We start from the raw sequence: 72,089 nt of genomic DNA, 5'->3' as shown, positions 1-72,089 counted from the left end.
AGAGATTACTAAACCGATGGTCTTATGGTCCCATAAACTGTTTTTAAATTTTATCCTGATCCGATTTCTGGTTCCGCAATTACAGGGTGATATGCACAAAAAAAGGAAAAAAATAATCACAAACGTTTCTCAGAAATGGCTGAACCGATTTTCACGAACTTACATTCAAATGAAAGGTCTTATGGCCTCATACAATTTTCTTGAACTATATTTGGATCCGACTTCCGGTTCCGGAATTACGAGGAAATATGTGCAAATTTATGAAAAAATGCGCACTCGATTTTCTCAGAAATTTATTAACCGATTTTAACATACTAAAAAGTAAATAAAAGGTTTTGAAATTGTTTAGAAAGTCCCAAAAAAGTTGATTCAGATCCGAATCCCGGTTCCGGTATTACAGTGCGATTAGAGACAATTTTCAATTTCATGAGTATTTTTTCACAAACGATGGCGAAACGAGGTGCACATTTTTATAAAATTTATCGCTAAATTCATCCAGTTAGCAGGTCTTGTTAGTTAGTAAATATATAAAACTACTTTGGGACTACTAGTCCCCGGTTTCCGCTTCCGAAAGCACCGATAATAATGAAGAAAATCCCTAATTGTCTTTAAATACAATTTGGAATTTCACCCAGATCCGACTTCCGGTTCCGAAATTATAAGGCGATGAGTGTTAAAACATTCAAATCGTCATTCAAAATGACGATGTAAAACTGGTACGCGTCGGTACGCGCGGCTTTGTTTCATTCACAACGGCCTTTCCTCAATTTCGTATAGCGTGCAGGGTTGCCACAGTTAAATTTATATTATTTAGGCGGAGAAAATGTAAATTTCTAAATCTTTTATTTAATTTGTAGCTATTTGTTAGTGTTATTACAAAATCATGATAACGATGCTTGTCTATAAAAGTACACTTATTGCCTTTCTCATATAGAAAGTTTATGCAATCACTTGAAAAATTGACTAGTGAAAATTGGTCCAGAGAGCTAAATGTTCTGTATCATTCGACACAGTTAATTGAGCTGAAGAATGTCTGTGTACCTGTAAGTATGTGTCAAATAATGTCACTCATAAAATAAAAAATCTCGTAGTCCCATAGGTTACTATTGAATTTCACACTGTCATTTAGAGCGACAATACTAAAAGGGTAAAATTCTTCTAGATTTGTCTTAAAACTGATTCAATTTGTAGGCTATATTAGTTACTTACTAAATGAACCGATTTCGGCTATACTATACCTATAGTTCGCGATTCCAGAAGTACCAGAAATAGTGGTCAAAAACTCTAAAACAGGTAACAAACGTACGCCATTTAGAATACCGGGGAAAAAATTCTTCCACTTTTCTTTTTCGATAGAGAGAATCTCTCCGTATTGGGACATAGTTTTGCGAATATAAGAATCGGTGACGCTTGTGGGAAGATCATGCACACGCACTTATATAGCACTATCTTCCATATATACTGGAATGTTGTACTTAATGTTCTCGTGCTCCACATAGTGCACATTATTTTTGTCTTTTGCGAATTGAATTGCATCCAGCTTTTTATAAAACTGGATGTAAACAACATTATTCGTCTTATTGCGTTGAAGTAAATGCACACGTTTAATGTCAAGATGCATTTGCTCCTTAAGCAAACCTTCAAGTTCTCGTATCGAAGGTCGAATTTTGCACTGCCTAAAGTCAACAACAATTGTATTCTTCCGTGTCGGCGGTAGCTTTTGTTCGTTTGGTTCACTCATTTCGAGGTCGTTCTATTGTTCACTGCACAATACTGTACTTGGTTTCTTCTGTCCCGAACGTTTTGTTTTATCGACTGACTTGGATGAGATATGAAACCGAACTGAATGTGAAAGAATTGAAATTTATTTGAAACAATATGCAATTTTCATAGCTGGTGCAGCAATACCGTACTGGTGTAGTAGTGATGTCAATAATAGTAATAATAATAATAATAATAATAATAATAATAATAATAATAATAATCATAATAATGATAATAATAATAATATTAATAATAATAATAATAATAATTATATTTATAATAATTATAATAATAATTATAATAATTATAATAATAATAATAATAATAATAATAATAATAATAAAAATAATAATAATAATAATTCTACTACATGTTTTATACTGGTGATTCATGCTGTTTAGCTTGACTTACATATGCAGAAGTAATAGAAACGCAGGTTCGTTTCGTTTGTTAGATTTCGTTTAATTGGTTTAATCGAAATAGAGCATGAGATAGTAAGTCTTGGTGTTAACTAGGTTACAAATTGTTCCAATTTGGAGGTCATATTTGTTGGTCATTTTGTCCCGGGTTGGCGGTTCAATGCATAGGACGCTGGTCTTACATGCCAGTTGTCGTATGTTCGAGCCCCGACCTGGAAGGATTCTTAGTGGCAGTAGGATCCAAAGTATTAGCCATGCAATGATTCTGTACACTAAAAATCGGCTGCGAAGTCTGTTGAAACAGAAAGGCCAAATTTCATAAAAGGATTGTAATGCCAAGTCTTTGCTTTTATTTGTTGCTGGTAAACGAACCAACGTCGGCTATTCCGGTCATCTGAATCCGGTTTCGGAAGAATTGCAAATGGTGATTAAAAACTGCAGATAGAATCTCACTTACTTTTCTTCAAGATGGCAAAACCGATTTTCATAAATTTATAGGTACAAAAGAAAAGGAACATTCATACGGAACTCTTCAATTTGTTGTGGATACTACTTCCGGTTCCGTAACTTCTGGGTAAACAGGATTTGTAGAGTTTGTTAGATTGAGTCCGACCGAACTTTCCTATTTCTATTCAATGAACAGTTGTTTTTGCGAATTGCATAGTAATATTTTTAATGTTATGAGTAATATGAGAAAGGCATCATTACACCATTAGGTGGATTAAAACAGGTTTTTTATTTGTAGTAACTAAACGTTTTTAATCAGAGTTCAAATTAGTTCGTTTTTGGGGTCAAAAATGCATATGATCTAAGGTCTTTTGATGTGATCCAAGTTTGAAGCTAATTTTCGATTTCTGCAAAAGAAGTAAACTGCTGACCTACCAGATCGTGCTGCATCCGTCGGAATATCCAGTAATCACACAGAAAGACATAAAGACATGTAAATCAATAGTAACATGAAATAGACATGTGTTGAATCGAAAGTTTGATTGAAAACCATCACTGATGCAAAGTAAATTGAATTTTCCATAAACAAAAGTGTATCTTTCAATTAACGCTTAGTTTTGCGATTAAATTAAATAGAAACGTACAACATTTATGTTAAACTGCCTGCTTCAAACATGTGCATGAAAATAGATGTAAACTCACAAAATATTTTTTTCTGTGCAGAAGAAGTAATGTGCGGATGCGGCAAATTGTCTCGCTCGAGTATTTTCAAATATTTTTTCACGACTTTTGCGACATGAGACCGAGCGTTGTGGTACAGGAAAATAACTTTATCATGTTTGTATTCCGACTGTTTTTCTCGTAATGCACGGCTCAAACGCATCAATTTCAGCCTATACCGATCGCCTGTTATAGTATCACCTGGTTTTAGTAGCTCGTAGTACAAAACACCCTTCTGGTCCCATCAGATGCATAGTATAACCTTCGAACCATGAATATTCGGCTTTGGTGTTGATGTTGAGATCGATGCCCACAATTGACCGGGCATAGATTAGTATTTTTTTCATACTTTATTCATTTATCATCCCCAATAACAATGCGATGTAAAAAAAACTCTTTTTTGTTGCCTTTGAATCAGCTGATTTCAAGTGAAAAATCGCTGTTCAATATCTCTCGGTTTTGGTTAAAAAAGAAACCCAACTTCCAATGATTCTGAAAGCTCCTCTTGCGTTCGACTCGGATTTTCATCGAGTAAAGCCAACTTCAACTGCATGTCTTCGAATTTCTTGTTTGTCAAGAGCGAGGCCTGTCTTCAACGCTGAAATCTCCATTCTTGAAACGTCGGAACGATTCCCAAATTGTTTTATCAGTTGGAGCATTATCACCAAAAACATCCACAAGCTTTTGATGCGCTTCAGCTGCATTTTCTTCCAATTGAAACCGAAAACTAAAACTTCCCGCAAATACTACTTAGTTAACACAAAATTTCTCATAATTACAGTCTTTTAAATAAGAGCGTGGTCACTATTACTCACGATCGGTAAAGTGGAATGGTGTGATTTTTTTTTAACACAGCGCACAGTGATGGCAAGGTGGCAGAAATTCAAAAAATAAATTTATTTTTTTCCTGCACTATAATAATTTTTTTTAATTCTCAGATAAGCGAAGGTATACAGTTTAAAGTATAAAAGTTTTTGAATAAGATAATCCTCTCAAAGATAGGGTATTACAAACTTTCTTTTCGTCCTTCCATACAAAATATATGGTGCAATGATGATGTTTTGCGATTAGAGTTCTACATAGGTAGGAAAGGGCTGCCACTGTTCAATAGTATTTGATTTTATAGCATTTTTTCTCTACTTTTCAAAAACCACTATGCGATCCTGCACATCTCTGCACTCTAAAGGTTATTTTCGATTGTTGGCGGGGTCGACAATAAAAATCACAAAGACAAGGACTTTACTTTTGTAAATAAAGTCGGTGCGAGTAAAATTAAAAAAAAAACGGATATATGATAAATAAAATCAGGACATTTATAACATACATAACATAAAACACCTATAGAAATGTCGTTATATAAATCTATTTATAATATCAGGCGTTGGAATAAATTAGCAGTGTTTTTTCTGCTAAGTTTCATGATTTTTAGTTAGAGTCAGGCCCGTATCCAGGATTTCGTTTCGGGAGGGGCCCAAGGTAAAAAAATAATGTTACTGAAGACTGCTTATGTACCTAATTCTCGGTGTGCCTCTTATGGGTGTTTTTAACATACACTTTAAACTTTTCCACTGGATCTGTTATTTCTTTACGTTTACTGTCTTGTTATTTCTGCAACACATGCCTTAGGCCTTCTAAATAATTATATATCTGTTTTTGATTTCGGGAGGGGCCCGGGCCCCTCGGGCCCCCCCTCTGGGTACGTGACTGGTTAGAGTATCATTGCAGTACCGTTTTTCAAAGTATAGTCCATCGTTATGTACTACTTTCTGTCTTCTTTCTGGTAAGACTCGGATACCACGTTTGAAAAATTCCTTATCCTCAGATTCGACAAATGAATCAATCCAAATTTTGGTGGTGTCGTAGTTTTTGAAACTGACATGACAAGTTATGCGCCATGGATTGGAGCAAATGGCAACCACGTGGAACAATGTCTGATAAAAAATTACGGCTGGGGCAGAACTTTTCATTGCAGCGATTACAAAAAAAAACTTTTAAAACTTTTGAAACATGGAGTCTTGCATTGTCATGAAGTAAAAATACTATGCCATGAACATCTTCATATTGAGTCCGTTTTTCATGCAATGCTCTATCCAGCCGCAGCAAGTGTAATATGTATATGCAACCAGTGATGGTGTCACCAAATTTGAGTAGCTCATACGCCCAGTTGATCCCACCACATGCACTTTTTCTTTTTTGTAGTCCATATAACAAATTCCCAAATTTGAACCACGAAATCCACTTTATGCATGTTTGCTCAGCGTCATTTTTCATCTTACATAGTTTAATAAGATACTATTATTAGTAAAGCGGTAATATTCAACCAAATTATATTTTGTACTTGTGTTTGTGTTCTTTCATAAAGTCGAAAAACTTAAAAAATGCAAAATGCAGAGCATTTTCCAAACTTAATATTTTTCTTAAAAACAGAAATAACACTTTTTTGATAGTTACTCTCCCATCTTTAATCATAGTGCAATAAACTACATCAGTTGTATGTTACAACATATCAGAAAATAAAAATATTAAGACAAGCCCTTCTGGAGAAAATTGATGTTTTCAATATATAAGGAAAAAGTTTTTTTTTTTCTCAGTGTATTCATTTTCCACACATATTTAATCATTATTTGAAACAGTAATCCTCCTAATCAATCACGAAATAAATAAAAATACACAAGTTAATTTATTTGAAAAAGTCATTTTCCGGTCCATAGCGAACGGAGCACCATGTCACTTTTAGGTGGATCGAATATTTTTTCATACATAGTCAAGGTGGAAATATATTTAGAGACCTCAAAGTATTTTAAAAAAATCATCCAGCTGACGTTTATCGACGTATTTATGGTTTTTGCCAACTTTTGTATGGAGTGGCATAACTGTGCAGCGGGCAGTAGTGTCCTCCATGCAATGCGAGAATAAATTGGCTGACTAATGTTACAGGTCAACTGGTCACAAATCACTTTTTCGTCTTTTTCCGACAATACACCGACAGAACCGCGATTTGGAAAGTTGTCGACATTCTTCACCTCTTTAAAAAGATTCACCCACTTACTGACAAACTGTTTCGACTTTTGCATGTATTTTGCCGCGGCATTTGGGACCTTTCGGGTGCGAGCACAAAAAAAAACTGCTTCGAGGTGCGAAGCGTACGCGGTACTCATTTAGCACCGTCAGCATGTCGATACAAATTCATATGACTTTTGCTGCCATTTTCAAGTGAAGCTCCCAGAATTCATCGTCAGTTGAATAATCGCTCCTAGTCATTTGAAGTTTGGCTTGCTCAGTTTCAAGTGACAAGTAGTCTAGCTGCTTCATTGTCTTCGCTCTTGGTAGTGAGCAAATTCGAATGAATAGAATTATAAATGGAGTAAAGTATTATAAATGAAAACTGAAGGAGGAAACTATTAATTTATGTGCATTCTGTAATTGATATTTCAGCTACCTGGTTTGTCTTTCATCTATTATCTTGAACCAATTCAAATGTGGACTGTGTTCATATCAATATATCTCAAATGGATTATCAGACAAAAAAGTTTTGGATCTACTGATTCAGATAATCTGTTTACTATCGAATGACAGCAGTTCACACCTATAAATTCTAAAATTAAACCCCATCTATCCAAAATTTTCAATAGGTCAAACTGGTTGCCGGACCATCACCCGATGAAAATGGTTCAATGAGTCTAATTTCCATGAAAAATGCATATCCATAAGTACGAAGACCAGCCCTCCTTCTCGAAGCGTTCCCACGCTTCGCTAACGGGAGAATCGCAAAACACCGAAATAATGATTCGCCTTCGAAAGCTGGTGTGTATGTAAGTGGGGCCTCTATTCGCAGCACACAGCCCGGAGTTCCGCACGTACGATTTCCAACCGGGGTCTGTTGGCTGCAGACTAAACCATTTTATTTGGTAATTTTTCGTTTCCTCCAGGAACGAATTGCCAACACGTGTCTCACCTGGTTCAGGTTCAGCTTAGCCGGCTGTCGAGGAAACGGCGAACACACTGAAATCTCGAAACCGCCGAAGCCGGGCGGTCGTCTACTGGCGCCACAAAAAATACTTATTTTTGAAAATGTCTACGTTTAGTATGCTAAGCCAACCAATTATACAAGCGGCGATCAAAATTGTTAAAAATGTTTTCAAGCAGTCAGTCTAGCAACAACGAAACATCATCTCGTGGAAAGTGAAAACGGAACTCAGTTATTATCACTACACGCTGGAGCTACATGAAACCCGTCGGGGAAAACTAACCTAATAAAGGTTGAATAATTCGTACAACGACGAGACTAAATTGATGAACGACAATTTGGGCCAAGGTTATCTCCACCAAAATCATGTCAAACACTGCTTTAATTAGATATCGATTCCAATGAAATTCAAAGAACTCATCCCGCATAAAATTGAGCAAATTTCCGTTCTGCACCAAAAAACTTGTCTCAAAAACTAATTTTTCGAATGCATCCATTATAATGATGTCCAGCCAGAGTGCACCGCTGAAGCTGACCGCAGAATCCAGCAAACCTTTCTTCGAAACTTAATTTGATAAACATTGGAAGTTTTCACTATCTCTATCATCCTAAACAAAATTGTGGAATAATGACTGAAATCAAAACATATGCTTACGTATAATTATGCTCATTATATGCTAATTCAAACTGTTTTTGTTTCTCGCTTCCAAACGGATCACGGATCACCTAGGCCTCATGGTGCCGGGCTCATTCACAAACCAGAAATGGGCTGGTGAAGTGCAAAAAAAAAAAATAAAATTATCAGGTGATTGGACGGGAGATCCGTGCTATCAATCAGTGTGTAATCGATTTGGAATTTTTAATCACATACGGTTATGGTTGGGACTCCGACGAGATTAGCCGGCCACGCTCAGATTATGAAAGATGATGGGGTGAAAATAGTACAGCATTGCATCTTGTGAAAAAAGAGCATGTTGTGTGACAAGGAAAAATTTTGCAAACTTTGTTGAAACACATCTCTTTTCGATAGTGATTGGGCGAGTGAATTCAACGGTTCAGATTAAAATATGGGTCGAGATTTACTATGCGATATTTACAACATACTGGCACATAATCTGCATTATCCCGCCTCATAATCGCAATGGTTATCATGGCGTTAGGGGCCGGAATGCATCGGTGCAGCCACGGTACAATCGTCCCGATTCGATGCACGATGCACACACACACTCTGCGAGTGAGAATGAATTTATGAATATGTAAATTTTATGACACGAATGAAAAATAACTCTTTTCGTCGTAGGCATAATCGTACACGTTTGATCCCACCTTCACGGGATGTTCTTTGCGGTGCAGTTTGTCTGATAAGTACATAAATCAATAAGATATTCCCCTCCATATGCACCATATCATCATTTTTTTTAGGTTTCTTCGTATAGAGCGTAAATGTTTAAGAAAGAAAAAAAAAAACAAAACTGAGGAATGCGCGTTCTTTGCATACTCACATATCATGTCCGAGTTGTGCATTTTCGAACATTTCAATAAATCACATCGCGGAAAAATTACACACCGGAAACTACGAGTTTCTGATAGATTTATGTCTAAACGTGCATCAAACGGACACTTTTCGCAAACTGGAAGAAACCCGCGCAGAAGGTTTTGCATTTTTCATGGTTTTCGTAAGGCTGTAATTACACAACAATGTGTATGCTTTTCGAATCAATACGTTTTCAATTGAAACTGGAAGAAACTGTATCTTTTTAATGAAGCAATTAGAATGCATTTATGTTTGAACTTGTGGCTCCCATTAATGCAAATTCTATGTAATTTGAAAATGTATCCTTAGTACGAGCTACTTTAAAATTTAATTTCAAATTATGCAGGCTTCAATTGAAACGATTTGATTGTCATATACAACCCACTCTAATTGTTTTGTAGGTCGATAGTAATATGTTATGACAGTAATTATAGTCTTGTGTGGTAGCTAATTGGTATTTTCATAGAATTATACATGTTTATGTTATGGGAAGCTCTATAGCATACAATCTATATCTAATTAGAAATATCCTTTGATCATCCAACGTTCTTGTCCGTTTACTGTAAGTACTACGCTAATTTGAATTTACTGAGCCGTCATTTCGATTTTATTTCGTTCTAACGTGACACTTCTAGAATTTGTCAAATGAAAGTTTAACACTATTTCCAGTAGATATCAGAACAGATCTATCAAATTTAAAAAAATATTTTTCACTAAAGACTGCTCGAAAAATAGGCAATAGAAAAAATGATCACCAAGAGGGGACGGGTATAGCGTGATGGGTTAGTCGATGCCTTTCTCGCAGCCCACCTGAGTTCGATTCCCAACCCCGCACATAGGCGAAGAGGCGAATGACCTTAAGGTTAAAACCTCTATGATTGAAACAAAGTTTTTGCAAAGTTGGTTTATTCAATCTCCTCTACCAGGTTAGAAGCCCGCGCCTTGCAATTGACGGAAAATGCCAAAGCCTTGATATTACATTCCATTTTGTGGAATTTGACCTTTTGTTTTAACAGACTTTGCAGCCGATCCATAGCATACAGAACCATTGCATGGCTGGTACTACATTTTCGCCATCTCAATTTCATCCACTTCTTGCTCTGCTCTTCTCTACGGACTTGGCTCCTTCGGTACAAAAACAATAAAGTTGGTTTCGTACCATTCTATTGCCGTTTTTGCTAAACGGCACGATGCCAGATCCGACCAAAACAGAATGTCACTTTTGGGAGTCCGAAGGAATGTACGGACGTTATGTACGGTTTGATGAGTTTACCACATCCACATTTATCCTGGGTTGGCGGTTCATGTATAGGGCACTGGTCTTACAAACCAGTTGTCGTATGTTCGAGCCCCGACCTGGAAGGATTCGTAGTGTCAGTAAGATCGTAGCACCAGTAATGAAATGGTTCTGTACATTCTGAAACGGCTGCGAAGTCTATTGAAATAGAAAGTCAATTCCACTATAGGAACGTAATACCAAGGCTTTCGCCTGCCACAACAAGTACTTTTTGGAAAATTATTCGATCTTCTTCTTCCGAACATCCAGGCGGCTTTTGCTATCGTATTCTGTTTATTGGTTCGGCTAGACCCCTACGTTATCTTAAAGATATAAAGTCCGGCCCGTTTTATTACATGTTAGATGAACCAGACGGCCAAATTGACTCTTTTTAGCCTCTTGTGTTTGAGGTAATCCATCATCTTTCTTGCGTTCACAGAGTTGATTTTCTTCGTTTTGGCTCCGATGCCAGCTCTCCGCGGTTTTAGTTAAAGCTCTTCATGCTTGAAAGCCATCTCAATAATCACTTAACAGATCGTAAGGAAATGTCGATCATGTAAATATTACACTCTAAACTAATTTTTCTGCCTTTCTCATATGGAAAGGTTGACCCGGGTTGACGGTTCAATGCATACGGCGCTGGCCTTACAAGCCAGTTTTCATATGTTCGAGACCCGATCTGGAAGGATTCATAGTGTCAGTAGGATCGTAGTACTAGCCACGCAATGATTCTGTACGCTAAGAATCGGCTGAGAAGTCTTTTGAAACAGAAAGGCCAAATTCCACATAAGGAATGTAATGCCAAGACTTTGCTTTGCTTCATAAGAAAAGATTATACAATCACTGTGAAACCCGACATTTCAACTGAGACCCGGAGGCCCATTCGCTTCAGCTCGACGAACTGAGCAAATGTCTGTGTGTATGTGTGTGTATTTGCGTATGTGTGTGACAAATATTGTCACTCAATTTTTTCGGAGACTGACTGAACTTAGATTTAAATGAAAGATCGTATGGTCTTGTATAAAATTCCTGAATTTCATTTTGATCAGAATTCTGGTTCCGGAATTGCACTGAACAGTGAAAATAATGTCACTTGAAGTGACAGTGCAAATAATGCTCAAAGTGTCTGTGTAGTTAAAATCAAAGGCTCAAGAAAAAAAAGTATAGCGAGCAAGGTGGATCGATTTTAGAACTAAATACCATGCTTCTCCATCGGATGATGACAATTTGATGGAGACGCATGGTTTTCCGAACGATTTATTTTTTTAAAGTCTGATACTCGTCCACATTTATTAAAAATCTCAAAAAATGCCCATAATTCCTAAAATGTTCCTGATTTTTTTCAATTTTTTTGCTTTTGAGGTTTTTGAAAAATCTAAATAAAATGAAAATCAGAAGAACCACCCTAACTCCACCAATATGGTAGTTAAAGGGTTAAAATTTTGGAAAAATCATCTCCAATATAAACCCTTTCAAACAGCGTATATCATTTTTTTCTGTTTGGGGGCAGTTTTTGTATGCAAACCTGGCTACTCCCTCTCAAACCGTCATACAAAGTCGTAAAATCTCTTCCACGTTGTACCCAAAACTGATCCAACTTATAGATCATATATTATTTTGTGACCATACAAACTGTTTCTAGTTATACAGGACCCGTCATTTATTGTAAACCGCCATTTAAATCGAAGGTGCAGAAAATTTTGGAAATTCTTTTTGATTGGATTTAAAACTGTTACCGATAGTAATAGTAATAGTAATAGTAATAGTAATAGTAATAGTAATAGTAATAGTAATAGTAATAGTAATAGTAATAGTAATAGTAATAGTAATAGTAATAGTAATAGTAATAGTAATAGTAATAGTAATAGTAATAGTAATAGTAATAGTAATAGTAATAGTAATAGTAATAGTAATAGTAATAGTAATAGTAATAGTAATAGTAATAGTAATAGTAATAGTAATAGTAATAGTAATAGTAATAGTAATAGTAATAGTAATAGTAATAGTAATAGTAATAGTAATAGTAATAGTAATAGTAATAGTAATAGTAATAGTAATAGTAAATTCTTATGGCTATATATTAATCAGGCCTTTAGATTGAATCATCGTTTTTAATGAATCCATACAGACGTTTCCAGCAAAGTTCTTACATTTATCTTCTTCATTGACAGTTTGATATTTTTTCAACACCTTTTACCCTATAATTCCGGAATCGAAAGTTGGATTTTGATAAAGTTTCATAGCAACCTATGAGACTATGTGCCCTCTCATCGGTTGAGAAAATCGGTTCAGCTGTTCCGGAGTAGTCCAAATAAGTTTCGTATTCATGGAGTTTTCGACAATTATTTCCTGTATTTTCAAGACCCTGCATTGCCCAAATATCTAATCTGCATTATCCAAATCAATTAATAAGATCTGATACTTGGAATATTTTTCTTTGCAATTTCGAACAAACAGGTACAGGGTGATTTTTTAAGAGCTTGAGAACTTTTTTAAACAATAAAACGCATAAAATTTGCAAAATCTCATCGGTTCTTTATTTTAAACGTTAGATTGGTACATGACATTTACTTTTTGAAGATAATTTCATTTAAATGTTGACCGCGGCTGCGTCTTAGGTGGTCCATTCGGAAAATCCGCTTTTTTATCGACAAATTTTGTTCAGCGATGAGGCTCATTTCTGGTTGAATGGCTACGTAAATAAGCAAAATTGCCGCATTTGGAGTGAAGAGCAACCAGAAGCCGTTCAAGAACTGCCCATGCATCCCGAAAAATGCACTGTTTGGTGTGGTTTGTACGCTGGTGGAATCATTGGACCGTATTTTTTCAAAGATGCTGTTGGACGCAACGTTACAGTGAATGGCGATCGCTATCGTTCGATGCTAACAAACTTTTTGTTGCCAAAAATGGAAGAACTGAACTTGGTTGACATGTGGTTTCAACAAGATGGCGCTACATGCCACACAGCTCGCGATTCTATGGCCATTTTGAGGGAAAACTTCGGAGAACAATTCATCTCAAGAAATGGACCGGTAAGTTGGCCACCAAGATCATGCGATTAGACGCCTTTAGACATTTTTTGTGGGGCTACGTCAAGTCTAAAGTCTACAGAAATAAGCCAGTAACTATTCCAGCTTTGGAAGACAACATTTCCGAAGAAATTCGGGCTATTCCGGCCGAAATGCTCGAAAAAGTTGCCCAAAATTGGACTTTCCGAATGGACCACCTAAGACGCAGCCGCGGTCAACATTTAAATGAAATTATCTTCAAAAAGTAAATGTCATGTACCAATCTAACGTTTAAAATAAAGAACCGATGAGATTTTGCAAATTTTATGCGTTTTATTGTTTAAAAAAGTTCTCAAGCTCTTAAAAAATCACCCTATACATGGGCACGTATAAAAAAAACTTTCGGAATTGAATTTTTACTCTTATTACCCTGTAATTTCGGAACCGAGAGTCGGATCTAAACGATATTCGGAAATTTTGTAAGTAACTCTAAGCCATCTCATATGAAACTGAATCTGTGAGAATCGATTCAGCCATCTCCGCATAAGCATATCCCCAATATTTTCATTTTTTTATGCACCGAAAGTAACGATCGAACAAAACTTTGTATGGGACTACAACACCTTTCCTTTAAATCTAAGTTCGTTGAAATCATTCCTTTAAATCTAAGTTCGTTTAAACATTGCAAGAACAACGAATGCATCCCAAAAAATTCACTGTTTGGTGTGGATTATGGGCCGGTGACATCATCGGGCCATACTTCTTCAAAGCCGACGATGGGCGAAACGTTACTGTGAATGTCGAGCGCTGCTGTGTGATGATTGATGATTTTTTTGCCCAAATTGGAAAAATTTTACATTCCTGACATGTGATTTCAGCAGGACGGTGTCACAGTCCATATGGCACGCGAAACAATGACTAAATTAAGAGCCGCTTTCGCCGAACAATTTTTCTCACGTTTTGGGATCTTCGTTTGGCCGCCTAGATCGTGTGATTCAACAGCTTTGGACTTTTTCTTGTGAGTACATGTTAAGGCTCATGTCTACAAAGATAAACCAGCAATGATTGACGCACTGGAAGCCAATATTGAAGCATTTATGCGTGGAATACCGAACGATATGTTGGAGAGAGTGTGTCAAAATTGGATCTTGCGCGTGGGCCATTTAATAATAATTGATCGCTCTATCGATTGCAATGATCATCAATTTTTTCAATTTTTTTTTAGATTTTTTTAAACCGTTAAATGAGAAATACTCGTTATATCAATTCACTTTCTAGTAATGAGGCAATCTCGGAATATGTTTACAGAGAATAAAATTTAAATAAGAATATAAACCTGGAGTAATTTTTAAACTTTCTTGATTTGAAATGGAATTTTTGATTTGGGAATCACTAATGGTTAAGAAACACGTAGTGCTACGTCACGAGCAAATCGATAGTATCCCGAGCAAAGTCAAACATCAAAACGAAAGCAAATCAAAATCTAATTAGGATAGCAATATCACATTGAAATCTTAATTTGATGTAAGCTCACAGTTTTTCATTTGATATCACATTATGTTATCTTTTAGCTGTTATTTTTGGAAAAAAAACTTGCGAGGCAAAAAAATTATGAAACTTCAAAAATGCTTATTCAAGCAACAACTTAATAAATGCATCAAAATAGGACTTATTTCATTAGGCGATACAAAAAGGAAAAAGTGAACTTTAATGGTACAATTATTCCTTCCATCCTATGTTGCGTTTCAAAATTCTATGCCAGTTGTCCGGAACCACAACCGTGATCAATGAAAAAAATTTTGTCAACACTTTTACAGCTTTTACACCAATAATCCTCCTTATTTTTGCTTGCGAGATTATTGTTGTAGAATAGGATAGGTTGGCGATCATTGGTGACACGTTTAACTGAAGCTAGTTCATCTCCTTTGGCGGTCTCCTGGCATACTTCACCAGATTCGGCCAAAAGGCCTCATTCTCTTTCGAGGACGAATAGCGGCTTGGCATTCTCCAAAACAATTTTCAATCATAGTTATAAAAGCTTAGAACTTAATATGCTCACTAGCGCCGCCGAAGAGATAGTATGAGAAATATTTTATCTACCATATAATAGGTCTTAGCACTTTCATAAACTTTTCCAAAGAAACCATCTTACTTAATCTGTATGATTTTGAGTCACAGGAAATTTGAACATTTGATTGCATTTTAGCGCCACCAAATGAAAGAATTTTAATAACTCCAATCACCGACGTTCTAAATCATCATGCTTCAGAGATATATTGTTATCTGTCTTCTATCAGAAACTTTCGAGCACTGAGGGCCGCTTTGAGAATGAATTCGTAACTAACATATTCTTCATAATGTAGACCTTGACATCCTGAACATTTTTTCTCAAAAAAAACCTTGGAAGATTTCAGGTCCTGAGCTAGATCATATTTTAGCACACTAGCTCCATATAGTAAAGCGATTTTGAAAAACATAGAAAACGAATTACAACCCTTATTTTCCAAATAATCAGATTTCCATGAATTATCTACGTTTAATCCATTTCATTTGAATCAAGCAAATGAATTGCTTAATTTTCGTTCCGAAATTAATCTTCATCGAATGATCCCGAATTTTAAGTCCACACAAGAACTACAAACTGGCTAAATCAGTGTGACGCTTTCTGTGGACAAAAGCGAGATACTCGTTCATAATCCCAATTAGTCCAAATAAGTAAGATATTTTTTTGGAATCGAAATAAAATATGATCTGGGATTGCTTATTGTCAGATTCCTAATTCACGTCCCCAGTAAGCCTTTGTTGTAAAAGACTCCACTCTAACGAGCTCGATATCCTGAGCCTCGAAATTCGTATTACAGTCCATAGCATTCGCAGAGAGTTCAGAATCCAATTCTCATCTATGTTCGAAACCAGTCTCTCTATATTAACGTTGATGCTTTTTTGACGCTTTTTTATTGCAGCAAGTAATATCGCCTAAAGGTATACTATTTCTGGTCTCTTTTGCCCAATCTATTTTTGGCTTATGCTTGCGACTTGTTTGTTTTCAGTAATGTCTTTTTAAAGCAAAACAATAACTGATTGTGCATTCCAGATTTGTTTTCGTTGTTTTTTAATAACTTCAAATTGAGAACAAGTTCTGTTACCAACATGAGAAATCCTATATCTCATTTTGATTTCAATTTGCATTCGCTGCTAGCAAAAATAGTTTTCTGTTTGATATCATCAGAATATTTTTTGTCGTGAATACGACTTACTGCCTTTTCAAAATTAGCCACAACGAAGAATGGGCAGAACTTAATCGTGAATATCTCGACTTGTATTAATGGCAGCAACATATTTTTTTCACTATTTCATCAAAAATATGATCAGGAATTTAGGATAAAATTTTGAACATTGTGAGATAACCACAAACAACTCAAAAACTAAGTTTTCTCAAAATTTGAAAACAACGCGGAAAACTGTTTACTTTCGCTTGGGTTTTTCGCGCAAGGACGACGATTTTGAGGTAGTCAGGCACATATCTTCAACTAACTGCTTATAAAAGGGGAACCGTGGTCGAAAATCGATCATTTCTTCTTGTGCGTTGAATGGAAGTGGACTTCGTGGGAATGATATAATCAACCAGCAGCTTCGGGGAGAGTGCACCTACTGCGTGGTTAAAAACCTCAAACGCTCAGGTCATGCTCTCATTTGGATTTCAGTCGTCAGGTGGAGCAGTTGGCAATGAAAGCAGACCTTTTGCGTAGTATCAAGCCTCAAACGCTTAGGTCGTGCTTTCATTTGGACTTCAATCGTCAGGTGGAGCAGTTGGTAATGCTTTCGGTCGTCAGGTGGAGCAGTCGTCAGGTCCCAGAGCCAGTTTATCTTCGAAGAAGATCGATTACATCATCTTCTTGGTGGTCGTTTGCATTGGAGCAAAATACAACGGAAAATGGACAATAATGTGGAACATTATGCAAAATCAGCCCTTCTAATGGCTCTAAATGTTACCTAAAGAACTATAAAGATTGCTTCTTTGTAAATCGAAAATTAAAATTATCAGTGTAGTGCAAATCTAAGATAATTTGATCAGTTTTTTTTCAATTTTCACAGTTCTAAATTCGCAACAGTGTTTAAAATCGTTTATATCCAATCAGTGTTTTATATTTTAGAAAATTATACAATTGGTTCTTCTGGGATGCCAGAAATTAATCCCGTACAGCATTTTGATAGTATCTTTTACTAAAACATTTAAATTCGAAATGACATCACATCAAAATTCTCTAAGGTGCTATTTAGAATCATAATTTTATACCCAAAGAATTATGCGAAATTTTACTTCACTATACTGTATACGGCCCATTTTTCAACCAGTTGTAGTTTGTAGCAAAAAAAATGGATAGCACCGACTCAGAAGTCATTCATTTCGAATTTGACTGTCGTTGTCATCGTGCTGATTATGGTGCGATCGAAGAATCTCCAAGCGAAATACAAAGCTTGTTACCGCAAGCGGAAGAAGCAGGAGACTCCAACAGAACACATATCAGTTTCGCATTCACGGACAACAGGTCATCCTGGAAATAGAAGACCGAAGTCAGCGGTATCCATCGGAAGTCAATGCACAGTGGTCCGGATCCACAATTTAGGGGGACAAAAACATTTGTGGCTTAGCCTTATACTTTAGTGCTATGATGTCTTCGGAACAAATGATCAGTGAAAGATAAACCATATTTTGAAGCATATGGTATTAGGGTGGTTCTAATTATTAGGGTGATCCAAAAATTATTTTCCGTATGTGTTGAGATAGAGGACTGCATCCTTCGGCAAAATTGTAGGAAAACTTATATCAAGCAACTTTGCCGAAAACACTATTGTAGTATCTCTAACGGTTTAAGTGTTACAGCTATTTTAATAGATCAACTTAGGGTGTTCCTAAAAAAGTCAGATTTTTTGCTCTAGATTTCTTTATATTCACTTCCCGATTTTGGTGTCTTTGAATATCTTTTAGAGTTTGTTGAAACCAATTTTTTCATGACTAGCGCATTCAGGTAGCGTTTTCTGAACCGAAGTTATGAGCAAAACTAGTTCAAAAACAGATCATTTTTAAACTGCTATATCTAACATTGGAGCAAACGAAAAAAAAATCGGTTTGTTTCATTTGATAGAAAATACTTTCGAGCATGTTTATAGAAAAAATGGCGGAGGAGATATTTTTTTAAATTTTTTAAATTGTGTTCAAACATTGGGTTTTTTCATTGAAAAATGCTCTTTCATGTAAGACATTTATTAGCTATACATATTAAAATAATGTATTGCCGTCTTCTAGCGTGTTAAAATTAAAAATGTTAATTCTGCTGCATAATCGGGAAGATGGTGTACACTCACGTTGGTTGTTACTCTATTCGATAATGCTATTACAGGATCAGACGTTAAAAGAAATCGTTTGAATACATCCTCTAGATTCACTAAACGATTGAAGATCTGCGGATGGAACTGCCTATACTTGCGAATTGATTTATTTCGACTCTCTTGCGCTTCCTTACTGTACAATATTTGCTATCTGTTTGGTTCCCTTGCAATTGATTGTTGGGCAAGAAGGCTGGATAATCTGGAACAACAATTATCCTTCATCTGTTTCCCTTTGCTGCCCAGAATAATAATCTTTCCAAAGGAAAACACGGAACTAACAGCAGGAAGTGGACAAAGTAAATGCAGAAATTGCAGAGCTTTCTCCCACAGTACTGGGGAAAGTATTTGTATCAACGAAGCTAGTGTTCTGCCTGAACGATACGAAAGTGTTAAACGACATAACAGGCATACACTCCCAAGCTTGGTACATATGCAAGCGCTCAGGAAAAGCTCTGAATTTTTCAAGAACTGAAACAAATGAGAATAATCCAAACAAATATCAATTTGGAATTTCGCTTCTACACACAATGATTCGATCTATGGAACTTTTGCTAAAAGTGAGTTATTGTTTGCACATTGAGAAACCGACATGGCGCGTGTCCCGACAAAATCAGCATGTCAAGGAGCAAGAGACAAACATTCTAACGGCATTAAAAGAGCGGCTAGGGTTACGTATTAGAAAAGACATCATATTAACAAGATATCCAGCTCGCACATTTCTAGAATAAATCATTGGAAACATCCTTTTTTGCGAGCATGGTGCCCTCAGGTGAGTCCGCATCGAATCTCGTACATTGAAGTAGGGAAGATAAACGTCAAAATCTTGCGCGCCAAAATAGCAGCACTGCGCACCCACACAATTGACATGATATGTTGAATGTGATGCCGTGTGATGGCGTTCCTATACTGAAGATTGATTTCGCTGACAGGGTCTAGCGTTGGTGAACCATTACCTGGAGGCGGCAACTCGAATGATGGTATCTGGGCCCGTAGATTTTTCAAAGAATAAAGCACAGTAGCGCAAATTATCGAGTTAAATGGAAATATACTTGAACGGTTTTTTATAATCTTAACGTTGATAAACAGCAATGTGAAGATTTCGGTACCTGATTTCCAGGAGTTTACTGAACAAACAAGAATTCGTTTTGTGGAGATGTATGGATGGTATGCTCTGTCGCCAACCGTGCATAAACTTCTGGTGCATGGGACTGCAATTATAAAACATGCTTTGCTTCCTATTGGTATGTACAGCGCAAGAGAGTCGAAATAAATCAATTCGCAAGTATAGGCAGTTCCATCCGCAGATCTTCAATCGTTTAGTGAATCTAGAGGATGTATTCAAACGATTTCTTTTAACGTCTGATCCTGTAATAGCATTATCGAATAGAGTAACAACCAACGTGAGTGTACACCATCTTCCCGATTATGCAGCAGAATTAACATTTTTAATTTAAACACGCTAGAAGACGGCAATACATTATTTTAATATGTATAGCTAATAAATGTCTTACATGAAAGAGCATTTTTCAATGAAAAAACCCAATGTTTGAACACAATTTAAAAAATTTAAAAAAATATCTCCTCCGCCATTTTTTCTATAAACATGCTCGAAAGTATTTTCTATCAAATGAAACAAACCGATTTTTTTTTCGTTTGCTCCAATGTTAGATATAGCAGTTTAAAAATGATCTGTTTTTGAACTAGTTTTGCTCATAACTTCGGTTCAGAAAACGCTACCTGAATGCGCTAGTCATGAAAAAATTGGTTTCAACAAACTCTAAAAGATATTCAAAGACACCAAAATCGGTAAGTGAATATAAAGAAATCTAGAGCAAAAAATCTGATTTTTTTAGGAACACCCTAAGTTGATCTATTAAAATAGCTGTAACACTTAAACCGTTAGAGATACTACAATAGTGTTTTCGGCAAAGTTGCTTGATATAAGTTTTCCTACAATTTTGCCGAAGAATGCAGTCCTCTATCTCAACACATACGGAAAATAATTTTTGGATCACCCTAATAATTAGAACCACCCTAATACCATATGCTTCAAAATATGGCTTATCTTTCACTGATCATTTGTTCCGAAGACATCATAGCACTAAAGTATAAGGCTAAGCCACAAATGTTTTTGTCCCCCTAAATTGTGGATCCGGACCACTGTGCAATGGTATCCATCGGAATTTGAACTCAACTCGTTACTCTTCATCACGAACGCCTTCATAAAAGGTTCTTTTCAGAGCCACCATTATTTTATCATAAGGAACTATACTGGTTATTCCATAATATTTTATTCGTATTCACGACATCCAGTTATGTCTCCGACATTACACACCTGTACTTTTCGCTTCCGATTTTGATTTTTTGCCACTTAAAACGACCAAAACAACAACAAATTGAGTAATCGATGAATGCAAACATCTCAACATCAAAATGAGTTTTCTATTTGATCTTACACTCTGCTCGGGATATCATTGATAAGCTCGACTTTCTATTTCAACAGACTGCGCGCTTTGTAATCATACAAAATTGTGTAATATGATAAGAAACAAAAAGCCCAGCAACGCAAACTATCGATTTAGTGAAAATAATTCGACTTCTTTTGTTCTTCCTACAGTTCATACTCTCCACATTATCTTTAATCAGGAAAGGCCAAACATTTTTACTTTCATTGTAATAACAGCCCAAACAAAAGAACGTTGCTGTCTCATCGATCCAGTCAAAAGGTGACCCGCTTACAAACGCACAGGAACTCGGTTGAACTGGACTGGGCCTTCGAACTCTTGCAGTGCAAAGATTTACATCGATTTAATGCGCTCCAAATTGACCGATGGCCGTACGCTGATAAAAAAAAATCTGCGGTGTTTGTCCAATAGGAAAAACTTTGCCTCAACCGAAGGCAAGGGTTTCTGCGGCAAAGATGCGAACCCTTCCGCGACTAGGCGTCGTAAAGGATGTGCTGGCTTGGCCCCCAGTTAAACCACCGCCGCAGACAAGCCTTTCAACTTAAGGTAATTTTCTGTAATTTATACCAATTTTGTTTATAATTTTCATTTCTGAACTTCACTTTTTCTTTCCGCTCGCCCGTCCGTCCGTCACTATCTCTTCGGAATCCTGGCCCGCCAGCAGCAGCAGCAGCAGCAGCGTGCATGCTAAAAAGTAAGTAAAACATCCGACGACGCCTGGAACTGGGTGCAGGCACAACAAAAAAGTTCTAGCCCAACGGGTGGCTGTGCGATCACCACAAAAGGGGTGCAGAGGCCACAACCTTATTATTTTCCACTCGGGCTATGGTTGAAGGCCTGCTGCTGTCTTGTTTGGTACATTTTCTGCAATATTGCGAACCAAGTGTGGACGGATGTTTGAACCGTCAACTTTCTGCCAACGCCTGATGGTTGCAAAATGCCGTCGCTAGTCGGGCGTAATGTCGTACTATAAGTAGGATCTTCTGAGGATTTGATTCATGTAATATTTGCAGTGAATTGTGATTATCAAAGTGCACATAACGAATTTAGAGAAGCTCAATAGAGCATTGATTATCCAGTATGTATTAGAGTATAACTTTTTTTAAATTTACTAAAGCAAAGCGATACACGCTTATTTTAAAAATATTTTTTGGTCAAACACACAAACTGCAATTTTTCGCCACCAAATGACTCATCCTACTTCATCGCGTCCATAAACGATATTGGGCAGTGTTGATCCAGTTCATCACAAAGGCTGGACTTAAGGTACGGAAAGTATAACTCCTCAGATGATGATGGGTGCCTGAAAGCAGACGAATGACGGTTATTTTAGCTAGTATATGAATCTACGAATCACTCACGTAAACACTTTTTTAAACAAATTAAACAGTATTCCTCGGCCTGGTGTTTCTGCGTTGTAGATTTCGCAAAAGGCCCGCAATATACACGCTTGCCCATCTAAGTCATGCCTAGAATTAAAAATTGTTTAGTAAGTTAATCACATGTTACCATAGTCACGAACATTTTTAGCATCTCGTGAATCGAGCTATGCAGATCCCGTTTGGTGATCCTTAGGCCGGGAGGATTATTAAACTCTACGTTCCACCGAAAGCCTGAAGCTTGCGCCCAAATGTTCGTGACATCTGCTATTCTTTGTTTTAGTGTTGCTCGAGCCTACGGGTATTTTGGAAAATTTTACGAATAACGAAACACACTAGTTGTTTCAATTCAAGCTTACAAATCCACGAGAAAAATCTCGAAAAATCAAATAACGTTTACGACGAGAAAGAACCTCCGTATGATTCCTAGGATTGTTGAGTTCCAACTCTGTAGAATCGCATAATGCAGATACTATTGTCACCGTAGCGACAAAAAGCGTCGCGTACAAAAGTAGATTCATTTACAGTGATAATGATCAGTTTTCGCACTACACAACACTAATAAATCGCATCAGTTCCAAAGGTTCTTAAACAACGGTAACACTTCTTACTCCTCACTGTTCTACTCCGAAATTGGGTGCATTTATCGATACCGCTTTGGATAAACTACCCGAGTAAATTGGAGCGTTAATTTATTCGAGTTTCATCTCTAGGGCAGCCGACAGATTACAGCTCAAGAGTGATCAATGCGAGAGTGATAATTATTATATTGATGTCAATTAACAGGATAGGTGCTATGTGATAGAATACAAAAAAATACAAAACAAAAACAATTTCTAAATTAACGAGTAATTAACGGTTCATTCACGTTGCATTGCACAGTGGGAAAAAATCTATGAAAGCACGCAAAGAATTCTGTAATTCATGAACTAACCTATCTTGGATTGAGATAGGTCAACAAACTAAAGCGTTTCTTATGTAAAAATGTCCAAGGAATTCAATGGAATGGTTTACAATGGCCGCACGAATCGCAATCCTGCTCGTTTTACTCTTAATGTACAGCAGTTTTGGGGTTTCCTATAACATTCGCTCTGTAACTTGAAAAGAAGTCGAGTGCGGTATTCTGGAATAGTCTACTTTCATGTAAAAAAGTCTGGAGAATCGATTAGAAGAACCCACACTTTCGTGCGGCCATTATAGGTTCTGGCATTCGATTCTGCAGACTTTTTGGCATAAGATAAGCTAGATTTAGTAAACTTCCAATAAGTTTTACCGAGATTTAAGAACGATTTATAATAAGATATCATGAATTGGGGTAAAATAGCCATCAAAACGTTTCGTGTGGCCAGTGTACACTCTTTCATTCGATTTTCCAGACATTTTTACATAAAATCAAGCTGCTTCAGTAGACTGTACTCGATTTCTTTTCAAGTTACAGAACAAATACTACAGAAAACCCTAAAACTGTTGGGCATTTGGGGTAAAACGAGCAGAATGGCGATTCGTGCGGCCATTAAAAACCATTCCATTGAATTTCTTGGATTTTTTTACATAAGGAACAATCTTATTTGTTTTCCATGGTTCCCAATTTCTTTGCGGATTTCCTAGGTTTTTTTCCCAATGTGCATTGGATCAATTGTTTCCCAAAAATCTGTTTTATCCACCTAATGCTGTGATGTGCCGATGTAAAAGATTGTCTGTTTACTTATATTATAATCGACATTTATTGTTTAATTCGCCGCACTCAAAGGAAAAATGTCGAATATTGTAATCATTGGTAGCGGTCGGCGGCTCAGAATGTAAGGTACTTATCAAAAGACCGTCCGTTTCAAAGATCATAATGTGCCCCTTAGATTTGCATTGAAACTTCTACCTTACAAACTACCATCGATTCATCTCTAGCCTTTGTAGAGTAAATAGTTTTCTATGCTTAATTTCTTTCGGTAAATCGTCAACTATGGATTTTATAACAGGATTACGGAAACGGAGATACTGTCGTCGATGAACATTTTTCAAACGAATCAACAGCTGAAGCTTCAATTATGCTGCCTATACTTGCATATCAGTCCCATATGGAAAATCGGCATGTCGAGAAAAAGACGATCAAAATTTTATTTCCGATATCGGTAATACACCTTTGCTATTCCAATATTGCAACAAATGAAATTTTTGAAATTAGCACAGAATGGGACTGATATGCGGGTACCTTGCATATGGGACAGACATGAGTTGATATTTTTTTCACATTTTACTGAACAAACCCTCAACTCTTATTGCAATTTCTGAGAGTATATTGAGGATAGATTTCATTCCTTAAGGTGAAATGTAGCGGAATGCGAAAATCGTGTTTTTGATCAATTATTCAAAAATTAGACCGATTTTCGAGAAACCAAAAACACTTAAGTTTTCGAAATCAAATTTATCATAACTAAGTATTCTTAGAATTTTGAAATTTTGCTTTGGCGAGCCATAATTGGTTTTTGAAATGTATAAACGGATACTGTTCCGTTATACGGGGGTGATTTTAGAACTGAAAAGTAGTGTTTGTAGAAGAATTTCACAAAGAATCTGAAAATGCAACTCAAAATTATAAAATATTAGCTAAAACAACCGAAATTGGAAAAAGTTTAAATAAACTTTCCCGCATTTTTTTTTATTGATTGCGCGCTGCTGTTTCGTATTGAGGTGGTGTGAGAAATGCACGGTGGGCACGGTGGCATTATATCGTGAGCAAAAATTACATATGTATAAAATAATGACGCGAATTTATGCACCATTGGGTTTTGTGTTGAAATAAAAACGAGTTGAATACAATAGAATGGGTATTGTAAGAAATTGTTTATTTTTTAAGTAACTGTCATTTATAATGCTAATAAAGTCCAATTCTGTTGAGTTCAATGCATTGCAAGGTCTTGGTATTAGGTTTATTGTTGAATATGACCATTTGTTTCAACAGATTTCGCAGACAAGGAGTGGCGGAACCGTATTGGGAGAATACTAAATCCACACCAGGAAAATGTCTGGGTGTGGAAGTCTTGGAATTACATTCCTTTTGAGAAATTTGGCTTTTCTGTTTTAACAGACTTCGCAGCCGACTCATAGCATAGCTTCGATTACACGGCTAGTGCTACGATCCTATTGACACAACAGAAATAATACTTTCTACTTATTCGAAGATAATAATGAAAGTCAATTAGAATGGAATATATTGGCATTGAATGTATTCGATAAGTAAATTCAACCGCGCTCTATCATGCGAGTCAAGTAAATACTTTTACGTAAATTCTATCTCATCGGCGGGAAGGGCCTGGTGAACGACTGGAAAAGATATCGAAAATACTTGAATGTTATTCTGTCTTCAATCGTTCTTTTGAAGGAGAATGGTTAGGAAGTTGGTCAATACATTTACATAAAACATGTTAATCATTCATAATTACTCATGATTTATAGCTCTAGTGTAAGAGTAATTACTAACAATAATGATTGAATTAGCATATATTCAAAGTGTGAAGGATTCAAAAATCCATTACGTCCAGTATTTTTTACAAGCCAATATAACGAGAGGTAAACCCACTGCGCTCAATCATTGAAAAAAGTTCTTGTTTCTATGTGTCCGTTTTTCTTGGTATGCTTTGTGCGACGGTTCGTTCAACTGAAGCGGATAAAATTTTGCGCGCATTTTATGACGCTACATTTCACCTTAAGGATCAAGAGTAAACTAAGTTAACTTGTGTTGGTAATTTGTGTACTACGTGCATTTTATTTGGTACGTAGGCCATAGATCTGTGTATTCATATAAGCAGTGCACCGAGTTTATCAAAGTGGGTTGCACGATTGAGATTTAAACAATCTTTTTTCACAATAATTTATTCTCAAATGAATGTTAAGTCTGACATCTTGGTTAAAATATCAGTTTTTCATCAATTTTTCACCAACGTTTGATGGTAAATTGCTTACATTCTATGAATGTAGATTTCAATTCCCTAATAAAAATGTTAGCAACACTGCTTCGATGCATTTGTATTAGATTGCGCTACACAAAATAAACAAAGCTAAATATTTTCTGTTGCAAAAGCAGTTTGCCGGAAAAATAAATAGATTTACGACAACATTCTATATCCATTGCCTTTCGCGTGTTAAATTCAAGGTTCCTTTTTTGCCGGATTACTAATAGAAGGTACGTAAATCTTTCTATCGCAATAATTTCTGCAAGAGGAAATCCATACAGGACTGTGTTTGTTGCTCATCAAATGTGTCAGTGGAAGTAAGCTGAAACTGAAATAATTTTTCTCGAGCAGTTTTCAGGAAAACGGAAGAGTTTTAGACTAAGATTTTTGCTTTTCTTGAATTGCTATTTTAAGCAGTATGAACCGATTGGTTTATTTTACAACCATATGTCAAATTTATTGAGTAAAATCAAGAAAAGAAGCGCCGGAATTTGTTTTTACGCACACATTGTTGGCATTACTCATACGCTTGCAAAGAGTCTTGCTCCTTAAGGGGTGAGGCCAGTAGGTCGCGTAAAACCACGTGGCTCGCTGTGCGTATTACATTTCTCTCCATGCTCTCTCGCAAATGTGCAAAATGACTCTCGATGTGGCCGGGTTGCCAAGAAAGTTTTGATATTTTCGGTTACAAGTTTGACTACATCACATAAAATCCAAAAAAGCTGCCGCTTGTTTGGCAGCCTTTTTGAGCCGATTTTATTTCTCTCTCATGTTTCGTTACGTTACCAGGGAACTAAAATGGCACCGACATAGAAATCGACTTACCTCCACCAACTTAACTTTTCACTTAATTTTTATCGCGACAACATATACGTTGTTCATGCGCATCTAAATTAAATTATCTAGACATTGTCAGGAAAGATTTTTGATTTATGCTTTTGAAGGCGAGATATACAATGAACAAGTTGAAAGACGGCGTTTTCAGCTAGCAATTCTTCCTTCAGAAAAAAAGACTTTCCACTAAAGTCAATGAATCATTCTGAAATTTTCACAGAATAATCTAAACTAATTTTCTAAGAGATTGTCAGTTGGGTTTTTTAATATTCGTCACCGTTTCTGAGAAAATCAGATTTTAAGCGTGAAAATGGCCCTCTAATTCACCCTAAAACACACTGGCCTCAGCCCTTAAGCTAACTCAAAATTGGCAAAAATCGATTTGGGACTGATATGCGAGTATGGGCAGTACGTTATGATATAAAGTTTCAATTATGAAATGATTTAAATGATCTGTTGTCATTTTCCAAAACAATTTCATGATTCACATTATTTTCAACGTGGGATCTGTACACAGATAAAAATATTTTGTGAATTTACATCTATTTTCATGCACATATTTGGAACAGGTAATTGAACATAAAGTTACTTTACAATTCTGTAGGTTTCAATATAATTTAATCGCAAACTAAGCGTTAATTGAAAGATACGGTTATATTCATTGAAAATTCAATGCCATCCGATTGAGATTTGCATCGATGAAAGTTTTCAATCAAAATTTCGACTCAACCCATGTCTATTCCATGTCGTGTAAATTTTATTATTTCTTTCTGTGTATTCACATCTATCCTAATTGTTTAACGAGAAATTGGAAAATGATCTGAGTCAAAGTCTTCATGAGTAATCAGTTCACTACGCACGGGACTTTGATCAATTATAATCCGATCAATTATAGCAAAGTAGAGCTCAGGCACTTTTTTAAGCATGGGCCATCATTCATCATTATGGTAATTTGAAGGGGAAAAAGCTTGCTTTTACCCCCAAATTTATGCTAGGTGCACATAACCATTTTTTTAAGTTTACGTTTCGTCTTCGACTCATCAGTGCGTCAGCAGATTATGCTGACGCAAACCCCCGGATCAACATAATCCGCTGAGCAGACGTAAAGTTAATGCTATTTGCAAGACACTTTTTTATTACACAAAGGAGTGTAACATTTAAACTGACGTCTCGTACGAAACAAGTTTCGGCTTACTGGCCGTACAGATTGTGGTAATTTGATGAGTCGAAGACGAAACGTAAACATAAAAAAAAATTCATCATTAGCCGACACCAACTGAATGTTGGACCGAATTAAGTGTTATTAAAACTATTTCTATCCCACAATTTGTTAAACAAAAACTCTTTTTAAATCAGGAAATTTAGTTGAGGGTAAAATTAGGAAATTTAGAAATGGGGGTAGGTCCATCACCGTAGGTGTTTCACTGAATAACGTTTGCATTGAAAACAATTTGATAATCATTTAATAAATTTCCCATGGAAGGCTTAAGCTTACTTGCAAAGAAGTTTACGTCCTTGCGAGCGCCCTTCCGGCAGTTAACTAGAACATTCGCCATGGTGGGCGAAAACATGCGTGTAGGCAGACCCTGATTCTTCTTGATTGCTCACTAGGTCTTATGTTGAACTATGGCCCATAGAAATATAATGCATTTTATATACGTCATGATGATTGATGCTATATTTTTTTTTATCTTGCCATATTTTCGATAGCTTCGGTACATGCATTCCTAATGCTTACAATACTTCAAACTCGAAATAACAACGATTCGATCAATGCCATCTTAATTGCTTAAGGTGTCGTTTGGGTCGTCACGAATTGTCATGCTTGCCCCGTTGTGGTTTAATTGGTGCACATTCCAGGAAACTGACAAACGGAGCTAATAACTCGTACTGCATGTCCCCAGGTAAATACGTGCATGTGTGGTTTGTGGCCGGAAAGTCATTGATCGGTTCGAAAATTGATCCTCTATTCGAACACATGTCACTCAGTTTACCAGTCGAACGTTTTTATTACAGTGGGTACCCGAACCGGATGGCGAAAAAAAAGAAACCGCGATTTGAAAAAAAAAAACGATTGGTCCTTTTCTAAATAAGTGCCACTGGCAACTCGAACTACTCGAAACCAGTCGTTATATTATGACTCGTCCTTCCCAACTGTTTCTTCTTTGAAACAATGAAAAAATAAGCTCATGGTCATTGTATCCCATACTTATTTTGGATTACCTCGATTAAAATTTTCAGGCTTACAAAAAGCACTTCAAGACAACCATCATCAATCTAGAAAAGCGTAAAAATATGTATATCTGTGCAAATTAGGTCTTTCATGAAAACGTTATAACAATTGATGGATCTTTCATGCACATCATTATGCATAGCATCGCATTAGAGAGCGCCATAGCAGGGAGATGCGCTTTTTGATTGCTAATTACCCCGATCATTTATCACAGGACAGCCGACTCTCTTTAATGATCGATGGTGGGCAGCCCATTTCTGCTGGAAGGACTTGCCAATTTTCAGTCCTGCAGCGGGATGTGCCGGCGCGATCATCCCGCGAAAGCGAAGGTGAATATTTGAGACCCCCTGCGGCATGATGGGCGCTTCTGCTGATGCTAGAAATCATCTGCAAACTCCCGAAAAAACGGCTGCACCATCCTCAGAGGGGAGTAAAATTTATCTGAATCGGAAATATAAAACATAATTTAATTATTACTTTCAGAGAGCCGACCTATGCCGCCGATTGTCGATTTGGCGTCTGATGTCTGTCCAGGTTGGTTTTGTTAACGGTTAGTTGCGTGCCGCTATTTGATTAAGAGCTTTTTTTTTGTACAATTTTCGAATTCGTGCGAATTTGGATTATCATTTTTCGCACAATGTGGTCTAGTAGCACGTTCTTCTGTAAGCATAGCTCAACTTACCACGCTTACCATTTGCTATGGTTTTGTTTTTCAGAAGTTTACCAAATGTTCATCGCTTTGTTGGTGGCAGTTTTAACATAGAAATTAATATGACTTTGGTTGGTCGTATTTTCCTTTATTGGCGAGTGGTTTTAGCAACAAGACCAAGCTTGAAAACTATTTGCATCGACAACAGCTTCATATGTTTTTCTGTGAGTATTCTGGGTGAAAAATCGCGAAAGCAAATGTTGCTGACGACATCAGCTTCATTTCAATCAATTATCCGTCAAAGACCAAATGACTGGCATGTCATGTACGAGTGAGCAATCGCATCGTGATACGATCTCATCGACAACCATTGGAGATGACTTACCAGCCTGCGGGTTACAGGCACACCTGGAGTAAGGAGACTCTCGGTACGTGGCTGTGGCGAAAGAAGCAAGCGCTCGCCTGCCGGACCAGCTAACGTTTCAGACTCCAGCTCACTAATTTACATGCAAAACTATTTAAACACATGAATAATTGCATTACACGAGGAAAAGGAAGAACCGTACGAAATGAAATATAACCAAAGCCGGGCTAGTCCGTGAGCCCTCATGAATGTACGGACAAACCAACCAGCGGTCATCCATCTTTATCGACATGTTGCTGCCTACATGTGTGTATGTTGGTACGAAGTCATGGCTGAAGTATGTAAAATCCCAACAGCTTGGCCATTCGGAAACGTTCGTTTTGCTACTGTGTTACCCTGATCCCGTTTTAGACTGGACAGTCGGAGAACTGCGTGATGAGACAGCCTATGCTATTCGATATGTTTAATGATAATAATCATAATAATCAGCGTGACGGCGAAAACAGATTGCAGCGTTGGTATAATTTACGAATTAACATTTAATTTACGAATACTTCCAGTGTTACGCTGAAAAATATGTTGTCCGACGGCGCTATGTGCTTGAATTTGTTAATTTTGCACCAGCATCGTCTTATTGATATCAATGCGATGCAAAATTTTCATTGTCATTAACCCTTGAACTCTCGGATTCCTCATCGGAATCTCTTGATCCATGAGCTGATGATGATAAAATTTTCTAGAAGAGCTCCTTTTTCAGGCTTCACCGAGAGTCAACGATGACAAATGGTCAAGAACGGTATTGGTTTCGATTGGGTGGTAATGATTTTGAATTAGTTGTAAAGTTTAAGCCAATTAGTTCTGAAGGGAAGACGAATGGGACTTCGAGATATATATCCCAATGATTTCCGTCTCAAGATACAATAATTTTAGCAGGGTAACCGAAACCGTATTCATATACGATTGATAATTATTTAAAGTTCAATGTATTACCCCAAAGGATAACACGTCGATCAAAAAGTCCCCGGTCTGACGAAAAAAACAAATCCCAACTTTCCATCTCATTCGTCAAAGTATTCTCCTTGCAGAGTAATACAATTGTTCCAACGGCGTTCTAACATTTTACATCACGATGTTTAGTCTCAAATGACGCCTTTGTATTAGTGATCATTCGATGTAAATCCCCTTCCAACAAGCTTCTAATTTAAATCTAAGAATAGAACACGATCGCTGTAGGCTACATCAGACGATTATGGTGAATGCGATAGCAATTTTAGTTCCAATTCGAACGAAATTCCAGAGATACATTGTTGTTTTTGATTAGTTGTAAGAAGAAGCAACGCCCACTTTACATTTTTTTTTGTATATTCAAGTGCTCAAAATGAATGTGTCATTCATTTCGATCGCAACTTGTTTACAAGTCAACTTGTTCACAAGTCAACATTATATTATGATGATTTTATCTTCAAACTCAAACGTCAAAAGTTTGTGAAAATCGGTCAAACCATCGCTGAGAAACGTGAGTGAGATCCATTTTGGTATATATGACCACTATTTCCGGTACTTCCAGAACCGGATACCGGGAACCAGGATAACCGGAATCGGTTTGTTTAGTTGCCTGCTGATAATGACTATCGATTTGTGTTGTTTTGAGACCAGTTTAGAACATTTTTTACGTGTTTTGTTTCGCTGGTTTAAGTGACGGTGTATAATATTGAACACACTTTACCCTATAACTTCGGAACAGGAAGTCGGATCCGGATGAAATTCAGGAATTCCGTATGGGACCAGCTTTCATTTGAATCTAAGTTTGTCAAAATTGGTTCAGCCATCTCCGAGAAAACCTAGTGAGATTATTTGACACGTACACACATACACACACACACTCTCACACATTGCTCAGCTCGATGAACTGAGTCGAATGGTATATGACACTTGGCCCTCCGCGCCAATTTTCACTAGTCGGTTTATCAAGTGATTGCATAACCTTTCTATATGAGAAGGCAAAAAAGTTAAAAAAAACTTTTGTGTTGATTTTCACGCAATTAAAATTTGTTTTGAACGAAGTAAAAAGTACAAGCGTCTGTTTGCTTCGGTATTCGGCACAAAAAGAACGTGCTGATATTACACACACATGACATTTGTCGGAATGACGCTATCTGTTTTCTGTCAAAAGTTACGGTGGGGTGCCGGCAACCAAACACCTTCCCCTACCATCAATCACACCAGGAACGTCGTTCAACACTCGCTCTGTTTACCAAAAAAGCATAGAAGTTACCGATGTTGATGCTGCCTCTGTGATGGATAAAATTTTTAATTCCATTTCCGTTATTTTGCAGATTGATATTATTGTTGTATGAGTTCTCATATTTTTGGTACCGTTGATAACCTCGGATAGGCAATCTTTGCATTTGATTTTTTGTATTATTTTACTCATAACAACACAAATAGATAGTCATTATCAGTAGGCAACTAAACAAACCGGTTCCGGCTATCCTGGTTCCCGGTATTCGGTTCCGAAAGTAGCGGAAATAATGGTCATATATATGAAAATGGATTTCACTCACTTTTCTCAGCGATGGTTTCACCGATTTCCACAAACTTAGATTCAAATGAAAGGTCTTCAAGTCTCATACGGAATTCCTGAATTTCATCCGGATCCGACTTTCGGTTCCGGAGTTATAGGGTAAAGTGTGTTCAATATTGTACACCGTCACTTAAACTGGCGGAACAAAAACCGTAAAAAATGTTATAAACTGGACTCTAAATCGTTATTCCCAATCTTAGAGTCAATTGAAAGGTCTTATGGTCCTAACAAAAATTACTGCATATTTTCGGATGCAACAAACATTTTAATCGTGATTTAGAGTGCGTACTAGTAGAGTTTGTATGTCATGTTAGTTGGTGGCCGTACGAACCGAATTGATTTTAACATTTCTCGGGTTCCTGTGCCGGAAGTGCATATAATAGTTTTTGCAACCAGAGATTTGTTTTGTCATTTTCATAATGTCTACCGATTTTTTTTTCGACAAATCATGAAAAATTGTAAGTGATATGCAGTCTGCTATCGAGTCAAAACAAGCCAAAGTTTTGGCTAAGCATCTAGCTGCTCATACAGCAGATGTTCCGACTAAGAAAAAACGTGGAGGCCAAGGCGAAGTCACCATCAGATAATGAAGACTTGTGTCCAAAAAGAAAAAAAATCTGTTTTTTTTTTAATAACTACAGAGTCTTTACTTATATTTTTCCATATTTAGTGAAATTTCTTGGGGTGCCGGTAACCGAACACCTTTTTTGAAATGGCCAAAAATTATCGCTTTACTAAATTGTTCAAAAAAATTTTCAATCAAATGAATCAGCTAAGTTTCTTAATCAGTTATTAGCTAGGGACTTTAGCTTTCCATCGATGTATAGATGTCCGCATAATGTTCACTAAGTCAGAAGTTATGAGCTTAACATAAAAAGGGTACCGGTAACTGAACACTCTCCCCTATATCCGAACACATGTTGGACCAAAATGCAGTTAACAATCATCGTAATGTTCTATTCAAACTATGCGTTGATTATTTTTTTAAACTTTGCATGGAACAGCTCTTGGAAATTTCAACTGTGCGAAGCAATCAATGCGAAAAAATCTCACGAAGCTAATTTTGTTTCTAAACGTATAAATTCCATTCAAAATCGAAGAGAAACATTTGAAAAGAATGCCACAGTATTTAATATATGAGAAAGGCATCATTACACCACTAGGTGGATTAAAACAGGTTTTTCAATCTGTTTTCCTCATTAGATACTGATCAAATTTAAAACTAGCTCTAGACGGCACTACGTCTTAACAATACTAAAACCAATCATTGAAAGTCAATCGAAGGTTTGATTTGTTCTTCAACATATTGTGTTCTAGATCATAATCGTCACTAGATAAAAAACTACAAGGATCAGCCCCATGGGGTTGTTCGAGCCATTGATGTGGAACAAGGCAACCAGAATTTCTAATGACCTACAATCAAACAGTTCAATCAATCGTCACACTTTTGAATCCGCATTTGCACGAGATTCTGCTTATGTCGTATGCACTACACTGGCGTAGCAAAAGCTGCACTGAAACCGTTCGTTTTAATCAATTGCACTACCAGTGCTACACTTAGATTGATCTTGATTCGGAACCAACACCGAACATTGTTTGTTTTATTACACCATTATCCCAAATGTATGCAATTATTAACCTTTCGTTTGAGTGTTTGAACAGAATGATTGTACAAGGATAATTTTTTTAATATTACCATTTAATTCTGTTATAAGGGCTTATAACAAAATTAAATGGTAATATTAAAAAATTTATCCTTGTATGCAATTATGTTTTGTACATACTTGCGATACGATTTTGATATTTAAGCTTCTCTTCGTCAAGCTTGTGTTCAAGTTTTGTATGCAAGCAGTTATTTTTATAGTGTTAAGTTTCTCTACCATTCTGCGATTTCGGTTGAAGCGATAAACTTTTTCTTATTATCAATCGAGTGCATCTAATATACTTTAGAAATAAATCTTATGCGCTGCGTTCAAATGGCGCGTTTGAGTTGTTGTAGCAAAACCTGCACTGTTACTTCTGGGTATGATATAAAAGCTAAATAGGGTAAGTTAATCAGCTGCTTGATGATTGAACAAGTTTTTTTTAAACATTATAATTATTATTAATTAGAGCACATATGTTAAAGTTATTTGATGATTTTATTTATACGAGGTCTGTTCAAAAAGTTCCCGGAATTTTTTAATTGCGCGCGTCTGGAGAGTCCGGTGGTCAAAATTTTTTTTTATTGTGTTGGTACATATGTCCCTAATGTATGGTGAAATGTTCAGCTGTATTCATTGTTTACATTCTGTCTTGTAGCGGCTGGCGTAGACGTGTTTTTTTGAGCTCGGCGATTTTTGATAGTTTAAACAATGGAAGAATTGAAGAATTTGTATTAAATTTTGCGTGAAAAATGAAATAAAGGGTAACCAAGTGTGCAAAATGTTACAGAGAGCCTACGGTGAGTCTGCTATGAAAAAAACAAGTGTTTACGAGTGGTATAAGCGTTTCCAAGATGGCCGCGAAGACGTTGAAGACGACGAACACTCCGGTCGAGCCAGCACGTCAATAATCGATGAAAATGTGGGAAAAGTGGAAAAAATGATTATGGATGATCGCCTAATCACTATTAGAGAAGTTGCTGATGAAGTTGGCATATCAGTTGGCTCATGCCATCATATTTTTTCAAATGTTTTGGGCATGAAACGATTGGCAGCAAAATTCGTTCCAGAACTGCTGAATTTTGATCAAAAAAACAAACGCATTACCATCGCTCAGGAGCTGTTAAACGACGTCAACGACGATCCAAATTCACTTGAAAGGGTCATAACTGGTGATGAAACATGGGTGTACGGTTATGATGTTGAAACAAAAGCACAATCGCCCACGTGGAAGCACCCAACGTCACCAAGACAAAAATCGCCGAGCTCAAAAAAACACGTCTACACCTGCCGCTACAAGACAGAATGTAAACAATGAATACAGCTGAAAATTTCACCATACATTAGGGACATATGTACCAACACAATAAAAAAAATTTTGACCACCGGACTCTTCAGACGCGCGCAATTAAAAAATTCCGGGAACTTTTTGAACAGACCTCGTATTATGTTAAACCACCAAAATGGTATTTCTGAATGAATTTCAAATACACAAAGAAGCATGAAACTCTGATGCGACCGACCAAACAATTTCACTGAAATTCTTTCGTTCTTTCTGCTATACTTCTAGTGAAGTTGGTATGATTTTTCCCCATCGCTGTGCCGAGAGCAATCAAAACCAAACACTGATAACAGACTTTCGTACCGGCACCGTGATTCTAGCTTTTTACAATACGGTTGAAAACTCGTGCACATGTCTGTGTGCTGGTTTCCTAATTTCAGTTTTGAGGTTTTCAAAACCAAGTTTCGGTATCGGGTATAGCTTTCTTCACTGCGTGTACGAAATTGCGGTGTTGTGCTTTCCTAATCCTAACCAACACATGTACGTACCGGTGTGGTTTATAATCCACCTCTGCATACAACCTATCATTAAATTTCCGAAATGTAGAAAATCTATAATTCCCAGCACCCAAGCTCATAAAAGGCCTTTAAAATTATCAGTACATAACATAAGTTCAACAGTTTGAAGGCATAATCTCTCAATACTCATATTAGACAAAATTATAAATTTTAATAATTTGCTCGCCCCTCCGTGCACTTTTGCTACATCAACATTTTTGATTTTCGGTGATTTTTCCAGCCCTGATTCTAATATTATTTTCAAAAAAAAATAAAAACACACACAAATTTCAGAAGAACGAATGAACGGTTCAACATGACTAGTTTTTTCGATAGAAATGTCCAGTTCTGAGCGGTTTTTATTTTCAAATGAATGGTTTTGTTAATCTCTAGTCGTAACCCCTCTTAAGAGATTTCTGAGTTAACGAACCACACTGTTTCAAATGTTGATAGAACACGCTGTGTTTAATGTAAAACTGCACTCCAAAAAAATTTTAATTTTACAGGTGACTTAATCCCTCATACGATGTAATTCATAAAGACCTAATTTGTCAAATGACGGAAGATTTTATTTGTAATGACTTAATGTTAGACGAGCCTAAATTTTACTGGTTTCGACTGTAACTTGCGTTCTACTAGCAGGTACGACTGTATGAATTTAAATGCACCTTTTACCGGCCAAGCAGATGCATGCTTCTGTAGCTCAGTCGATTATCAGACGAACTTGCGATCCAATGATTCTCGGTTCAAGTCGCGGTGGGTTGCTACAAAATTCTTTTTTTATTTCAATGAATTTCAGTCATGGAGTTTTAGACACAATATTAAATGTTCTTCCACGTAAATTTGCGTGAACTGCGACGCTCCATTTATGTGCATCTAATAAGATGTAAAAAATTTTAAGTGTGTGGTAGCATTGGCGAGCCTGCTTAATCAACTATATTCAAATCTGTTTCTCTTGCTCTGCTTCTCGGTTCGATACCAATTGTCAACGCTTATCGATGTAAAAAAGAGTTTGTGCAAACTTATAAAAAAAGTGCAACAGCAACATTACGGCTCTGAACCAATCACTCGTTGGCGGAGCGTTCGTTAAAAGCTGCCAGTCGTTCGGAAAAGACTTGCTAATTTTTCATGCACCGCGCATATCATAAGCATATTCCGCATATATTTTCAATAACTTTCTACCAGGAATGCAATCAGAAAATCTGTCACTTTTTGATTTACTGCACCAATCAACGGAAAATATTGGTTTTTGAGAAGAAAAACACTATATTAGGAGGTAACTGCTTCGTTAAGAGAGGGCACAAGAGCACCAGTGAGAGAGAGAAAGAAGAGAAAGAGTTATTCAAAAAAGATAACCGATCCAATATCAATCAATCATCAATCTTGACCGTCGCTCGTCGTGGAGAGAACGGTTCTGGAAGATTCTGCTGAAACGCGTCGCGAATGTTCATTAAAGACTGAAGGTTTTGAATTTCGAAATAGGATAGGTGGAGAACTTGCTGCCCAGCACCACTGGCCTGATTGATTTATGACCTTTATCAGAATATTCAATCGAGACCGGCCATTTCCTCGAATTCCGCTAGGGCTCGATCCGCGATCGGATGGCCCTGGATGGCGGGCGATAGTCTCGGGGAACCGATAACGGCCGCTAGAGCATTCGTGTTGCCTGCTTTAAATATGTGTTAAGTGCATAATGACTTTTTATGAGACCATGATCATAATGATTATTGTTATTATACAATAATAATGAAAATAATGATTTCGGCGATGGTGATGACTCCAAGCAAGCAATAGTAGTCAGTGCGAAAGGATCTCACTTTAGCGGAGGGGGCACGTGTACGACATGCCAGCAAATTAACGGTGATTATTAAGTGAAAATAAGATCAAATTATCGTGATTTTCAATATAACACTGTAATTTCAGTGGTGATTTGATAATGGGTTAATCGGTTTGCGATAACGAACGGAAAAAGAAAGTATCTTCGTTGCGTTTAACCGGAAGCGATGAATGTTGAAATGCTTTATCGATAAGATGCATTTTTTATGTAAAATACTGAAGAAGAGTTCTTTCAAGTGTAGCCTTACTCCGACCTGCAGTTTGGCTTCCGACTCTGATCGGGCGTTGCTGAAAAAACCATAAAATGAAATGAAATACGCGTTAACTGACGCGTGGTAAAAGTTTCAACATGCATTTTTTTTGGTTCGGAATTTCGAAAAGCTCAATTTTATATCAGCAATTTGTATTTTTTATTACCTTGAAAATGTGAGATTTTTCGGAATTGTTATTTTTTATAAAACCATGTTAGAATGTAGGATGATGAATAGAGTAGAGCAATTCCAGAAAATAACAACAGAAGAGTTGACGTGAAAGTTTTCTCCGAATTAGTTTTAACTTGTACCTCACTTTGAGAGGCAAATTTGACTCAAGACTAATTTTTAAAAATAAAGAATGTATTTTTTAGAGCCAAAGAAGAAGTTGTAGACCATCAATTTGGCACCCTGAACTACACTGAAAAAAGGAGCAGTTAAATGTATTAGAAAATTAACCGAAACAGTAACATAAAAAATAGCAATACCAATTTTTCTGCTAAAAATATTAAGTAACAGCATTCACGAAACATCAAGTTCTTGATAAAAAAAAATAGTTTAACCAAAATATGATTTTACCAAATTGAAGCATGAAATTTGCTAATAATGACGATCCTCCTGAATGAAGTTGTTCTCGAGTCTCTAGACTCGAGATATTGAAAATTTGTAGGAAAAACCCGGGTTGATGGTTTAATGCATAGGGCGCTGCGCTGGTCTTGCAAGCCAACTATCATAAGTTTGAGTTCCTTTTCGGAATGATTCTTAGTGTCAATAAAATCTTCGTACTAGCCATGTAATGGTTCTTTACGCTTAGAATCAGCTACGAAGTCCGTTGAAACAGAAAATCAAATTCCATGCACAAGGGTTACAAAAACTCATCACTGACACCAAATTGTGATGGTTCTCTGTTTTGATTTTATTGTACCTAGCTATCAAAAGTGAGTACTGAATTTTTCATCACCGTAATGAGCTACGTTATATTGTTGATTATATGTTTACCCTACAGATCTGTCAACATAACCTATGTCGTTTTTTATTGAGAACACTCGTCTAGTGTTTTGCTCGATTCGTGCACTTTTCGTGCAGTCGGGCAATCAAAACAGGTGCACTGTGTTTCCTTGATTTGCACCCGTTTTCTTTTCCGAGCAGCATGCGTGCAAACCAAAATTTACAAAACCGTTTCATTGATCGGCTGTCAGGGCAAAACACTGGCACCGAGCGAGTGGAATCAATGAAAAACGACACTACCTTCGGTTGTGTTTTTGCTGGTACTCCAAATGAGCACGCGCACCGATGTACGAAAACAAAAACCGAACCGTAGCGTGGAGTACACGATACACGATTGAATTTCGTGTCTTGAGCTACACACAACTGTCTGCTGAACCGAACACGGTGTACGAGCATACGAGACCGTGTTGAGAGTTGGATTGATATTACTTCGAACATCACCCGTCCATGGAAACTCTAATGTATGAGCGAGACAGTATCGGAAGAAACTGATTCAATGTGTTGATGTTCCAACCAATAAAATCAGAGCTCACAAATCGTTTCTCAGTGAGTTCCAGTATTCACGTAGCAAATATAAATAAAGGAGACCGGAGCGAAATTACTAGGGCAAATTACGCAATAATCAGCGCTACAAAACTTTATTTGAGACTTTTTCATATTTCTTTTAAAAAATCAGTCATTTTAAGATGAAATGATATTTTTCATGTACAAAACAGTTGCAAAATATCAATAAAGCCAAAAAATTTCATTTACACACAATATTTAGCTATATGCGATTGTTTCGCCCCACCCAATTTGAGATTTTGGATTTTGAGGTTGGTGCACTCAGATCCAGATTGCGCCCGTATAAGTGAGGATATGTACCTCAAATTTAATGCGTTTCGTAACTAAAGCTTGTAGTTTAACGTTCCGAGTGAAAATATTCCTTTCGCACTATTTTCTGCGTAAGACCCAAATTGATCATTTTCGCCCGGTCTTCCCTACATGCCAACAGTAAATGAATTTGTCTCCTTCTCTTCTGTTCTTCATGTTTTGTTTTTCATTATTCATTGTTCAGAGCGCGTCACACCAATTTTGATAAATTTTGTTGATTTGAAACAAACGAAAATTATCTACACCAAACACAAAAAATACAGCAAATCTAATTCATCGTCGAATATATCCCTTTCTTAAAAAAAATCACGAAATTTTTGTCCAAAAAAGTGTTCGACGATTGATTTGTGCATTTATTTAGTTTATATTGAACTTAAAAATACATTAAGAAAGCGAAATAAAAAGACAAACTTTTAAGATTATGACAATAAGTCATCTGATAAATATTTTCTTTTTTCATAACCGAGGCATATATCTTTTCGTAAATGATGATATATCATAAATTTACTTCGATCATAATAAAAATACCATAAAATCATTTAGACGAACTTGCTGTATACTTAATTGGACTGGCATTCGTGCCATAAATGATTGACTGTACGTGAGATCCAACATTTACCTGAACTACGCTGGATTGTATGTGAAGCGCTCAAATAAACCATAGAGTCCCATAGGTTACTATTGAATTTCATTCGGATCCGGTCCCGAAACTATAGGGTAAAGTGTGTTTGAAATTGAACACCGTCTTGTAAAGCGCACCGGTACGTACATGCGGTGGTATGGAAGGAAAAACACAACACCGCCTCTACGAACGAAGTACGCTGTGTGTGGTGTTCGATTTCGTAAACGTGATAATGAAAACGAAAACGAACACCGAAGCTTACTTTCGAAAACACAAGCGAATCCATCAGCACCGAGCTCACATGAGTTCGAGATTTCAACCGTTTAGAAAAAAAGAATCAGAAGTGACCGGAACCTCTGAATGTATGTATTTCATCTATCTGCAGTCTATAATGCTGCGAATTTTGGCTTCATCTGTGACGTCAACATTGCATCGCTGCCACCTTTCACATTGTAAAACTCAGGTGCTGTGAACCTTTTCATCTGCTAGGCAGTTCACTGATGCGTGAAAACATCGTTATTTTTTGCTTATTTGGAAAATGTATGTTAATAAGCGAATAAACATTTGAATAAACTGTCAAAACAATACTTCATCACATACATTACAAAAGCAAATCGTGAATCATAATGGCAGTAGTAAACTGTCTCGAATAAAACACCTTTCTACAAAACGTCTAGCTGGCGATTTGCACGAATGTATATCGTCTCAACTTTTGCACGCATAGGGAACATTTTTAGTATGCCTTGGGATTAAGTTATAATGTATATTCACATTATCCTAATATGCTATATAGGTAAGAAAAGGTTTCCTGTGAAAAAAGTTAAAGTACTAGTATTTTAAATATAATCGCGTAAATGATGATAGATAGTAAAAATTGAAGGAGTACTTAGTTATCTTAGTACTTACATAACATCTCCGGAACATGACCGAACGAACTGTAGATTTCTTCTCCATTCGCTCTTTACTCCAGCTCCGCGCACATCTTCTTCCATTGCGCACACCCAGCGAGTGGAAAGTCTACCACGCAGTCGACAACCTCTCCCAGGTTCTCTGCTGAGCATCAGTAGGCTATTCACTCTGTCCAGCCCACTGTAGTTTGCCGTGGTTTATAAACCTTCCAATGTCCGTCCGTTTTTGTATACTTAGTACAGCTCGTGATTCATGCGTCTACGCCTTTCTCTTCTTTACCACCGAGTATTGGGCGCAGTATTTTGCTCTCAAAGACACCGAGTATTCGAATATCTGTTTGCTTCAACGGCCATGTTTCGTGGCTGTGGAGGGCAACAGATAGTAGCAACTAAACTACGGGACTACAGTTGGTTACAGAGCCCTTAGAAAGCCCTATTAGCAGCTGCAACACGCCTTTTTACCTCGCGGGTAATATTATTATCGCATGTCACTAGTGTTCCAAGATATATGAACTCGTCAACAACTTCGTATCGTACCCCAGCAATCTCCACTTCGGATCCTACACCGTTTGAGCTGCCTCGTTCTCTACCAGCCACCATGTACTTTGTCTTGGCAGAGTTTATCGTCAACCCTATTTTCACAGCTTCTTTTTTGAAGGGCACAAAAGTCTTTTCCACAGTTCTACGATCCACAGCAATAATATCGATGTCGTCCGCAAAACCAAGGAGCATGTGAGACTTATTGATGATGGTTCCGTTTCTCTGCACGTCGGATTATTCGTATCATACCTTGGAGCTCTATATTGAACAAAAAAAATTGAGAGCGCGTCTCCCTGCTTCAATCCAACTAACGTCACGAAAGTTTTGGAAGTCGTACCAGCTATCTTGACACTTGATTTCGATGCGATGCAATCTAATTAGTTTTGTCGGAAAGACATGTTCTAACATGATCTACCACAATTCGTTTCGTTTCACTAAGTCCACAAGTTGTACTTCCGAAACATATCGATAATTTCTTGCAAGGTGAATATCTGGTCTTACGTTGTCTGCTGAACAGAACTCTCGAATATACCTTGTAAGCGGTATTGAGGAGGGTTATGCCTCGACAGTTGTCAAGTCGGCGACCCTTTTTGTAGATGGGGCATATAAGACCATCCAGCCGGTCCGAAGGTATTTCCTATCCTTCTCAGATCATTCCAAGCTGGAGCAAGTGTTGAATCAGTCCGAGACATCGAGTTGGTGCGAAAGTTATGGTCTTGCAAGCAATTTGTGGTAGTGGTAAGATTTTACCACACTTTATTTCAATTGTTTCATTGAACAGCGAAACATACATCTAAGAATGATTACAAAAACGACATCTACCCCATTTCTTCTACCGCCAGCAGAGATGTCCAGCTCCTCTATGTAACAAAGAGCAAGTTTAATTTCTCACCTCGCACTGATAACATCAACTATAGCTCTTCTCTTTTCCACATATGCACTACTGTTCTATAAAGTTTGCGCGCATCATGAGAGCGCATGTTTATTTTCTTTCACCTCTAGCACCGGATCACACCAAAGTGCCAAAGATATTCATAGAAACGCATGCACTACTCTCTATAAATTAAAAAAAAAAAACTGTGTTTATACACCTAGTGGTGTAGTGATGTTTTTCTCATATGTAATATTGTGGTATTCAATTAAAAATAATTTTCTTCGATTTTTGAAAAAAACACAAGGGATTGTTTCTGCATTAACTAGTATAACATACGAAAAGAAACAGTGCTTTGCTCGCGTAAGTCATCCTAAAGAAAACGAAGTGGGTTCACTATTAGGTGCACTTCCGGCACCGGAACCCGAGAACCGGTATAATCGTAGTCGGTTCGTACGGCCACCAAATAACATGAAGTATAAACTCTACTAATTTTTATTCAAATTTTGCAGATTTTAAACAATCTTGCCATCGTACTCTAAACGACGATGTAAATTTTTGTTGTATGCGAAAATATGCAGTAATTTTTGGTAGGACCATAAGACCTTTCATTTGACCCAAAGATTGGGAATACCGGTTTTGAGTCCAGTTTACAACATTTTTTACAGTTTTTTTTTCGCCAGTTTAAGTGACGGTGTACAATATTTAACACTTTTTACCCTATAACTCCGGAACCGAAAGTCGGATCCGGATGAAATTCAGGAATTCAGTATGGGATTATAATATGTTTCATTTCAATCTAAAAAGAGAAAAATGAGTGAGATTAATTTTGGAATATATGACCACTATTTCCAGTGCCTCCGGAACCGGAGACCGGGAACCAGGATAGCCGGAATCGGTTTGTTAAGTTGCCTACTGATAATGGCTTTTCCCTGCTCCCAAAATAAACAAATAAACAAATGGCTATCAATTTGTGTAGTTTTGAGACCAGTTTAGACAATTTTTTACGGCTTTTGTTTCGCCGTTTCAAGTGACGGTGTACAATTTTTAATACACTGTACCCTATAACTCCGGAACCGGAAGTCGGTACTTTTCTATATGAGAAAGGCAAAAAATCACAGAAGTGTTCGCTCACTAGTGCACGCACCAGTGAACACTCGAGTGCATTTAACCGAGAACACGTGAGAGCAATTCATGTGAGAAGAATGTGATTTGTTCGCACTAGCTTCTTTACACAGAAGTGCACACTCAAAATCGGTCTAATCGACACTGAGGAGAAGTGCGCTTTCTTTTTTGGCGGTGTTCGTCGGCTGCATCTTCAGTGTAGACATGAAACTTACACGTTGGTGTATCACTCTAGTAAAATACCATCACAGACCACCAGAATGTTATTTTCACTTGGACACCATTTTTTACAAGTAAGGGGATTTGAGTTACAACGATTTGAAGTACGGACATTTAAAAATACATACGCCTTTTTGAATAGTCAGTCTTGTGTCATCGACTTAAAGGTTTTCTATGCTGAAGGTGTGTCCCAGGTTTCAACAAAATCGGAGTATTATGATGACTTGCTACCCATATCAGGAATTACTCTTAACCACTAATGATGTTAGGTACAGAGGTTTGAATTCGCAATAATCAGTGCGAGAAAAGTATGTTCGCCATGAGTATTTGTTTAAAGTAGAACTTATTTTCGCAACCGCATTTTGCCGTAGGCTATGTTTTACGGTCCCAGCACATATTTCATAACGGTGAGTAATATCACTATTGAACGAGGCCCTGCACTAAAGGTCGCGCAGTCATTAAACGGCAGCCCGTTACATGGATGCAACTTAATTTTCTTTGGATTTAATTTAATTAGGCATATTATATGCAATAAAAGACATATTACGTTCATTATGCAATTAGGTTGGGTAGGTAAATATATCCGTTCGCAATAGACAGAAACATAGCGACGGTGAAGCGCGTGCCGCAATGGAAAGCGTATATTTTGTATATCGACCTGTGGCAGATCGTTCGTCCGTGCCAGGTTAAATAGTAGCTGGGAAAACTGCAATGGAAACGCATATGTTTATCGGGAGAAATTGTGGGTTTTAAAATTGACGATGGCGGACAACAGAATCGAAGGTGTATGCAATACATAAGCAAACCTCTAAATGTACTCATTACACGCCAAGTGTAGGTGATACAAGCTGAAACTAGCGTTTTCAATGGAAATTCTGAAACTGACCGGTTTTTAATACTGCAATCTTAAATTGAATCTTGTGATGAACCTGATATCCGTCCATGTCAAAGAATCATTAGGCTGGGCGAAAACGAAATGAGAATTTCGCTATCGATGCATCCCACTTCGCTACTCACTCAACGCCGCAAGTTGCATCCGTAGCTGAGCTACGCCTACGGGTCCCGAAGGTGTTGCAGTACAAAACGGCTTTGAATTAATTAATTTAGAATAGCGTGAAATTGCTCGTTGAGTGATGTGAATATTATGGAAATATCTAGGGCTAAGCACATTGGAGGGCAATTTTTTACTCAAATGATTGCTGCTACCGCATGGTAGGACTCTTTGTTTTGCGTTCAATTATTTTCACTTATGAAATTGATATTTTGTGCTACTGAAGACGATAATATATGTCATGTTGATGGTCATACGAACCGACTTCGATTATACCGCTTCTCGGGTTTCAGTGCGGGCAGTACGTACAATAGCGGAACTCTCTTCATTTTTTCATGGTTTCGCTAGTTAATTTGACAAAAAATGTCTTCTTACAAGAATTATACCTTATGATAAAAAAATAACCGGAATTTTCATTTTAAAATTCCCGCGCTTATCCAATCGGTAAACTTTTATTCTCTCAACGTTGGCAACACTTTTATACACATTCTGTCAAGTTTTGATGCATATCGTACGATTAGTTTTTGTTTGGCGTCTATACAAAGAAGTTGAAAAATTTTCGTGTGGCGATTTTTATAATGGATGAAAATTTAGAACACTCGCCTTCGAAGCGCCATTCGGTCGATTGTTGTGCGGTTTCGACGTCATATTCATAGATCCACACCTCATCACCAGTTATGATGCATTCGATGAATGTGGAGTCACTATCTGCGTTGGAAATCATCTCTTTGGCCACATCAACACGACGCTGTTTTTGAATGAAATTCAGCTTTCTTGGCACCAGCCGAGAAGCGACGCGTTTCAAACCCAAAACATCAGTTAAAATGTGTTCGGCTGATCCATAAGAGATGCCCAACAACACAGCAATCTCTCTAATCGGTACAGAACGATTTTGCAACACGATTTGCTTCGCAGATTCAATGTTTTCTTCAGTAACAGATGTTGTTGGGCGGCCAGGGATTTCATCATGATCCAAGCTTGTACGACCACCTTTGAAGCGTTTTAACCACTCGTATGCCTGTGTTTTTCCTAGACACGATTCACCAAAGGCCTTTTCTAACATTTTCAACGTTTCGGAACACTTAAATCCATTTGCAACACAAAATTTGATGCACGCACGTGGTTCTAAATTTTCATCCATTATAAAAATCTTCACACGAAATTTTATCAACTTCTTTGTATAGACGCCAAACAAAAGCTAATCGTACGATACGCGTCAAAATTTGACAGAATATGTATAAAAGTGTTGCCAACGTTGAGAGAATAAAAGTTTACCGATTGGGCAAGCGCGGGAATTTCAAAAAGAAAATTCCGGTTCTTTTTTTATCATAAGGTATATGAGAATGTGATTGATATGGGAAAGGCATCATTACACCACTAGGAGGATTAAAACAGGTTTTTGCCTTTCTCTATAGAAAGGTATTAGAATTGCTGGAAAAACCGACTTTCGAACGGAGCCTCGGAGACCCATAGTGTTATATACCATTCGACTCAGCTCGACGAGATCGGAAAATGTCTGTGTGTGTGTGTGTGTGTGTATGTGTGTGCACTTTTCGAAGATATTTAATCGCGCTCAATTTTCTCAGAGATGGCTCAACCGATTTTAACAAACTTGGGCTCGTTTGAAAGCTACTGTCGGGCCATTGATCAAGTTCGAAGATAAAATGGCTGTGACTTTTGGTTCCGGAGATATGATTGTATAAGTGACGTAACCGACAAAAATCGTGCTATTTGAACGCGCTCAATTTTCTCAGAGATGGCTGAACCGATTTTAACAAACTTGGGCTCGTTTGAAAGCTACTGCTGGACCATTGATCAAGTTCGAAGATCAAATGGTTGTGACTTTTGGTTCCAGATATATGATGGTATAAGTGACGTAACCGACAAAACACATTGATTTTTATCGCTCTTATATATAAGGGTGCCAAAATTTTGGGATCACCTCTATTTTCGTTAAGCTCTAGTGCTCAAAAGTTTAAGCACCTCGAAAAATGCCTTAATGCAAAATTTGAGCTAAATCGGACATGCGTAAGGGGTGCTGCCCGGTGTTAAAGGTTTGACAATTTTCGATCTTGAAAAAGCACCATAGGGGGGAGTACATGAAATTTCCAAAATCGAACATTTTTTTTGATGCCAAACCTCCTAAAACTGCATAAAACATCGAAATTTAGTGTCATCTCAAAAAAAAATTTTTTTGAAAAAATCAACTTTCTGGGACTTGGAAAAATTTTCATATTTTTTCTAAGTCCCAAAAAGTCGATTTTTTCAAAAAAAATTTTTTTCGAGATGACACTAAATCTCGACGTTTCATGCAATTCTAAGCCTTTTGGCATCAAAAATTTTTTTTCGATTTCGAAAATTTCATGTACTCCCCCTATGGTGAGTTTTCAAGATATATGAAAATTTCACTAAGTGGACTAAGAAGGCTTTTTTTAGATTAGCATCACTGTTCTCATACAAATAGGCAACGCAAATGTCAAGCACTAGTTTGGAAAAATGATGCTGACTGTGTGACATAAACACTTAAGCATGCTTTTGTGAACTACTCGAATCAATCTGAATCAATTGGTGTCTAAATTTATTTTATAACATATGAAACATATTTTCATGAGACTGTTATGAAAGAGGAGAAAGGCATTATCACACCACTAGGTGGATTAAGAAGGGTTTTTTTCATTTAATTATGCATTATTAGTTTATGAATTTTTAAGTTTACGCTATCCATTAGGTTCTGTGCAAATTTCTCTGCGATCGATTTTGCTGCTTTTGTTCAAGATTTCCTATTTTTTTCTTTACTTGTAGCTTGTTGTTGATATTTCGCGACGAAAAACAATCGTTCTTGACTTGAAACCGTATCGGATTTCACCTTCGTAATTAGGAATAGAAATTTGCTTATGAAGTCCATGCATATTGACCTTAAGAAAATTACTGAGATACAACTGAACAAAAACAGTAGTGCAATATACGTTCAATTCGCCTCTGACATCGAGTCAAATAATTTCACAGCTGATAAAAACTACAACAAATATTATGTAGGGCAAAAAAACGTGAAGTACCACACATCCGTACCCAAAAAAAAACACAAATTTTAAACCCGAATTCAATTCGTAACAGATTAGAATAAAAATCTTTACCCGAAATTTGGGTCGGATTGGGTTTCAGGTTCGTATATTCAAAACCCGACCATGTTTAAAAGCCAATTTTTTAACTAGAACCCAACCCATACTTGTTTAAAAATGTCAATCTTCACTCGAATCTGACAAAAATGTGAAGAATCGTACGCTAAGGACTTCCCAAGAAAGAAGCCTGCAGGGAAATTTATTGGAAAATGTTTGTGTCAATACAGAGTGATTCTCGTCATCGAGAGGGAAAGGTGATAGATTTTCTCTTGGAGTTCCGATTCGTGTTCGATAACACGTAACAGCTACCGTAAAAGGAACATGGAAGGGAATTGTGCGGTGGGTGAGGTAGGAAAACAGCACAACACATAAAGAAATAAATCGTTCTGCATTCCCGAAAGGATGCTGAACCTTCGCAGTTGCCAAAATGCACAGTCAATAAAATTCCAACCCCCGAGTGGCTTCAGAGATTTTACTAAAGCGACATCATTCTGCATTCCCGGAAGAATCCCGAACGACTCGCAGTATGTACGAGCAGACGCACCCCATAAGTGATGCCATACAATTTGCTAAAACCTATTTAAGGTCATTACAGAATGGATAGTCATAGCTCCTTACTACATTGGGTGAAAAACGAATATCCTTTAATTTTAGCTCCACATACACAGACTCAACCATTCATGGAGAACCAAAAACCCGGATACGTAGTTGCGTCAATGCCGTACAGTTACATATCAGATGATATAAAGTACTGTAATCACATTCACACAAGTCTCACGAATAATACTCAGCACGCTGAATAGTAGCCATGTGATAATTGAGTATGCAATGTCCAGTCAGAGCTCTGACCAGAATACTGCAGTGATTCTTGGAAAAATGCAGTAGACACTTTGACATTTTCAGATTCAAATCTGGTAAAAATGCTTGTTTGCAAGCTGCGCCAGCAGCTGGTATGTTTGGATGCAGCCTAAGAACGAAGCTTGTGCTTTATCCAACTAGTTGAGAGTGGTAAAACTGGTTCAGATCCAACGAAATCATTCATTGCACCAGCTCTAGCCTACTCATCAGCCCATTCATTTTCAGTAATACTAGAGTGGCCGGGTATCCATAAGAAGTAAACACCATTTGAAATGCTGAGGTCTTCAATTTGAGTTCGACATGCGATCACTAGATTCGATCGTTAATCATTTGAACTGAGTGCCTTTAAAGCGGAACAAAAATAAATTCTCTGCTAGATTCTCTGCTGAAGTACCGACTGTATTCCACACAGAATCGCGTAGATTTCTTCTTGGAGCACAGTACAGTATTTACCAAGTGAATGAGATTGTTCTAGCCTCATTTCACGACAGTAGATACCAGCACCAGCACGACCATTCAACAGAGAACCGTCCGTATAATAAACTATGTGTTCATGAAGTTGTCGTTCCAAATAACCATACAACCATTCCTTACGAAGAGGATAGCTCACATCATCGACTATACAATACAAAGGATCGTAAAAACATATGGAGTTAGCCATTCTAGAAGGATTTTTAGAGTCAAAGGATAGTAGTGCTAGTCGTACAATCACTGCATACTCCACTACATACACTTTACTAAAATGCACTCAAACATGCTTTGTAAAAGAGTTAGGATTGAGCATTATTTCCCAATAGCCTAAGTTTGTATGGTTCGTTAGTAGTTGAAAATAAAAATTATCAAATATCATAAAATGTACGAATTGTCATTTTTAGAAATCTAATTGAAATCATTGAAAGATATTCAAGTGCTCCAAAACGTATCCAATTTGCAAATCGATAAGTTTGTCCAACAAATTTGCTATCAATTCAAACACAAACACAAATTGATTGCAGGAAAAGTACACAATCTCGTTTGTTTGAAATGCCTTTATGAATAGGGAATGAATCATTATGTTTGAAAAACACATATAGCTCCGACCGCGTGCTCAACAAACAAATGTTTATATTTTTCTCTGGAACTAATGAAATTATTCGATGTAAGAGTCCTACATCCGTAAGCAATGCCGCCATTTCCGGGAACTAACTGAATTATGTAAATTCTGCGAAGAATGGCAAATGTGAAACTGACGTTCCTGAATCAAAAACTATACTAGCTTTCTAGTACTCCACATATTGAATATATTGGCAGTTAGACACTAGTGCATTTGTTTATGAAACCCACTTCGAAGCAACCGCATTGCGTGCCTGGAAGAACTCCCTCCAATTGTAGAATTTGTGAGCCAAGAATTTTGAGCTTATTTGATATGGATCTTTCGCTCTACTCCTACTGTTTATGTTGGCTACACAGCCATGTGGGAGCTGGCTTTTCAGACATGTGCTCCTATTAGCATATATCTTAAATATGAGTATGCATATTTTGTGGTTGTTTATGTGATATTGATTACATTGGAACTAGCGGTAATCCAACATTGCTATTTTTAATTATTGATTCTTCGTTACTAACTAGTCATGAAGCTTTCTTCAAGTATAAATGATTTCCCAGGACTATACGCGAAATATACGTAGAACAATTATTTTATATTGTTTTGAACATATTCGTTTATTTGGAAAGTTTAGAATTTACAGTCTGATTTAAATGAATATGAACGAAACTTTAAAATCTACGGCTGTTATTTGAAATATTCACGCCAATAAGTACGAAAAATATGAAGAACACCCTCGCGAGATCTGACTGATTTTAAAATGAGGGTTTCCTGTGGATACACATGAAATATGAATATGTGAAATAAACGCAAAAGTGCCGGCCCAGATTGGTTTAACTCATTTCCGATGGCACAACCGGGCACGAGTGGGGGTTGCGGTTGAAATGCCTGACTACACATACATTTTGTATAGCCTTTTGCCCGCTGTTGGCCCTTGGGTGCTGTTGTCCGTTCTGCGCTTCATGCAATCCTGCATGAAAGATGCATAAGAAGCTGAAAATTTTAAACATAAATTCAGCCTTGTGCTTCGTTTACGTCCGTTCGGCACGGATTCGACACTCGACGGAATGGTGCAATGTTTTGGTCCGGTTCGACCTCTTGTCTGTCGTTGGTATTATCCAGTGGGAATGGAAAAGGAAAACGAAGAAATACTGACTTCATTTGACTTTATATATATTTCTGGCTCGGGGCCGGGTCAGGTCGAGCCACCATGGCTAGCAGTGAGATCTCTTTTCGTTGGCAGAGCCTTCCGAAGGAGAACCATACTAGAATCCAGGGGGAAAAAATTCAACCTTTGGAAGGATAAATCAACCAAAGACGGGGAAGAAATAACAAGTTTTCGCGAATGGATATCGGTTATATCGTTCAAAATGGCGTTTGTTAGGCATTGTTGTGATCCAGCAGCTCCCACGCGAGAAATAAAATCCATATATGGATGCCATTTGCTCATATAGGCAGAGATTGAATGGGGAAAGGAAACAGTTGCAATTCTATGAAAAGATACCTACCTGTACGATGCAATAGCCATAATGCATCAATATTGTCGTTATTCCTTGAAACATGCTGGTGTCACTGATTTTGATTATTACTCCATAAATAGAGTTATTTTTATAGCATAAATATTATTAATTATACCATAAATTTAACCAATGATCAAGTTCAAATGTATTATTTTCCGTCCATTTGATTTCAGGAATGTGTCCGAATATGTGACGTAAGCGCTAAAGTATACTGTGCATATTTACACGAATCATACTGAATGAATTTGTATTAAAAAGGAATAAAAATTCGTGGTAGAAATTAATGGTAGAATTTAAATGTTTTTGGTCTGGGTTGGCGGTTCAATGCATAGGGCGCTGGTCTTACAAGCCAGTGGTCGTATGTTCGAGTTCCGATCTGGGAGGATTCTTAGTGTCAGTAGGATCATAATACTAGCCATGCAATGATTCTGTACACTATAAATTCGACTGCGAAGTCTGTTGAAACAGTAAGGCCAAATTCGCTAAACAAAAGGAATGTAATGCCAAGACTTTGCTTTTTAAATGTTTTAATAAGGCTGTGTTCATGACAAGAGAAAAGCATTATCACACCACTAGGATGATTGAAACAGGTGTTTTGTTCTAACATCATCAAAAACCCATTTGCTATTTTGTTAATTGCAAGTAAGTATCATATACATTTAGTGAATCAAATAATTCAATGGTTGGAGAAGGTTTCATGCAAACGTAGGCCGCGGCTCCGATTTAGGTGGACCATGCGCAAGGTCCAACTTTGGCACACTCTCTTCAACATATCGGCTGGTATTTCACGACTAATACTACCCATAGTTACATAAAACAGTGACTTTTTTGGGATGCATCGGTAGCTTTTGCATTGCTTCTGGCTGGTCTTCATTCCAGATGCTACAATTTTGCTTGTATCCATTCAACCAGAAATGGGCTTCGTCGCTGAGCACATTTTTTCGATAAGAAAGTGAATCTTTCTCCAACTTTGCCAGCGCCCATTCATGATTAAATTATAGACGAACGGCGATTTATGATTAAATTATAGACCAAACTGAACAAGTTTGACAATGACATAAGAAACGATTGACGCATGATCTGTCGAAAACAGTGTTGCCAAAAAGATACCAGCAAAAATCACCCTTTATGTCGAATATATTGTCAAGTAAAGAACTCTTTTAGTAAGTGTTGATTCATAACCTTGTTTAAAAACAAAGTGCAGCTAAATAAGTTTTATTCCGATTTATTCTTATTCGAACATGATCTGATCGTTGTTTCACAAGACGCATAGGTCAACCCAAAAAAAAATCGAAGATGCCGAATTAGCAAGGATTATCGAACGAAGACAATATGCAAACTCAAAGAACAAATTAGAAAAAGGCTAAATGTAAGTCGCTAAGCCATTACTGATCCTCTGCACATCATGGAAAGTGGAAGGTGGAAAACTTTATCATGAGTTGAATGAAAGAAAACAGGAAAACCAAAGAAAAAAATGCTTTCTTAATGCTATTAATCAAATCGTATTTTTACTGGCTCGTGAAAGAGAGATGCGTTGGTTGGAAGATGAAAATATGCGTAATATTCGAAGGTAGCCACTTTTAATAAAGTATATTGAATCTACTACGTACAATCAAAATGAAAATATTGAAAAAATACGTTATATCTATTTAAAACGATACGTTGAAATATGATCTAACAGTAGAGGCAATAATATTACGTTGTTGATGAGTCAACAGTAAAATAAAATAATTAAACCAAACTAAAATCAATTCCAAGTGAAAAAATATGATCAGTATCTAACGAGAAAAACAGATTGGAAAATTGACATAATTGCAGTCGAGTATCAACTCTCCAATCTGTTTTCCCCGTTAGATACTGATCATATTTAAAACTCTTAACATAGATTGAAACAAAAATCGTAGACAAGTGAAAGTCAATTACATTAAGTGTTATATATATTCATATGATTATTTTAATTGTATAACCCATGCACTTTATAAATATTCACAATAGCTCTACCCTACAATTGTCACTTGAGTCGGATATATCGTGAAGGGTGATTTGTTCTGGAAAATTTTTCTAGCTCAAGAGGCGAATGTACTTGGAGTGAAAACCTTATAATTGAAACAAAAAAAATCGAAACAAAAAAATAGTTAAGGTACTGCTACTCTCATTTTTTAGGGACTACACTGTGGATTCCTCATCGATGGCTATTGAAAATACTATAACTTTACCTAATCAGTGCCCCGGCGAAAGTGCTATCCGTAAAAAATAAACCATTGATTTTACAGCATAAACAATTGATTCAAAATTAGATCTATGAGTTACAATACATTTTATTGTATCAGGTGTACAACATTGCTTCCGCCGTTTTTTCCAAAATTAAAAGCTTTATTGCGAAAAAGTGCTTACATATGAATTATTCAAAGTATTGTCCGTCGCTAGCGACTACTTTCTCCCATCTTTCCGGCAATTTTCGGATCCCGGCTCGATAAAAGGTGTCCTCTTTTGATGCTATGCATGAAGCAATCCATTTTTCCAACTCTTCGAAGGATCGAAAATGTAACATTTTCGAGCGTGAATAATACGATAACAAGAACAACTGTCACTGAAACGGCGATGACAATTCGTTAGGCACTGTACACACTCACTTCAAAGTCATTATTATTTATGTACTTTGACCAGCCTCAGCCGGTACAGCCATCTATCGGAAAACGGCGGAAGCAAAGTTTTACACCTGATATCTTGACAAAATTTTTTTTTTTTCCAACGATTCAATATATTGTTTCTACGGTTCACAATAGAATTTATTGTACACGTGGTGTTTCAAACAATATGCAAACTGTACATTTGATCGTTTTCCAAGAATTTTATCATGTTTTATTGGAATACAATCAAATGTACAGTTTGCATATTGTTTGAAACACCACGTGTACAATAAATTCAATTGTGAATCATAGAAACAATATATTGAATCGTTGAAAATTAAATTTTTTTGTAAAGATACAATAAAATGTATTGTAACCCATAGACCTAAATGTGAATCAATTGTTCATGCTGTAAAATCAATGGTTTATTTTCTTACGCGTAGTGGCTTAGACAGCTATAACTTCAGGTTATATGATAAAGGATGGAAGACACGCGAGAATGTTAACGAGGCGAGAGATCTCAAAGCACTTCAAAGATAAAAAACCCGAAACAGTCAACTTTTGCAGATCCGATGTTTTTCATTTCTGAAATGTTATTTTCTATTACTGATCGCGAGAAAAAAAATAACACTGTGAGCTGGATGAATCGATCAAGTGAAGTGTGACTTCCGATCTATTCATGAAATTCCGGGTGCGTCGGTAAATTTAGCATTTTTTAAATTTATTGAATGGTCTTTTCGGAATATAGAGTTTCTTTGCGTGAACAATCGAATTTTCGTATGCTGTTGATTTTAATAACCTCTTGAATGCCCGGCAATTATTATATAACTGCACTAAATAATATTAATATTGCAGTGCAGTACAGTACAGTGACTGTAAAAAACCTGAAAAATAAAATGAGTTAAACTAAAAGTATGAACCAAATTCGTTACTTAAAATACTTACTTGGAAACATCGCAATAAAAGTATTTTACACAACAGAGCTACATTTACAATATGATTTTACGGTTTACGGTGTATCACCCAGCGTCTGTGGACAATTTCTTGTCCTTACACATTTTCCTGCAGTATCTCGAACGTAACCCTTCTGGCAAATGCAGCCGGCAGCGCAAATATCGATGCAGACCAGGGACGTTTTATAGTTTTCACAGGTTTGTTCACAGGCAGCTTCACAATCCGTATATACTTCGTTTGGGTTCGTACAAACTGCACGTACGAAATCAACTCGAATTAATATTCCTACGCTTCTACATCTGACAACTATTTCACTCACCTTCATCCCCGTTTCGTCTTAATGAATAGGATCCATCGTAGCACAATCCAATTATCAAAAGAATAATGAAACAGCTGATTTGGGACATTCTTGTGAGAAGTGAATTTTAGCAAGTGTGTTACCAGACTGACTCGAAAGTGAATTGATTGGTAAGACAGTATCTCTGTGTTTATTTTCAATTTGTTGTTATCTATGACTAATGAGTCAATGTCGAAAACGCCAACTTATCACTGAATTACGACGTTTGGGCAGTATTTCACATCGTGTGAACACCTCTCGACGATTCTGATTTAATTTAATTAATTTCATATAACTTTTAGATGTGAGAGTTGGCCGAATACAGGAATTCAGATGCAATGAGTCACAGTAAAAATATTACATACACTTGTGAGCAATTCCAGAAATGAGTTGTAAGTCATCACATTAAACGTACATCCATTTGAATGAAGTTATCTTCATAGCAAACCATTTGTTTTGCACGGTTCGACTCAATTCTGGCTTCTCAAAAGGGCGTTGTCGACGTACTGACAAAATTTCGAGTATACCTTATGATCAATGATTAGCCCGGGTTGTCGGTTTAATGCATAGAACGCTTGTCTTACAAACCAGTTGTCGTATGTTCGAGCCCCGACATGGAAGGATTCGTAGTGTCAGTAGAATCGTAGCACTAGCCATGCACCGGTTCTGTTGTACACTCTGAATCGGCTGCGGAGTCTGTTGAAATAGAAGGTCAAATTCCACTACAGGAATGTAATCCCAAGGCTTTGGCTTATGATCAAAAAGAACCGGAATTTTAATTTTAAAATTCTCGCGCTTGTCCAATCGGTAAACTTTTATTCTCTTAACGTTGGCAACACTTTTATACACATTCTGTCAAATTTTGACGCATATCGTACGATTAGTTTTTGTTTGGCGTCTATACAAAGAAGTTGATAAAATTTCGTGTGAAGATTTTTATAATGGATGAAAATTTAGAACAACGTGCGTGCATCAAATTTTGTGTTGCAAATGGATTTAAGTGTTCCGAAACGTTGAAAATGTTAGAAAAGGCCTTTGGTGAATCGTGTCTAGGAAAAACACAGGCATAAGAGTGGTATAAACGCTTCAAAGGTGGTCGTACAAGCTTGGATCATGATGAGATCCCTGGCCGCCCAACAACATCTGTTACTGAAGAAAACATTGAATCGGCGAAGCAAATCGTGTTGCAAAATCGTTCTGTACCGATTAGAAAGATTGCAGTGTTGTTGGGCATCTCTTATGGATCAGCCGAACACATTTTAACTGATGTTTTGGGTTTGAAACGCGTCGCTTCTCGGCTGGTGCCAAAAATGCTGAATTTCACGATAATGCGCCGACTCACACAGCGTTAGTTGTGTCGCAGTTTTTGGCCAAAAACTTAATCAATGTCATCAACCAAGCACCGTACTCTCCAGATATGGCCTCGTGTGACTTTTTCCTCTTCCCCAGACTCAAATTGCCATTGCGGGGAACGCGTTTTGAGACCATAGATACAATAAAAGAGCATTCGCTGCGTGAACTAAAGGCCATACCTTCGGCGGCCTATAAAACTTGTATGGAAAATTGGATCAAGCGTTGGCATGCATGTATTGCCGCAGGAGGAGAGTACTTTGAAGGCGATAATAAAGAAATTTATGAAAAATTGAAATTTTGCGTTTTTTAATAAAATTCCGGTTCTTTTTTGATCATAAGGTATGTTGTAATAGTAAGGTACTAGAAGGAAAAATGATTGACAGCACTTCCAACTGGACTTGAAAATTCTACGATAGGCCCTCCTGTAAACTACCGTTCTTAACCCCAACGCTTGAGCACCAGTACAGAAAACTAACCTGTATGACGAAGGAGCCTGAACGACAATGTTCCTGACGTATTTTGCCCTAACTAATTTATTATTGTCGGACTTACACCATTTAGCTGTGGATGATTATAGTGATCGTGCTCTAACACTTCGAACATGTGAAACTTGCTTTCGAAAATTAAAAGAAGGAGATTTCGACTTTATCGACGACGAAAACTACGGCTAGCAGAGATTCTGAGAGTTCATCAGCAATCATTTTCCGAACATCTACAGGCTATGGAAAAGATTCAGAGTTAAGGAAAGTGGGTGCCGCATGAACTGACCGAGAAACAAATAAAGAACCGAAAAGTGATGAATGCGACTTAAATGCTACAAAAGAAAGTTTTTCCTTCTTCGTATTGTCATTGATGCGAAAAAACAGATTTTTTGTGAAACTTCAAACGCAAGAAACCATCGTACCGTTGATGGCCAAATCGATACGATCCACAGTGGTCCAAAACTGAAAAAAGACGGTCAAAAGTCTGTACCGACTTCCACTGATTTTTGAGAGCTAATGTGTCTTCGAAGAAGTTTTACAACGTTTTTATATAACGCTTCTTTTGAAAGTGGTACCTTAATTTTTGTTAAGGGGGTACTACCAATTTCGAATAAAAATAATTTTGTTCCACCAAAAAATTTTTTTTCCTATCTCGTTTTGAAGAAAAAAATATTTGAAGTATTTTTGCTGAAGATATAAATAGTGTAAAAAAAATATTTTTTTAAATAAATTCGCTTTATTTTAAACACAGTTTTTTTGGATTTAAAACTACATAGAATCTACCTCTATTACTTAAGTATCTACTACAAAGTTTTTGATAGCATTTAAATGAGTAACTTATCCCAATTCTTTTCACACCCTAATCAATCAATTAGGTAATCAATGTTACCTAATAAATCATTACAATATGTCACTTAGTCACGTCACGCTATCGTCCGAGTTTTTTAGTCAGTCACGCTATCGTCCGAGTTTTTTGTGTCGCTAATTTCTTGCTCTGAATTTTCTTGTTCTGTTGTAAGTTCTAGCATATCAATTGCTTCCAGTGACAATTTCTTTTCCAGCTTTCAAATCAATATAGTGTATAACAAGATAATAATGTATATAGATCATTACTATACATGCTATGCATCAAGCGCAGCAACTATGGGAGAGGGGGGGATGTGGGGGCAAGGCACTTTTTGCTCCCCCCCCCCCATAAATTTTTTTTGAGGGCCACGCCGCCCAATATTTTTTTGGCAATAGGAACATTTAAAAATTTGGTGAAGATAATGAAATATATTCCACTTTTTTTCTGCAATCCCTATAATTGATCTCCGTAGTCGTAAATATTTCCTAACTAATTTAATACAATTTTTAATCTAATTAACTACAATGTGGAAAGTGCCGCATGATAAGACACAAAACATTTACACTAACATAATATTTGAGTTTATTGTGCTATTTTTATTCTGTATATTTAGTATAATAAAATTTTGTGTAATTTGTAATTCCTGTTTATATACCATCAACTTATTTCCGTTCGCTTTATAGAGATTTTTTTGTGCTAAATAAAATGATATATGATAATAATTTTATTTTCAACTTTTCCAGAAAAGAAAATACCTATGCATTACCTTCTACAAAATTATGAGATTTTATATTTTCTACAATTAGTCCAAACAATGTATGCATAAAAAATAACTCGAAAGAAGTTATGATTAGAGAACTAGTTTTAAGGGGGTTGCCATGCAATAACTAAAACTAACTTTGAAAAAGCTTAAAAAAAAGTTCCATCGAGTACCACTTAGATTTTTTATGGTATTAGGCATATTTTTTCCTAAAAATTTTGTGAAAATCAGCTTCATAAAGTTGCATATTTCACTTCGGAGCAAGGTTTTATCTTAGGTAAAAAAGGTAAAATATTGTATAACTTTGCCAGGAAAGAACAAACCTATGCACTACCTTCATTAAAAATATAAGATTTTTTATTTTCTGCAATTATTTTAAACAAAGTATGCACAACAAAATAACTCGAAACATATTATTTAAAAAAAAAAGATTTTAAGGGGCTACCATAAAAACGCTCTGTATAACCGAAACGGTGCGACCTAGACTTCAGGTTTATTTGACGAAATAAATTATTTTCAATAGTTCTAAAACTTTGTAGAAGAAAAAAAATTCGATCTCTACAGAAAAAATAGTTATGGTTATATTTTTTGTCAAAGTAGGCCATTAAAAAATTAGGGATAGAATCAAATTACTCGGTATATATTTGTAAATAATTTCTTAAAAGCAACTGCATGCATTAAAACAACGGTTTGACAGCTACTGATTTATGTCCACGTTTTCATTGATTCGAACCACTGTACGATCGAAAAGTCATGTTGTGTGTGTGTGTTATGAGACTACTGAAACCTGATGAAAGTTTCAACGGCGTTCGTTACCTGCAATTGCGAAAAATCGTCAAGAATATAGAGACAGACAAAAAAAGATGATTTTGCACAACGACAATGTACACAGCTTGCTTACAAAATCGCCCCCATCCGATTACCATCTGATTGCCTCGTTGGGTCACGTAGATTTTCACGAAAAGTTTCTAACATGGCTGTCTCAGTGGTTTAAGACTAAGGGCAGCCAATTCTACCGGAAAAATTACCAGAAAGATGGCCGTTAATTAACAGCGTAGTTTTAATCTACAAAAACAGATTTGGAAGATCAAAATGATTGGAATTCCGAATATAAACATTTTCGATATACACCATTGTTATTGTCTTTAGTGAAATAAATTGCATCCAATTCTCTTTAAAACCGGATGTAAACAACATTAGTTCTATTGTTGCATTGAAGTAAATGCACACGTTTAATATTAAGATTCATTTGCTTTTTAAGCAAACCTTCAAGTTTTATTTATTTATTTATTTATTTATTTATTTAATCAACAGAAAAATTTAAGTCCTAATGATTGTTTCTAAGTATATTTAAAAAATTTTCGCTTATTCGGCTGCGGGAAAAATGAAAATCGAATCCCGTCGAAGACAGTTGAAGGTTCGTTGCAATCCAATGACGGCACCGTTGATTCCGTAGTTAGTACGACGTAGAAGCAATCTGAGGAGGTTGTTGTTGCGGAGAGCTCTGGAACGAACGTTGAGGTTGATTTGACTTAGAAGTGCTGGGCAATCGATATTGTTCGTCAAGACATCGGCAATCAGCATTGCACGGAACAGGTCACGACGCACTTGCAAAGTATCGAGCCCGATAAGCATTCCACGGCTTTCGTAGCTCGGCAGCTGATGAGGGTTGGTCCACGGCAATTTGCGAAGAGCGAAACGAACGAAACGTCTTTGGATTGACTCAATTCTGAGAACACCATTAACATAGTGAGGGTTCCATATCACCGAGCAGTATTCGAGTGTTGAGCGAACAAGTGAGCAGTAGAGCGACTTTAAACAGTATATATCTGTGAAGCGCTTAGCAATTCTCATAACAAATCCCAAACAACGAGAAGCCTTCGTAACTATGTAACCAATATGCTGCTTGTAATTCATTTGTTCGTCTAGATAAACTCCAAGATCCTTGACACAAGTAACTCTTTCAATCGCAGCATCATGGAGGCAATAATCAAACCGCAAAGGGTCTTTCTTACGAGTGAACGTGATAATGGAGCATTTGCTAATGTTTAAAGCCATTCGGTTGATCTCGCACCACCTTGAAAAAATGGTCAGTTGACGCTGAAGGTATGAAGCATCCTCTGCACTCTTGATTATTTGGTATAACTTTAAGTCATCAGCAAAAGATAGTCGTGGGCCTTCTAGTGAGTAATTTACATCGTTGAAATAAAGGAGGAAAATCAGTGGACCGAGATGGCTTCCTTGAGGTATTCCGGAAAAAGCAAAGAACTCCTGCGATAGGCTGTCATTGATTTTGACCGCCAGCCGTCGATTGCAGAGATACGATTGCATCCATCGAAGAATACTGGAACCGAAACCCAGCCTATCCAGTTTGGCGATCGTGATAGCGTGATTGATTTTATCAAAAGCTGCGGAGAGATCCGTGTAAATAGCATCCGTTTGGAAGCCAGTAGACATAGCATCCATTATGTACGTCGTAAAAGATAAGAGATTAGTAGCAGTGGAGCGTTTCGGCATGAATCCGTGTTGAGTTTCCGCGATGTATTGTTTACAGTGGTCGAAAATTGGTTTAAGAACTACTAATTCGAACAATTTAGGTATGGCGCTTAGGGCAGTAATTCCACGATAATTGTCAATGTTCTTTTTGTCTCCTTTTTTGTGAACTGGAAACATGTAGGAAGATTTTCACATAACGGGAAAGACTCCGGTCGTGAGTGATAGTTGAAACAGCTGGCATAAAGGAGTTACTATTGCACTTGAACATCTTTTCAAGACAACTGCCGGAATACCGTCGGGTCCAGGCGAGTGTGAAGGTTTAAGTTTTACGATTACCGTTAGTACAGTGTCGATGTCGATATTGATTAAATTCAGACTGGCTCGATATGGGAACATTAAGAGCCGCCTGAGAGATTTGGTACGGGCTTAAGGTCTCTCTAGAAAAAACGCTGGAAAATTTTTTCCTAAACATATCGCTTATCTCTTGCGTGCAGGAACCAGTTTGTTGTTCGTAAAACATTGTCGAGGGTAGGTCCGATTCCTTTCTTAGCTCATTTACATGTTTCCAAAATGATTTTGGATCAGACTTTAGCCTCCTTTGCACATTGCGCAAATAGTTAGAGTAGCAACGCTTGGCTGTCTTTTTGTATACTTTATTTATTTGCATGTAATTTTGTCGAAACACTAAGCCGCCATTCTTCGAGTATTTCTTCAATGCGGTCCTTTTTGAACTTTTCAAACGTATTAGCTCTGCGGTTTGCCACGGAGTTCTCGTATTGAAGGTAGAATTTAGCACTGTCTGAAGTCAACAACAATTGTATTCTTCCTTAGTGGCGACGGTAGCTTTTGTTCGTTTGGTTTCATTCATTTCGAGGTCTTTCTATTGTTCACTATAACATACAATACTGTACTTGGTTTCTTCCGTCGCGAACGTAAGCGATTTTGTTTTATCGACTGACTTGGATGAGATGTGAAAGCGAACTGCAGTAAGATTTGAAAATTTTTCTAGTTTTTCATATATTTGTTCTCGTGAATCAAATACTAGCATACATATAGAAATTGTGTTTGTGTATGTGGAAAGCCACCATCAGCTCAAGGCATTACTAGTGTATGCGGGTAGACTTACAGTAGATCCGAATTTGATTATCAGATAGCTTTCATATAACTGCTTTTAAGAAGGCCAAAATAAGTTTTGAGGACCCGGCGCCTTCCAGCAAGAACATCCGACCATATAATAAAAAATTTCGCTATACCAGCTCGAACCCGCCTGAAGGTTTGTTTGTTAGAAGGGCGCGTCTTACTCATTTTAGACCTTCAGGGAGAAACACAAAGCTTCCCCAAAGTGAATCAGGTTGGCAATCCACTGCATCATCCAGTCATTCACTTGTAAGATACCCTGATGCACTCCCTGCATCTCCCCGTTGTCGATATAATTGAGCATAATATAATATAATATAATATAATATAATATAATATAATATTATATAATATAATATAATATAATATACTATAATAAAATACAATACAATATAATATGATATAATTCAATGCATAATATAACACAACATAAAATAATATAAGACGATAATACATGAAATAATATGCTATGATACAATATAACAGTTAATGTCGCAATGTAAGTTATGCTGTTCTTTCCTCGCAGTGCTGCAGGAAATACAGTATTTCTATTTTAATAATAATAAAAATTATAACAATAATAATCATAATAATAATAATAATAATAATAATAATAATAATAATAATAATAATAATAATAATAATAATAATAATAATAATAATAATAATAGTAATAATAATAATAATAATAATAATAATAATAATAATAATAATAATAATTTTAAAAATTATATAATTAAATTAAATTCAATATATAATAAATAATGTAATAAACAACAGAATTATATGTTGCAATATTATGATAAACATTGCACTTTAGGATGGGCTTTATCTTATAAGCTATTTCGCACCCTCTCATTCTGCTACTAACGCAGAAGGCGATAGCATCCAGTCGACGTCGTTTTATTGACAAATGTCATCATAGACACACGGGGAGGCATGAGATAGAAGCTAATGAGGACATATTTATTTCATCATTTGATGACCTACTAACAAACATACATGTAGAAATTGTTTATAAACTCGGTAATGAATTTAACAGTGAACATTTCGTGCGTGTTCATTTTATTTCAATGTAGAAAACGTAAAACGAAATATCAAACTCTAGAAAATGAGATTGTTGTTTACATAGCTTTTGGATATAGAGATTATTTGATAAATTATGATCGAAATTGATTCTATTCGTTTATTTCACGTGTCTTAAAATCGAAATAAAATTTGAATGTGTACATTTTTTTTTCAAACATATTGGGTTCAGTTTTCAATCATAAGCTTGATGACAATACGTGATTTTTTTTTACTTACATTTGTAAGGTTATATCATAAGCAATCGTTCAAACTCAAGCAAATTGATAAACTTTTCCAAAACTTCTTCTAATGTATTGGATATCACTAATTCGTCACATAAGCGTTTAGTATACATGTGATATGGAATATGTCAAAAGCATCACCATCACGTGGCTGACTGGAATCTTCAATAGCATCTAGAGGGTTTCATTATGAACATACTTTTCAATGCCTTTGATTAAAAACGTACGAACGATGTGAATTTTGTCACAACAAACAAATTTTCACCATTATTTCTAAAAGTTCATTTATAGCCTAAGAACAAATAGGCACTCATACAAACTATATACTTTTTCGAATGGATTGGAAAAGGATCTGCGTCTTATTTGATTTAAATAACAGAAACGTAATCATATTACTCAAACAAAATTCGTGTCATCTTACAACCGCAGTATTACAAATATCCTCCCCTTCAGTAATGGAACCGAATAATGCTAAAATATCCGAGCAGTAATTCAAAAAGTTTCATTCTCTCGAGATTGCAATGTACATGTGTTTGTTTATTTGTATTTGACATTCCGAACCGCGCCAGTCGAAATCTAGTACCACATTGTTGGGTAGTACTACATTCGATCACGTTTAGTCGATCTTCTATAAATAATCGTTTCGAGAAACTCGATTCGAGATGCATAATGTCAGCTCCGCCCACTCAGTAAGCGATTATATTTTGTTGGTCATTGAGCGTTTGTTGAACGACATACTGCTCGAAATAATCGTTCAGTTTACTGAAACGGTTTGTTGTTGTTTTCTTTCCTACAAATATAGTGTGAAAATTGAGTGCTTTCTTCAAATACAGTCTGTTACATAAGAGCGTGGTCACGATTACTCGCGATCTGTAAAGTGATATGGTGTGATTTTTTTAACACAGAGGACAGTAATGTCATTCGTGCAATGCGAGAATAAATCAGCTCAGCATTTTTTTTCATAATGAGTACCACGTACGCTTCGAAGCAGTTTTTTTGCGCTTGCACCCAAAAGGTTCCAAAATGACAGAAGCTGAAGCGGCGAAATACATGCAAAAGTCGAAACAGTTTGTGTATAAGTAGGTAAAAAATGTCGACGACTTTCCAAATCGCGGCTCTGTCAGTGTATAGTCGGAAAAAGACTAAAAAGTGATTTGTGACCTGTTTTTGAAGAATCCGACGTTAACTTTGCGCGAAGGTGCTTCAGAATTGACCAAAATATATCGTACGGAACTGTTTGCAGACATTTGATAGCAAATAATTTGAAATTTCGAAGTACTTTGCAATAAATGTGCAATAACGTGGGGGGGCAAAGGAGCAAAATGGTGCCAATCCAATTGAGAACGTTTGGGCGCAAATGAAGATGAAGTTTGAGAAAAACCGACCACATAATTTGAAGCAGCTTGTTCGCCGAATTCACAAAATTTGGAGGTCGTTTGCAAAGGAATACGCGCAAAATCTTTGTCGTTATTCTGCGTGAAGTAGAAGTATTCATCGGACCAACGGCATCCTTCCGTTGGACTTTTTTTCTCAGAGGGCGGGTTTCTGATTAAGAATCGAAAAAGTTTCAATACACTACTTAGTGTCGAACGAGGACTCCAGTTAATTGTTCCATGTGTTGATGCGACATAAATAGATTTTTCGCACTTTTGTTCTCAATTTATTTCTTCGTCGATTTCGTTTACACACGTTTGAATTGACGTATACAACTGTCGAACATCGAAATATCAAATCGTTTTGACTGTTTTCACTAGATTGATAAGCTAATATTTGCTATCATAGTCGTCTATTCGGTAAATAACTCCTCAAAGAATCAAAGCTTGCCAATTGTTTGAACTTGAAACGTATGCGAACGGGCTTCGGAAAAATTGTTACTTTATTTTTTGTTAAGGTAAAAAAGGTACACAAATCTCACGTTCGAAAGTGATGCACGAGAATTTTCAAGAACCTGCTAATGATATGTTTTCAGCATATGAAAATAGTGGTCGGAAGAAGCGCTGCCATACTTTCCAGCTCGTTTTATGTTTTCTGCTTCTGCGAAACTGCAGATCACCCAACAATCAAATCGACGGACGACGGCGACGGGCAGACAGGCTCACCGTAGCCCGTACCTGCAGTGTATGCATAAATTGGAGCGGTATGCGGCTGTGCACGCAGAGGCAACGTCGAAAGATAAATGTGCTAAAATCTGCACAAGAAAATGCATTTTTGATAACATGAACTTGAAATGAACTTGGCTGTAGGTTTTGTAGGTTCTTTTCGGTAACCGGGCACCGACAGCATAAGAATAACGACGGGTTTAGCTTTTTCCGTTTGCTGGGAAACTTTTGGACCGGTCTGTCTGGTTGTGGCATGACACGGGAAAAAGAAGGGATGCAGTCTGTCAAATATGAAAAATCACCTCTCCAAGTGTGCGAGCAGCAATTTTTACCAAGAGAGTCATAATGCAATGCTTCATTCCTAACTTGGGCTAAGACTGCATCGAAGAAGAATGATTTATATGAGCACATGCGATAGGAAAAATTTATCACATGTACCCTATGGCATTTTCAGGAAACAGCATTAAATAAGAATGTGAATGTTATAGATTTTCTTCAAACGGCGAAATGAATCATATTTTAAACAATTCAGTCCGTAATTGTCAATTATGGTCTATCAGCATTGTCTGAATAGTTGGAATACATCCCTTCACAGCTATCCTTGCTACTGATCCGTATCAGTATCTAACAAACTGTAACACAGTCAGTCAATCAACACGCAGTGAGATCTGAAGGTCATTCGTTTGCCTTTTCTTTCCACAGAGCCTGTCCATCAAGTCACGAAACAGTTGGGTGAATTTCATTGCGGTATGGTTTTCCATCTTGATCGGCACCCAAACATAAGCTTCAGACCTCAGGATGTCGAGAGCACAGCGTTTGCTGTGCACTCGGCTCGTGTGAAGATTGACGGGGGTGGGATTTTCGCAGTATATAATAAATAATGTTTCAAGGAAAAAAAACATCACAACACAAACACACAGGAAAATACAGCCTTCACCATTGGGACAGAGCGACATGACACGACACAGAACAAACGCCAATCGTGAGTAATGTAGCCTTCGTGAAGGCAGAGATTGATTACAAATCCGAGACAACGCCGCACGAAAGAGCTCGGTTTGCGCCCTCTGGGGCTCTTACCACCGTTATGACTAGACTGTACCGCAGAGTGCCATTTCAGTTTTATCGTTGCTGGAAGCAAATCAGTCGCCTTATTGTTGACTGATGATTTTGTTCTGAACGATTATAGAGCATAGTCTTGGCACTACCGTCCGATCTGGAACTTGACCTTCGGTTTCGACAGAGCTCAGAGCCGTATCTTGATGTACAACTACTGACAACTGACCTGAATGATTATGAGCTTTTGTAAAGACTGTCCCAGAAAGTATGGACGCAACCAAGAACCGCTGCAATTTCGCAATGATTCAGAATCTGTCAATTTTTATGGCTGCGTCCTATTGTTTACACTCTTCTCTAACCACTTGTGCAGTTGTTTATTCGTTTTCATTAGTTTGTTTCGAAATGCGGGGCACTTTCAGCAGAACAACGTCGAAAAATTGTGTATAAATGGTGCACAGAACGCGGACTGTCACTGATAAAGATAGCAAAAGTAAGTGAAAAAGCCGTGCGAAATGCAATCAGGAAGTTCGGTGAGGATAACACCTTTGAGGATAAACCGAAAACGGGTCCTGCTAACCCTCAGTTGGATAAACGTATACTGAAGGCGTTCGAGAAAAAGAAGGAGGTTTCAGTTCGGGATGTGGCCAAAAAAGTGGGCACTTCGAAGTCAAATGTTCGAACCTTCGAGCCTATAAGAAGCAGAAACAACCAAAATGTAGTCCGAAACAAGAAGCATCGATCAGGCCGAGGGTTCGAAAGATGTACAATACGATTCTTGCTGGAAATTTGAACTGCATAATCATGGACGACGAAACTTACGTGAAACTTGAGAAGGGCAAGTGTTAAACCAGTCCGAGATATCGTTTGAAGTCGAAAAATTTGGTAAGAAAGCTATGATCTGGCAAGCAATTTGTAGCTGCGGTAAGATTTTGAAACCCTTCATCACCACTGCTTTAATGTACAGCGAAATATACATCAAGGAATGTTTACAAAAACGACTTCTACCCATGATTCGAAGCCACAAGTATCCTGTTGTCTTCTGGCGAGATCTTGCTTCTTGCCACTACTCGAAATCAACGGTAGAATGGTATACTACCAAAAATGTCACTTTCATCACACAAGACATGAATCCACCAAATTGCCCACAACTTCGACTAATTGAGAAATTTTGGGCATTAACGAAGGCACATCTTTGGAAACATGTCTCGGCAGCCGAAACCATTCAACAGTTCGAAAAAGATTGGAAAAAAGTGTCAAATCTTGTCGCCAAGAAGTCTGTACGGAATTTAATGAGGACCGTTCGCAAGAAAGTGCACCAACTAGTCCACAATAGCTAAGTAGCAAATGTTGAGAATAATGTTCTGTTGTTGTAGTCTAATATGATCAGTATATCGAATAAAATTTGAATATCTAACATTTGTGAATTTTTTACAGCGAAATCAAAGTGCGTCCATACTTTCTGGGACAGTCTTTGAGTTGAAAAAAATCCATGGGATTTTCCTACATTGCAATCTGAAGATATATTTTCTGCGACTCTTATTTTAAGTTATATTTCAATCGTTCGCTGCCTTAAAATATTCAACCATTAAGTTCAAGTGTAATTACAAAGTAGATAATAAGTGATCCATTTCAAATCTTCAATATCGAACCACTGACTAAGATATTCATCATTCGAGTTTGTTAATCATCTCTGTTGTCATTGAAGTTCAGACTTTCAGACAAATTTCGCATCATCCAGACCATCCAGATCTGAGGTTACTACCTGTCCGGGTCTCGCCCGGAGTCTTTGGGCCTGGGGTCAATCTTCAGTTCTCCGGGCGAACACTAGTTGTTCACAAAACTGTACGACGAGTTTGAGAAAATTTTGTCGGTAAACTGCTTTACTCAAAAAAAGCCGTATAAAATGAATAATACAGTGAACCGGGTGAATTTTGCTTTCGGAATTTCTGTACTCATTCTGGTTAGACTTGTAGATGGGTGTAGTTTGTGCTGCCATGAAGATACCACTTTTTAGCACATAAGGGAATATTTTCATTCCTGAAAGAAAAGTCAGGAATAAAGTTATTTACAATCAAATGTGAAGAAGAAAGGCGACTGGGTGTGATGTTTTTATTCTTTACGTGATAGTATTGCAAATTCTTCTTCAGTTTCCTCGAATAAGAGCTGTGAATCAAGACTTCCCGGGACTTCAATATAAGATATTGTTGAAACGTTCACTCGGGAAATCAGTGAGTTTAGTGGTGCATCCGAGCATCTTAAAACCGGAACATACTGAGTTGCGCGCGACTAATACCAATACTGAAATTTTTACTAACAAATACACTTCTCCCGTGACACTTGTGGAGTGTGCAGTAGTATATACGGCCTCTAGTAACAACAAGTGTTGGACTAACATCCCTTCCCATTCCTTAGACGATCTACGTTCGGGCCTGGCCGGCGCCGGTACTGATCAATGAATTCTGGGGTTACCAGAAGATGTACATTGAAGGATGATTTACCAGTCCCAGGTCGGATCATCTAGAAACTCCCTGTACAATTTCAGCTAATCCCGATCAGTAACGGAGTAGCAACCAGGGGTGGTCGCTCAAGCTCAAGCTCAAACATTCTGACATACAATTGAATATAATATGTATAGTTCTTTCTAATAAAACAGGAAGACATATATGGTAGAAAACTTCTTTATTCAATATCACACGAACAATTTCCTCTAATATAATACATATGTAATAAACAATAAAATATCTGATACCACTTGCACACTTTGAAGTCAACAAAACGCATTCAAACTAATACATGCAAAATCCAATTACAAAAGAGCCGAGGAAGAAACCTTCGCTAAACTGATTATATTCACTTCCGATTTGCATACTTCAACATATAAGTAATTCTAATAGTTCTTTAGATAACATTTGGAGCCATTAGAAAGGCTGATTTTGCATAATGTTCCCAACCATTGTTCACTTTTCGTTGTATTCTTCTCATGATCAGTAGCAAGATGACGTAATCGTTCTTGTTTAAGGTAAAACTGGATCTGCAAACGCCCCGCAGCAGATCTGCTTCCTGTGGGAATTGATTCAATTAGCTTCATTCTTTCAGTTTTTAGTAAAGGGTTTTCTTTTTACTTGATTTAGTTTGTTGCTTTTTCACAAAAAGGCGGTCCCAATAGGGACTAGAGTCTACTAGGAGATCGATAGTACCTATTTTCTTTCTCCGCATCTAGGACCAGCCTAGATGCCGTGTGGAATCCGGCGGATAAACAAGCAAAAATAGATCCACTGAGTCCCTGCTTCCATGTCGTAAAAGGCGACAATTGCAGGAGTTTCTTCAGTTATCATATCTCTTATCAATTTCCGGCTAGCTTCTGAGAAAAGTTTTATATGGTATTTTTCTTTTCTACCATGTTATTGCTTGTCTGTCAAGATTATAAATTGAATGATAATAATCAACTATTGCGAAAATCCGTTAATATTACAATGTTAATAACAGAGATAACATATAAACTGTTACTTAAGATCGTGGTCACTATTGTGAGAAAATGAAAAGACTCAACATGAAAATAATTTTGAATATTGTTTTATTAGATCAAAAAATTGCATGCAAATACATTAACAGCAAGTCCAATCCCCTTCAGCGTTGATAATGGCTTGACACCGTCGAGGCATACTTTGAGCGAGATGTTGCGCGTATTCTTCTGAAAACGATCTCCAAGTTTGTGAATTCGACGAACACGCTGCTTCAAATTGTGTGGTAGGTTTTTCCCAAGCTTCATTTGAGCCCAAACGTTCTCAATTGGATTGGCATCGGGCGACTGAGAGGGCCAATCCAAAGTCACGACACCATTTTGCTCTTTTGCCCATTCAAGACGTTTTTGTACATGCTATTCACTCAACATCGATTTTTTGCGATGTGTATCTGCGAACAGTTCCGAGCGATATATTTAAACTTTTTTTGGTCAATTTTGAAGCACCTTCGCGTAAAGTTAATATCGGATTCTTCAAAAACAGGTCACAAATCACTTTTTCGTCTTTTTCCGACAATACACCGACAGTGCCGTGATTTGGAAAGTTGTCGACATTTTTCACCTCTTTAAAACGATTCACCTACTTACTCACATACTGTTTCAACTTTTTCATGTATTTCGCTGCATCAGCTTGAATGGCCGAATGTCATATACCATTCGACTCAGTTCGATGAACTGAGCAAATGTCTGTGTGTGTACGTGTGTGTATGTATGTATGTATGTGTGTATGTGACAAATAATGTCACTCGATTTTCTCAGA

Source organism: Malaya genurostris, chromosome 3, assembly GCF_030247185.1.
Source record: "Malaya genurostris strain Urasoe2022 chromosome 3, Malgen_1.1, whole genome shotgun sequence".
NCBI lineage: Eukaryota > Metazoa > Arthropoda > Insecta > Diptera > Culicidae > Malaya > Malaya genurostris.
The sequence above is the reverse complement of the archived record's forward strand: the minus strand, read 5'-3'. Positions refer to the sequence as shown.